Source organism: Scleropages formosus, chromosome 25 (assembly GCF_900964775.1).
Source record: "Scleropages formosus chromosome 25, fSclFor1.1, whole genome shotgun sequence".
In the NCBI taxonomy this organism is placed as follows: Eukaryota; Metazoa; Chordata; class Actinopteri; order Osteoglossiformes; family Osteoglossidae; genus Scleropages; species Scleropages formosus.
The window spans coordinates 583,503-644,450 of NC_041830.1; the positions used below are offsets into that span (position 1 = coordinate 583,503).

General features: G+C 45.0%; 3 protein-coding genes across 11 annotated transcripts in view; all 3 read right to left on the reverse strand.

The window, feature by feature from the left end:
• Positions 1–3,975, reverse strand: part of LOC108928271 (chromobox protein homolog 1-like) — an 8,849-nt gene extending 4,874 nt beyond the window's left edge. The window contains exons 1-2 of one of the 2 annotated variants that reach the window (XM_018742152.2): positions 2,752–3,975; positions 2,244–2,356 (exon numbers count right to left, since the gene is read on the reverse strand). The gene's annotated coding sequence lies outside the window, so the exon portion shown is untranslated. The remainder of the gene's footprint in view (positions 1–2,243; positions 2,357–2,751) is intronic. The other variant, XM_018742151.2, reaches the window with a different exon arrangement.
• Positions 3,976–26,008: 22,033 nt separating this feature from the next.
• Positions 26,009–40,059, reverse strand: LOC108928190 (alpha-1,3-mannosyl-glycoprotein 4-beta-N-acetylglucosaminyltransferase C-like). Of its 5 annotated transcripts, none has more exons than XM_018742001.1 (4): positions 39,756–40,059; positions 28,513–28,625; positions 27,385–27,538; positions 26,009–27,245 (listed from the first exon to the last, which is right to left on the reverse strand). In XM_018742001.1, the coding sequence occupies exons 2-4, from the start codon at positions 28,609–28,611 to the stop codon at positions 26,104–26,106; spliced, it is 1,395 nt and encodes a 464-aa protein (XP_018597517.1). In that variant the 5' UTR covers positions 28,612–28,625; positions 39,756–40,059; the 3' UTR covers positions 26,009–26,103. The 5 variants fall into 5 exon arrangements, with proteins under 5 accessions (XP_018597517.1, XP_018597514.1, XP_018597518.1 ...); XM_018741998.1 differs by adding an exon at positions 30,049–30,178 and having other exon boundaries at positions 27,385–28,625; XM_018742002.2 differs by lacking the exon at positions 39,756–40,059 and adding an exon at positions 30,049–30,363 and having other exon boundaries at positions 27,385–27,535.
• A 185-nt stretch (positions 40,060–40,244) lies between these two features.
• ap4b1 (adaptor related protein complex 4 subunit beta 1) lies at positions 40,245–53,437 on the reverse strand. 4 transcript variants are annotated; one of them, XM_029249317.1, is made up of 11 exons: positions 53,358–53,437; positions 53,102–53,238; positions 51,418–51,642; positions 49,987–50,117; positions 49,341–49,488; positions 47,560–48,056; positions 46,319–46,402; positions 44,713–44,816; positions 44,350–44,557; positions 43,634–43,906; positions 40,245–42,487 (listed from the first exon to the last, which is right to left on the reverse strand). In XM_029249317.1, exons 2-11 carry the CDS (start codon positions 53,212–53,214, stop codon positions 42,054–42,056), a joined length of 2,217 nt encoding a protein of 738 aa, XP_029105150.1. In that variant the 5' UTR covers positions 53,215–53,238; positions 53,358–53,437; the 3' UTR covers positions 40,245–42,053. The 4 variants fall into 4 exon arrangements, with proteins under 4 accessions (XP_029105150.1, XP_029105149.1, XP_029105148.1 ...); XM_029249316.1 differs by having other exon boundaries at positions 53,102–53,243; XM_029249315.1 differs by having other exon boundaries at positions 53,102–53,251.
• Positions 53,438–60,948: the final 7,511 nt, after the last annotated feature.

Consider the following 60,948-nt stretch of genomic DNA (forward strand, 5'->3'; position numbering starts at 1 on the left):
GTACTTTTATAGAGCTATAAGTACGGCTACTGGCCACTGGGGAAAGGAACAAAAACTCCCAACTCAAGGTTGAGGGAGAAAAAAAAACCTCTGGGGGTCCATGGGCCAGTGGTTGCCCACCCCTCCTGGGCATTCTAGATTAAGTAACAATTATAAGCCAATGTGTAATAAGTAATAATGATATTGTTGCTAAATGGCATCTTGGATCCCCAGCTCAGCATGGAAGCCACAGCACTTTCATACACAAGACAAGCCAGCGGGCAATTGAATAGCGGACATGTCCAGTGAATTGTTTGGCCTACCAGTGAGGCTGGGCATAACAGGCAAGGCACAACAACCCACACTCTCAAAGTAGTCTTTCAAAAGGGAAGTATTTTTGACTTAGTGCCTAAAAGTTGTCTCCATTAGTTTTCCGGTTATGCCATCAATGCTAAAAATTTGGCGAAGTTCAGAAACATACTAGTTTAGCAGATTGAGGGGATATACCAGAGAACCAAATCAGTCCAGGAAGAGCTAAAAGACCCTTGCGAAGAGAAAATTTGTTTCCTTGTTTTATGGATCCATGCAGTTCACCTTGAAGACACATGATAAAGGGAACACTTATTGGTATATCAATATCTGGCCAAGAAAACATTGTAAAAAGTTTCCATTCAATTTTGGGCAGCACAACTGTAAAGAAAGAGTTATTTATCTGGTTCAATCAGCTTCAAGGCCAGGAGAACAATTTTTAGTAATATACTCTGTAGAAAAACTCAACAGCAAAAAAGTTAAATCTTTGAACAAGCTAAGTAAAGAAACACCTGGGTTGGGTTTTTACAAGATAAGGGGGAAGTCCGAGAAGCATATATTTTCCCCAGTATCTTTATATACAATAATTCAGTTCAGCAGAGCCACGAAGTGTAGCGTAAATGTTCTTTTGGACATATAAATAAATGAAAAGCACATTACACTTTAAGCACTAACATTATTCCTTTAGGTGACACTTTTTTCCAGAGCAACCTTAAAAGTATCTTACTGTGCAAACCTAACATTCAACTACACATCCATTTGTACAGCTGGGGAATTCTTACTGGCAAAATTAGAAGTACTGTGCCAGGGCTTCTACAGTAGGACAAACTGAGGTCCTCTGATTGCAAGGCAACAACAAGTAGTTACGCCTCCGACCGCAGAAGCAGTCAAACTCAGCTGAGCCTGAAACAATCAATCTGACATTGACAGATAATACAAAAATGCTCATATACATTCAGCATTCAGAAATAAAAATAACACCAAGTGAAAATTACACTGGCAATACAGTCTAATTCCTAAAATAATACTATATCCATTAACATGCCACCAGCTACGCAAATTTGTTTAACCTTGCTCCTCCTGCCAGTTGCACAGTCGGACTTAAGTCTAAGTATGCTCCTGCTTCCACTTAACATCGATATTACTTAGATATACTAATCAAAGTAATATGGGGGTAGGACTGGAAACCGCAGCAAGATTTAACAAACAGTAATACTGTAAGTAGTTTGTTGTGCTGTTTATTCCAGCTCTTTCAGATCTGTTACTATATGGACCTAACTAATGTTATTCTGTATGTTGAATCTGTCTGAAGGAGTATCTGCCCTTTCAAGTTGTTTCTGTGCAAATATTATTAAAACTGTATATAGACACGAGTTTACAAATAATACAATGCTGCCATAAGGCAAAGGTAGGTGGTGTGCACCTTTTCGTATCATCCTGGAAGCACTGTAATAACTGATATACTTAAAGTCATATTACACCTTGCAGGAGAAGTTACAGGAAGCTCTGCAATGCTCTAGAAACCCCAGTGACAGCTGTGCTGTGATGCTGAACAAACTGAAATTGGCCATATCTTTAAACAACACCTGACTGACTTTACCAAACAAAATTCACAGAAGCGGCGCTCACTCATTTTTCGGACATCTTCAAGGAGCCACAGGACTCTTAACTTTATTATACACAGTGGCACCAACAAGAATCACAGATAAAGCAAAAAGTTATGCCAAAAAGATATATACCACAGTAAAACACCTCTAACAAACTTAACAGGAACATGCAACTAAAAACTAACCCATGCAAATGTGTTCTTTATGTTAAATCTCAGTGAAATTAGGCTTAAAATTGAGACAGTAATGTCAACTCAAACATAAATAATGAAAAAATTTGTGATGTTAGATGAGCACAGGAGACACTGAAATCTGACAGTGATTTCTTTAAAAAATATGACAACTTACTTGCCAATAAGGTTTCCGAGGACATTAAAATATCAGAGAAAGTCCACTACATGGCGGTGTTGTGCCCATCAGTATGGGCAAATTGGGACAAATTCACAGGGGCAGAATTCCTCCTTGGACATATTTAAATCGAGGAAACAGATGAGCTTGAAATCCAAGAGTGCAGAAAGTTTCTAGAAGAATTACCGCCAACTAAACCAACCTCACAGGTCGACAGAAAGGGTCAAGTTTAACATGAATGAATTAAAATAACATTTCATAAGATCTACATGACCCCTAGTAAAGACCAGCAGGAGTTATTCTGATTAAACATTTTCATTACTATTCAAGAATCAATTTTACTCAGTTCGGTATACTCAACAGTACTCCGATTTCAAGTGCACCCTGTCTCACATGAGCCTTTAAATACCCCCCCCGCCCCTTCTTGAAGTTCTCTTTTGTTTTTTTATTTTAAATAGCTTTAGTTCCCACAGCTTTCCTGTTATTTTTGCACATTATCATTACTCACTCATGATATTCAAGTGCCTTTCTATGACTGCAACCAGCAATCTTCAGGTCTGACTTCCAGGTCCTTAAGCATGATTATAATTTTAAAAGTTCAGTTAGAGGTGGACTTGTATTTTTATTCTTTCTGGAGCCTTATGAGACAGTGCAATTCCTGACGGAAATCTGAACTTACACAAGGACGTGGTACAACCTAGTCACTAAGGCTAGTGTAACTGACGCCGCTTACTGCAGTGTTACAGATACAAGCAGCACAAATGACATGCTGCTGCCTAAAGTTTAGGTTCAGAAAGAGGAAAGGAAAAATGAAACAGGAAAATAAATAGTAAATAGCGCAAATTATAAGAGGGAAGAGTAGGCTTAGCACTGCTGTGACTGTGCGTAGACTGCGCTACCTGACGTCCACAGAAACCTAATAATTAGTCCCTTACACAACACTAGTAGTGACATTTTTTATATATTGTACTAGGCAAGACATACAATAGCGTTCGCCGTAAGATATAACAATAACACACAATAAGCCAAGGCAGCTGTGACAATGATCATGGAATCCATTTGAACCAGAGGAGCGCCGCGAACGGCGTTCGTCTCCAAACGAGAAGGAAGCTACTGTCTGTACGGTCCACGAGACGCGGGGTCGCACGCGCCATGGCATGTATTCCGACAGGCAGCGCTACCCAATTTTATCCGTGTCTTCAACATCAATGCAACTTTGTCAACGATGGTGGCCAAGAACTTGAGGCGATGTGCGGTGTCGGGGAAGAAAGAAAGCGGGTCTTTTCTGCCTTCCCGTTCACGCAGCTCGTCGTGTTCCTCTGCCCTCAGTCTCATTCGCAAGGACTGCTGTGCTGCTGGACTCGTCTACCTGGCGCTCGCGCATTTTACACTTTTACGGAATAAAGAGGCGGGAGAAAGGCACAGAAGAAGAAGAAGCCACCGTTCGCCGGCGCTGAAGACTCAATTCATTCAAAAACAACTTACCTCGCGTTCGCTAGAAAAAAAGAATGGTTAGGCGGCGGGTTAGCTAGCAACCAGCTAATTTGTGTCTGCTCTGCGGTTATATATTATCAGAGTGTTTCTTTTAGACTCCCAAACGGAAAGACCTGGTAAAATTATAGCTATCAGCACGCGGATTTCAAGGTGCCTTGCAATTCCCTACAGAAACCTTCGTCTGTGGAAACAAAGAAAACCCAGAGCCCAGCAAACCACTACTTAGACAGAGCATGTGCGGAAGTTGAAGCGATTGCAAAGCATCACGGTCAATGCCGTTCTATTTCAATGGCGCTCAACAGAAGGCTGCACTTTGTGAGACGCACATACACTGAAAAGATGTGTTCGATTTACTTTAAATTTGCCTGGAAAAAAAAAAAAAAAAAAAAAACAACAAACCCAAAATTAAAGTACACTGAATAAAACTGTATTGTACTGTGCGGATAGTGGTGGACATCTTCTTTAAGCTCACCAGGAAGGACTCAAAGGAAGAGACGTGGAGCAGGTTATCAGACAGGTGAGGTATGCACCTCCTGGGCACGTTTGACTGGACCCGTTCCATCACCCGCTCGCAGGTGGCGGCCCCGGTGTGGACGATTGTAGACCCATTCGTCTAGCAGGGCTTTGCAGAGTACGCACTCTACGAGGCAAGGCAGGTGGCGAAGCCCTCCTCACTGCGCCACCCCTCCAGCATTTCCCTGACATGACACTGGGGTGGGTTCCCTGCAGTAATGCGCCTGGTGCCCTCACTTCCGGCAATGGCACCAGATGGTGGATGGCTGGTGTCACTTCAACTTGGCGGGAAACTTCTCTCCCTCCACCAATGGCAAGGGCATTCTGGCTCCATGGCATCCTTCAGAATGGCTTTCACATGCTCTGCTTCGTACGGTGCTGCATCCAGGTTATTTGGGGCATTGAGCTTAACATGCTGCTGCCTAATAGTGCTGGTCGAGCAGAGTTAAACCTGATTGATACCTCTGTGCAGAAGCCAGGGCTTCCAGGATGCTCGGGCTACTTGGAGCACACCAGTATGATTTGGCATCATATTCAGACTGCCAAGAAGGAGAAAAGAGATCTACGTGTAGTGTTCTTGGACTTGGCAAACGCTTTTTGGGTTTGTTCCGCACAGGTTGCTGTGGGAGGCATTCAGGTTTTTTAAGGTCCCTGAAAGTGTTACAAGGCTGGTGAAAGCCTACTTTGGAGATATTCAGTTTTTTTTCAGTAGAGAAAACTATACAATGTCTTGGCATCAGTTGGATGTTGGAATCATGGCTGGATATACAAGAGGTTTTGTAATAGAATAGAATGTGGTGCAGTGGGTTGGACCAGGTCCTGCTTTCTGGTGGGTCTGGGGTTCGAGTCCCGCTTGGGGTGCCTTGCGGCGGACTGGCGTCCTGTCCTGGGTGTGTCCCCTCCCCCTCCGGCCTTACGCCTTGTGTTGCCGGGTAGGCTCCAGTTCCCTGGGACAAGGCAAGCAGTTCAGAAAGTGTGTGTTCAGAATAGAATATACTTTATTGTCCCATTTCTGGGAAATTTGTCTTGGACAACCATGACACGGCCAGTGCACAACATTGGACTCGCATAAAACAATACATATCATAACATACAGTAAAGTAAGAAGTAAAGCATCAATCAAAATATATTAAAAAAACCTACTGTATACTAATCTAAAATCTCAGTTTTGGAGTTCTCTATTCAATAATTTAACTGCAGATGGCACAAAAGAATTTTTATAACAATTTGATTTACACATCAGAATCCTAAATTGTCTCCCTGTAAAATATGTGTCATCAGCAGCAATTTTTTTAGCTTGTTTTAATAGATACCTCGTACAACTCCTGTATGGGTCCTTTCTCTTCCCACCCTATAATTTTTAGAGCAGTATGTACTAGTCGTGCAAGTTTCGATTTTGACTGGACAGTCAAGTTTCCATACCATGCTGTAATACCATATCTTATCAAGCTCTCAAAAACAGACTGATAAAACAGAAACAGAATCTTCTGGTTTACCCTAAATACTTTTAACCTTTGAAAAAAATGTAGTCTCTGCTGCAGTCTAGAACACAGACTGGTTATGTGAGAAGACCAACATAACAAATTATCTGTATAAACACCCAAGTATTTATATGAAGAAACCTGTTCAGTATTACCATGTATTATTACAGGGCTATGATCCCCCACAGATCTGGGGTCGAAGATTATTTCAACAGTCTTCATTTCATTTAAAATCAAGGAATTATCGTCACACCACCCCACAAACCTGGCAACTTCAGAAAAGTACTGTGAAGGTGTGGTGTTTCTGTTCAATAAACTCAATATTGCTGTATCATCAGAAAATTTGATGAAAAAGGTATTATCCTGATTAGTAACACACTCATTAGTATGTAATGTAAATAAAATAGGTGAGCTAACACAACCTTGCAGGGCCCCCATATTAGTAGTTTTCACCTCAGAATAAAAATTGTTGACCCTGACTGGTGTTCGATTCGTTAAAAACGAATAAAACCACTTAATGTAAAAGGGATTCACTTTTAACTCTGTCCGCTTCCTAATTAGTAGCTGGGGTTGAAGCGTGTTAAAAGCCAAACTAAAATCTATAAAAAGTAAATGTGCATATGCTTGGGTATCTTCTAAATACCTATTCACCAATGAATGATACAATTAATGGTGTCCTCAGTGCCCCGTCCAGCCTTATAAGCAAACTGAAACGGGTCAAGGGATAATTTAACCTCGTCCTTTAGAACAGTTACTACAAGTCTTCCAAAACATTTCATAACATTTGAAGTCAAAGCCACGGTCTAAAATCACAATTCTCAACTGGGCAATTTTTCTTAGGAACTGGTGTAATTATAGTTTTTTTCCACAAAGATGGAATGCAAGTCTAATGATTTCTGGAAAATAGGGCAGAATGCTGGAGTAAGTTCATTGGCACAAGTTTTTAGCAAAAAAGCAGAAATTTCATCAGGACCTGTGGTTTTTTTGATTCGTATGTCTCTAAATAGTGAACTAACTACATGTGGGGCTACCTCTAATCTCTGATCTCAGTTACATATAATAGAGTCCTGATCTACCTTTTGCTTCGAAGGTGACTCAAACCTAAATAAAAAGTCATTTAAGTCATCTGCTCTTTGTTGGTCATTGCTAGTTATGAGCCTTTTTTCGGGAGGGTTCCATATTAGTTACTACTTGCATAGTATCCCAAAGTTTTTTGGAGTCCCCTGAATTAAAATTTTGTTCTATAATATCTCTGTGTTTTTCCTTGCCCCCTTCAAGAAAGCATTTAATTCCTTTTGGACTAATTTTAATTCCATTTTATCTTGATTGGTAAAAGCCAACTTCTTCCTGTTTAAACACTCCTTGCCCTCCCTTGTTATATAACTTTTGTTATTAGGAAATACAGTTACAGTTTTCTTCTCAACCACTGTGTCCACACAAAAGTTAATATAGTCTGTTATTGTCTCTGTGGCATCCTCAATGTCCATTTTATGAAAGAATTCCCAGTCCATACAAGCAAAGCAACCCTTTAAAATTTCAATACTATCATCTGTGACTTTATCCTTTTTAAAAGAGTTCTATAGGTAGGAATCAAGTGAATCGTGTTATGATCACAGTTCGACAATGGAGGTTTTGACTTGGCAACATACGCATCCTTCACATTCCCATAACATTTATCTAAAATCTTCTTGCCTCGGGTATTACATTTGATATCCTGTTCATACCCTACTAATGAGGAGGAACTTCAATCCCTTCTGGAAAAGCCAGTTAAGAGCCTGGGTAGGTGGTGTAATTCCTTGTTAAGTGATAATGAGCAGGTAGTTGCACTAAGGGAGGTGGTTGTGAAAGGCATCAAGAGCATTGATGCGTCCCTCCTCCCTGGGAAATTGAAGTTGTGGTGTCTGCAGTTCAGGTTGTTGCCATGCATTAAGTGGTTGCTTACAGTATATGAGTTTTCTATCCGGGAGGCTGAGAAGCTCAAGTAAGGCGGTAGGAAGGTGGCTGGGTAAGCCAATCTGTTTAAGTATTTTAGCGTTGTATGGTAAGGGCATGTTGGAGGTGCCGGTGACAAGTTTGGCTGAGAAGTATAAGTGTGCGAAAGTGGGTTTGGATCTGACTCTAGCAGAGTCGAAAGATGGATTTGTGATAAAAGTAGCACCATCGCTGAGGGTGGGTAGGGGGAACCCCAGAGATGCAGTCTAAAGCACAACAGGGGTACTGCAGATGATGGAAATGGTTGGACACGTGAGAGGGGGTTAGGCAGGGTTTGACCGTGGTCGTATGCGGCGGTTGTGGAATGCTGCCCGGAAAGCAGACGAACAGCGGATGGTTGTTGAGCAGGAAGAAAAGGTGAGGCGTGCGAAGACGGTTGCGTTAGTTACGCAGGGTCAGTGGGTGAACTGGGTAGGCGTGGAGAAGAGGAAGCTACACTGGCAAGATGTGCGGGATATGGAGGCGAGTTGCATTAAGTTTATTGTTGGAGAGACTTGTGACCTGCTGCCGATGCCACAAAATGTTAAGCAGTGAGCAGGTGGTGATGGTTGTTGTAAGTTGTGTAGTGGTGTGGCGATGCTGAGGCACATTTTGTCAAGGTGTAAGGTTAGCTTGGCGCAGGAGCGCTATACTTTGCGCCATAATCAAATTCTTAGATGTTTAGCAGGCATTTTTGAGAGCAAGCAGCAAGTGGTGAATTCTTTGCCTGTTTGCAGTATAGATAAAACAGAGTGGATGTGCCCTGGTAGGTGCGGTAATGCATGGTACTGGAAGCTGCTGGCTGATGTGGGCAAACAGCTTCAGGTACCACAGGTCATTGCGGTTACTTCATTGCATCCAGACATGGTGTTATATTCGGAGTGTGAGCGGATCATGTACTTTGTACAGTTAACAGTGCCATTTGATGATGCAACTGAGGAGGCATATGAACGGAATTTGTTAAAGTATGCAGATCTAGTGGCAGAGGCAAGAGACCATGGGTGGCGGGCTCATGTGAGGCTGTTAGTGTTGGTGGGTTTGCGGCTTTTTGCAATCCAAAGTAGTGCAATTTTTAAATCAGGCAGTGATGCAGCTGCTCAGGATGCTCTCGACAGTCCCTCTGTAGAATGTGGTGAGTATGGGGTGGGAGATGAGCTTTCCTCAATCTTCGCAGAAAGCAGAGATGCTGCTGGGCTTTCTTGGCTATGGTGCTGGTGTTGAGGGTCCAGGTGAGGTTCTCCACCAGGTGAACACCCAGAAATTTGTTGCTCTTGACGATCTCCACGAAGGAGCTGTTGATGTTCAGCATGTGGTGGTCACTCTGCTCTCCTGAAGTCAGCATCCATCGCTTTTTTTTTTTTTTTTTTGGAAAATGTCTTATGGTATCTGGCACCAAGACATTAGTAGCAGATCCTTTAAGTCCTGTAAGCTGCGAGGTGGGGCCTCCATGGATCGGACTTGTTTTTTCAGCACATTCCATAGATGTTCGATCAAATTGAGATCTGAGGAATTTGGAGGCCAAATCAACACCTAGAACTCTTTGTAATGTTCCTCAAACCATTCCTGGACAATTTTTGGAGTGTGGCAGGGCACATTATCCAGCTGAAAGAGGCTACTTTCAGTGCCATGAAGGGGTCTATATAGTCTGCAGCAACCTTTATGTAGGTGGTACATGTAAAAGTAACATCCACATGAATGCCAGGATCCAAGCTTTCCCAGCAGAACATTGGCATGAGCATCACACTGCTGCCACCGGCTTGCCTTCTTCCCATAGTGCATCCTGCTGCCATCTCTTCCCCAAGTAAACAATGCACACACACCCAGCCATCCACATGATCTGAAAGAAAACATGATTCATCAGACCAGGCCACCTTCTTTCATTGTTGCATGGTCCAGTTCTGATGCTCATGTGCCCATTGTAGGCACTTTTGGCAGTGTCCCCACTGGGGTCAGCATGGGCATTCTGACCGGTCTGCGGTTACGTAGCCCCATATGCAGGACGCTGCAATGCAGTGTGTTCTGACACCTGTCGTAGCCAGCATTAAGGTTTTCAGCAGTTTGTGTTACAGTAGCCCACCTGTGGGATCGGACCAGACAGGCTAGCCTCTGCTCCCCACGCGCATCAGTAAATCTTTGGTGCCCATGACCCTGTCGCCAGTTCACCGGTTGTCCTTTCATGGACCACTTTTGGTAGGTACTAACCACTGCATACTGGGAACACCCCACAAGACCTGCCATTTTGGAGATGCTCTGACCCAGTCATCTAGCCATCACAATCTGGCCCTTGTCAAAGTCGCTCAGATCCATACGCTTGCCCATTTTTGCTGCTTCCAACATATGAAATTCAAGAACCGACTGTTCACTTCATATCCCACCCCTTGACGGTGCCATTGTAACAGGATAATCAATGTTGTTTACCTGTCAGTGGTTTTAATGTGGCTGGTCAGTGTATATGCATGGGGTGTAACATCTTGTCCTGTGTATCTTGAATGTCACTACAGCTTAGTTTCACTAAGAAACACAATAGACTGCAAACACAAACCTTGCATAAAGCTCAGTGTTGAAGGGTTTGTCATAAGTGATCCCTTACCAACACTATAGTGTAATGACACCGAGACATACAAAATGATGCTGGAACAATGTTTCTGAGTTTAACTGTTTCATCACAGTTTTCTGGGCTATGTCTTGCATCGCGACATCAAGGTACAGCCTGCCGCCACCCCTTCCATCAATGCTCTGTAAAGATTGGTGACCGCGGACCAGTGTGAGGGACTTGGAAATGCAGAAGAAAAAGAAAAACCATCTTGCATTGCAAGTGAGCATTGTCAGAGTGATATTTTAAAAAGCATTTTTTACTGTAAAGAGAATGGAAAAAGTCTTCTGATGTCTAGCAGCATCTGAAAACCAGCCTGCCTCTGCAAGATGAGTTTGTGGAAGTTACAGATGCTCCTCTCTACTCTTTTCCGTGAACACTGTGACAGGATGACAGCTGCACACATTACCATTGATCAGCTACACTGTTACCATAGCACCCATATCTGTGGATAGTGATAACAAGCTATCAGACGGGAGCACACCCTGCAACAGCCATGGAAGGACTTCTACAATGTTTCGCCTCTCTAATTTTAGATGATCTAAATACTGTATATTTTGTCTGCCTTAGCTGAAGAAGGTTTAAGGAAAGTGAACGAGAGGGGCTTCAGAGGGCACTTTGTCACAAAACAGTAGTGGTTTTAATAGGAAAAGCATGCATTCTATCCCAGCTGTGTATTTAATATTTTATGCTGTAATTTTGTTTATTGTTGGCCAGCTGGTAGCGGAGGGGTTAGAGCTGTTGCCTTTAGACCCTGAAGTTGTAGGTTTGATCCCAACCTCCAGCTGTAGTACCCTTGAACAAAATACTTACCCTAAATTCCTACAGTAAAATTAGTAATCTTTATAAATGGGCAAATAACTAAGTTGCTTTGAAGAAAACCATAAACTCTAAGTTTAAATGGAAAAATGTTATAAGGCACTCACTGTGGTTTGTTGTGGTTCAATGAGTCTACATGAATTTTTTTCAGTTTCAAGTCTCTGGTTACAGCTTACAAAACCATCACAGATCTGCTACCTGATATCTACAACACCTGATCACTCGCTACACCCCAACCAGACTGCTGTGCTCCTCCACCTCTACTCGCTGGGTGGTTAAACACACGAGAGATCCAAAATCAAAAGGTTTTCAGTCCTGGCTGCAATGTGGTGGAATGATCTTCCCCTCTCACTCACAGCTACCGAATCTCTCTGCATTTCAGAAGGGTCTCAAAACTCACCTCTTTTGGACTCGCTTCTCCCCTAATCTCTTAAGTGCATGTTAAGGTCTAAACATTTATGTTTAATTTTGTGATTAGAAATTGTAGAATTATGGAGAAGCCTTTATGCAGCTACTCATATGATGAACATGTTCATACGGTAGAATGTGACAAATTAACTGTACTTTCATCTCTGGCGAATTACATGTCTGTATCCAAATCTCCTATTCTGTTGATATAATGCACTCATATTTTTCTCTGAGATGTACATCACTTTGGAGAAAACCTTCTGCTAAATAAATGTGAATGTAAGTGTTGGTGTCTTGCAGTGTTGTGTGTTTCTATAGATGTGCTGTAGGGAACCTCAGTGGACTGAGCTGGTCTTCGTTGGCCCGCAGTGCTGAGACAGTGTGCTGCTTCAGAAATGAGTCCTTCTGGGGGACTTGTGGGGAACTTCCTCAGAAATACACCGTAAGAGGTGAGACGAGAGCAGTCTCTCTTTTTTGTGCTGTTTTATTACCCCCAGAGTATGAATCGCCAGTGTTTTACTTATGGTGGTTGCACACAGAAACAACACACAAAAGTGAAACTGTAAATTACTAATGACTTTGAAAGGACTAAATCTCAGTGTTAAAGGCAGTGCCACGAGTGAGGTAAATTAAAGTGAACATTAACTGTAAATGTAAGTCAGCTATTAAAGACAATCACAGTGTGACAAGTTCAAAAGAATCCTGAGTGTGACAGGAGTCCAGTGGCTGGTGGAAATACGGTAAGTGTACAGATCACACTAGTAGAAAATGATGGAAGGAGCCGCAGAAGACACCAGGTCCTCATGCTGCAACTGAGTTGTGAATACTTGATGGATACATTTGTTTATTTACTTTTAATTGCATTTTCTTTGCTTGTTCTTCACATCTGCTCAAATGCTCAGTCACTTTCATTAATTGGCTGCCCTGGTCAGGGTTGGGGGTTGCAGCTCCTCTGGAATCATTGGATGGGACTCCAGCTCATTGCAGGGCACGCACGCACGCACGCACGCACGCACGCAAAATGACCAATCCAGAGGAAACCCACAAAGACACTGTGTGAACTCCATGCACGGTCAGCAGGGAACGAACCCTTGTCCTCTCGCACCACCTAGGTACTGAGACAATAATAATAATTATTGTCCATACAGTAATAGGGTAATTAATGAAGTAAAAGTGTCAATTTATGTTTAAAAGGTCTTGTGTTTCTGCACCCAGCTGTTTTTTCCTCAGTACAGAACTACTGCATACAAGGGTAAAGGTGGGGTAAGAGTTTCATTTTGACCGGTCAATTTAGGTTTGAGTTTTGTTTGCCTCGACTGACAACTTTGGGCCACATACAGGAACATACTGGTTAAAAATCACATCAGTTAAAAATGTCCCCCTTAAACATGTACACTGAGTGTTATTGGGCTGAAGTTTTTTTTTTTTTTTTTTGCCTTTAACCACTAATGAAGGGGTGTGCGTGACATCTAATTCATGCTGTAATTGAACCAATTAATGTTAATTGATATGTTAATATAACTGCACATAAAACTCTCATAACAGAGTGTAATGGTCAGCAATGGCAGTACACAGATATTGTATTTATTTTTTGTATGTTACATTTACATTTATTCATTTAGCAGATGCTTTTCTCTAAAGCGACATACATCTCAGTGAAAATACTGTTTGTACATTACATTAAGAGAATGAGACATAGCTGCAGACGTGATTCTTAAGTAAACATAGTTTACTTTCCACTTCATGCACCAATGTTCATCACTCGAGTAGGTGCATAAAACGCAGGATAGCTGAATCCTCATAACCTTCAATGTTAACCAGTTTTTGTGAATTAACTTTGTTCTTTTACTTAAAAGGCTGTAGCCAGGGTAGTGTTTTCATCTCTGGTAATATTACAACACATTAGACTATTCATTCTATGAACTTATTTGTCATTTATTATAATATGTTGAGCGTAATTTTGTAATACTTAGGTTCCGCTTCACCGCGACCCCACTTGGGACAAGTGGTTTCAGACAGTGTGTATGTATGTGTGAAATATTTTGTTAATTTTATATAGTGAAGCTGGATAGTTGCCCCCAACCCCGCCCCACTTTTGTCCATGCTGACAGAGTTGCAGTTGTATCATGATCATGCCGAGAGATTCTATCACTGGAACCAAGTTCTGTGTATGGAGTGTGTGTCTGCTCGCTCTTACTGGGAGGTTCAATGGACTGGAAACTGGGCTGAAATAGGAGTGACTTATGAAGGACCCAGGTTTCAGTCCCAGCTCTTGTTGTATTGCATCAATTGGTACAGTAAAAATTACTTGGCTGTAGAGCCAGATAAAGTTCAAGTTTATCATAAATCACTGCATGTTGCTTTTGGGAAGGGCCAGAAAAATGAACCCATAGCTATAGACTTGTGTAGGTTTGTGTCAGTTTGTCTTCCAGCCTCCTCCTTAATTCCCTTAGATCAGATTCATCTGTGTGCTGGTTATACAGGTTAGTGTCCTTAAAATACATATTTCAATCAATTGCTGGGTGTTGACTGGGTGTAATTTTTGTGCAACTTTACTGCAAGGCAGTTGTGATGCTAAAGCCATGGTGTCCAAGAGCTTTCCTGCTTTATAGGTGATACAAGGTGTATCTTCTCATGCGGATTCAACAACGAAGCTGGCAAACATGATGAATCGGGTGAAATGAAAGCCCCTCCCTGGTAGGTACAACTACAGCTGTAGTCACCTACCTGAAGCACAGTTTGACCTCCATGGTCACACCTAGTCATGTGGTTCCTTTAATACATCAAGTCCATATTGATTGCTAATTTCTTCACTCTGACAGTAGAAGGTTAAAGGACACATTATGGAGTTTTGTTTGACAAGGATATTAAACAAAAATAGGACCTTGACATTGTTTGGGTTTATAAATTACTCACCTTGATAAGATTAAATGGTGAAATGGTTAGATTCAAGAAGACCACACTTTCCCCATATACAAAGGGCATAATTCACTTCTGGTGACATTTGCAGAACATGCTTCTCATCAGAGTGACAGAGAGCTGACTTATAGTTATTTGTAAGGCAAGACAGCTGGCAGATGAGGAGAGGAAAACAAAAAAGAAACTGGAGAACAGTGAGGAGTGAATGACACAAGAGGTGAAAGAAATATGTTGTGGGGAAGGACAGAAAAAGGAATTGAATCAAGTAAGCAGGTGGTGGATCTATGTGAGAGAAGGTCAGAGATTTCACCTTCTGATCATCCCTAATGTTCAAACAAATTGCATTTTAATGTGTCTCTCCGTGACGCTCTTAAAGAATTAAGACTTTTAAGAAATTAAAGGTGGAGATGATTGTGGACTTCAGGAGGAACTCCCCTGCACTTCCCCCCACTCGCCTTTCTCAACAGCACTGTGTCAGCCGTGGAGTCCTTCAGGATCCTGGGTCCTACAATCAGGACCTGAAGTGGGACACCTACACTCACTGGCCACTTTATTAAGTACTAGTACTGGGTTATACCACCTTTTGCCTTTTGCCTTCAGAACTGCCTTAATTCTTTGTGGCATAGATTCAACAAGGTGCTGGAAACATTCCTCAGAGATTTTGGTCCGTATTGACATGATAGCATCACACAGTTGCTGCAGATTTGTCAGCACCTTCATGATGTGAATCTCCCGTTCCACCACATCCCAAAAGTACTCTGCTGGATTGAGATCTGCTGACTGTGGAGTCCATCTGAGTATAGTGAACTCACTGTCATGTTCAAGAAATGAGTTCGAGATGATCTGAGCTTTGTGACATGGCGTGTTATCCTGCTGGAAGTAGCCATAAGAAGAGGGGTACACTGTGGTCGTAAAAGGATGGACATGGTCAGCAACAATACTCAGGTAGGCTGTGACCTTTAAACGATGCTGAACTGGTACTAAGGGGCCCAAAGTGTGCCAAGAAAATATCCCTCACACCATTACACCACCACCACCAGCCTGAACCATTGATACAAGGCAGGATGGATCCATGCTTTCATGTTGTTTACCCCATTCTGATCCTACCATCTGAATGTTGCAGCAGAAATCGAGACTCATCAGACCATGCAACGTTTTTCCAATCTTCTATTGTCCAATTTTGGTGAGTCCGTGCGAATTTTAGCCTCAGTTTCCTGTTCTTAGCTGACAGGAGTGGCACCTGGTGTGGTCTTCTGCTGCTGTAGCCCATCTGCTTCAAGGTTCTACATATTGTGTGTTCAGAGATACTCTTCTGCATACCTCAGTTGTAATGACTGGTTATCTGAGTTACTGTTGCCTTTCTATCAGCTCGAACCACTCTGGCCATTCTCTGACCTCTGGCATCAACAAGGCATTTTCGCTCACAGAACTGCTGCTCACTGGATATTTTATCTTTTTCTGACCATTCCCTGTAAACCCTAGAGATGGTTGGTCGTGAAAATCGCAGTAGATCAGCAGTTTCTGAAATACTCAGACCAGCCCGTCTGGCACCAACAACTATGCCACGTTCAAAGTCACTTAAATCACCTTTCTTCCCTATTCTGATGCTCAATTTGAACTTCAGCAGATCATCTTGACCATGTCTACATGCCTAAATACAATGAGATGCTGCCATGTGATTGGCTGATTAGATATTTGAGTTCACGAGCAGTTGAACAGGTGTACCTAATAAAGTGGCCATTGAGTGTATATTGACTCCATCATAAAAAAGGCCCAACAGTGGATGTACTTCCTTTGCCAGCTGAAGAAGTTCAACCTGTCACAGGAACTGGGACAGCTGGTAGTTTAGTGGGTAGAGCTGCTGCCTTTGGACCTGAAAATTGCAGGTTCAATTCTTACCACTGGTTATAGTACCCTTGAGCAAGGTACTTATCCTAAATTGCACTGCTAAAATTACCCAGCTGTATAAATGGGTAAATAACTGTAACCTTAACATTGTAAGTTGCTTTGGAGAATACTGTCAGTTAAATGAATAAATGTAAATGTAAACTGATGATCTAGTTCTACTGAGCTTTCATCGAGTTTGTCCTTTGCACTGCTATAACCATCTGCTTTGGCTTGGCTACCCACCGGGACAAACACAGACTAGAAAGGACAGTCAAGACAGCTGAGAGGATCATTGGTGCACCTCTGCCTACCCTGCAGGTCTTGTACAAGAGCAGAATAAGGAAGTGGGTGGGCAAAATTATCACCAATCCCACACACCCCAGGCACAAACTGTTTACACTCCTCCCCTCTGGCAGGCGTTGCAGAGCACTGTCTGCCAGAACAACAAGACACAAGGACAGTTTTTTTTCTCCTTGAGCCATCACCCTCATGAACAGTCAACACTCCCCTATAGGTCCTGTCAGTGCAACATTATCCAACCATTTTTGTAATTTACTTTTTATTTATTTTTTTATAATACTACTATTTATACTCTTGTGTTTGTAGGCTCTGTAAATATTTATTTATTGTGTTAGCTGTTTCTCTGTAAATCCTGGAGGCACCTACAGCCACAGCAAATCCTTGTGTGCGTCAGCACATTTGTCCAATAAAACTCATTCTCATTCTGATTAACTCTAAGCTGAATGTAATGGAGAAAAACATTTAATCAATGAATAAATGCAAAGACTTTTGCCTTTCACACATTTTTTGAGCATTACAAACACCTTCCCAAAAAACCCTGTAAGAAAAATTAACATGTCAGGAGTTATTTTGCTTAACTATCAGGTAATGCGCTTCAAGGAGAAAGACCCTAAAAAGTCTTCAATTATCACCGACTAAGCAGACATGCTGTTTAAATAAATGTGAAGTGGTTCACAGCACGATGAGTCCAGTGACAGTTTTATCTCCACCAAGGCCCTTCAACTCAGTCCTGGACTCCCGAGTCCAACCAGTTTTCATTGTGTTTGTGTTTCATCAGTTTTCAACAACCAACCAGCACACTGAACCCATTCAGTTCATATCCTGAACACCTTGGGGTGTAAGGACACTTGGTAGCCCCCCTAGCCTTACTTCATGAGCTTGTCTCTGTCAAAGGTTCAGAATCACGTCATGCAGATCACAGTGAATGGGAGCCACTCACTTTTAGCTTTTGAAGACTGGACATCCGAATGAAGATGAAGTTGTCAGCTTACTGACACAAACCCTGGGGTGCTTCATTTGAGGTTTAGGCAATTTGTTTACCTCCTTTAAACCGGCGACACTGTTTCCATAGGCACTTTTGAAAAAGTTTCTCATTAAATCTGGACTTTACAGGACATCTTGTTACCTTGTACTGTGCATTATGAGCTACCTCCTGCGAACTTTATAATGTGAGTTATAACAGTTACTGTCCCGCCTTGATTTCTAACACTGTTTGCCTGTGTAAGAGTAATAAAAGAAAGCCTTTCTCTGTGCCAGCAGGTCAGTCATAACTGTGCAGTGACTTGCCCACATTTTCCTTTGAGAGAAGCCCTTGGAGAGGTGGGAAAGGCAATACATGTGGCCATAAGGACTTTGTCCATGCTTCTGGATTTTATGCTGGGACAAATAGGTGAGGCACAGGTGAGTTCCAAAAGCCTACCTTAAGCATGTGAACCCGGAAGAGCCGGCAGCCATCGTGGGGGACAGCAGACAGAGAGCTAGAAAACACACACAGACACGCAGTTCAGCAGAAGGACCACAGGACGGTGTTTCCTCTACTGCTTGGTGGTTGTTGTCTGGCGTTCAGGTAGGTAGACATCAGGTGACCAGGCAGAAGCACATCTGACAGCAATCCAGGTAATAACAAGGTCTTTCCACAGGCTGGATATGGAGAAAAAGTTTAAGAAAGACAGATTTGTACTTCAGTAACAGTGGCTCCTGGTTACTGTAGGCTATGTTGAAAATAAGAGACTTGAGCTTTGTGCAAAGAGGCATTTACATGTATAGAAGATTTACCTGCATAATTCGATGCAAATGCAGCCTTTCGTTCTTGTGCTTTGATGAAGTTGCTGTTAGCTGCTAGCATAACACCTACTCTGCGCTTGAGTAAAATGTAAAGCATCCGAAATGCTGAAAGTGTAACACTTTTGGGGATATGTCTGGTTGTTCAGATTTGACCGCGAGCCCTGCGTGGTGAACAACAGGATGTGTGAAAGACCAGCCTTGGGCACACTTTCTAAGACAAACATTGTGTACTGATAAACTGGGAATGACAGAAAACAGTAAAAACATGGTACTTGCCTCCTGCAATCGACTCGTGTCCCACCCAGGGTGTACCCTACTTAGCCTTGTGTCCTGAGCATCCAGGACAAGGCGTGAACCACCAGGACCCTGACCAGACGAGTGGATAACGATAGAAAGAAGTGGGCGACACTGAAAATGGTGCTGCTCCAACGTCAGTTGCCACACATAATGGAACCACATTGAAAGATGAATACATGAGGGAAGCAGGAGCCTTCAGGCTTTATTAAAATGTAACTGATGGTTGAAACAACTAATAGCAGCACACATTTCAGCATTGTCTATGTCATTCCGTTAAGGTCAAGGCTATAAAATCCTGCTGCTCTGCTTTTGCTGGAAAATGTTTAGAAGATGAAGTGCAGCTGAGTGGACCCAAGCTGTGCACCACTGATTTAGCTACCCTGGATAATGACATTATGTCAAACTCTGGACCCTAATGCATGTTGAGTCATTAACTCGATCATTGACGTGTTCAACTTTTTGTCGAAAAAGGAAAATCATTCTCAGAGGCTTCTTTTGTTTTCTCTTAGCTGGTACGACAGAGCAAATATGACCTTCAAGCAACATGTTGGAAAGTTGACGCTCTCCTTTCATTTGCTCTTCACTTTTACTTTGGTGGCTGCAATCAAATCAAGTTCTCCCAGCCAGGACAGTAACGATGTCACGAGTTACCACAGTACTGTCAAGCACAGCAGTGTCAACACTCAAGCATCCACAAGCAGCAGCGCATCAGTCATGAGCTCCCAGTCCACTGTGGCAGCCTTGACCCCGCTGAGACTCTCCACCATGTCGATTTCCCCAAAGACCCAGGAAAAGTGGTCCAGCCTCAGCAGCACGGCGAAGCCGCCCACCTCCCTGTCCTCAGTTCGAACCACAAGACCGATCCCTTCGCCACCCTCTTCAACCCGACAGACAGGGTCCTCTGGCAGCCTCATCTCCTCCACGCTGACACCAGATGCCCACAGCAGCCTGGCAACTGGGTCGCCAAGCTCCACCTCTCCTCTGCGACCAGTGACGGGGCAACCGATGACCACAAACACCACAGCGCTCCCCACTGTGCAACATCCGGGTACATGTCTCTACGGCAACCGCATTCAGTAGCCGAGCAGAACGAGCAGAGGATCTCAGACGTGTTCAGGCCACCGCTGCTGTATAGCGCAGGCATGCTGAGTAATGTCCTCTTAGGACATGGGAGTCACGAAACATCCCTGCACAGCTGCAGGGAAAATGAGGGGAAATGGCCGCTGGAAGTGTAGCAGTTAGAGCCCCTACCTTTAGATGCAAGGGTCTTGAGCAAGTTACTAACCTGAAATCGCTCCAGTAGAGCTACTCAGCTGTGTAAATGGGTAAATAAGTGGGTGTTGCTCTCCGACTGCGGAGCACTATGGAGCGGACGCTCACCGAGAGGTCATGTCTCCCCCTCTTCACGCAGGCAATGAGCTCACGTTGCAAGAGAAGATCATCACCGGGTTCACTAGTGTTCTCCTGGGCCTTCTGCTCCTGGGAGCATTGCTGTATGTGGTCTTGACATCCTGCAAGAAGGGGGGCCTGTTCAGGCATCAGCCTCTATACGACAACTTGCCGGAAACAGGTGAGGGGACGTCACACACCTTCCATTTACTGTGTTTTGCTGCAGGGTCAGAAATGGAAGAGCAGCGCAACATCACTTCCACACCACAGAAACAACTGTGTCCATGTGTAGAATCCAAAGTGAGCATTGCGTCTGTGTGTAGGGAGTCACGACCACCCGAGATGGAAGTAGCACTCAGCTCCATGATATCTTGCTGCCTGTCACATAAAGCATGTCTCATCCCCCTTCCCTCCCCCAGCAGCAAGAGCAATTAAGACAAGTGTGCTGTGTCAGGCCACACCAAAACACCCATCTTCACTTTTTGCAGGGATCAGGTTTGAGGTGCCCGATGATGCGCTGCTCATATCTGGTGGTCTGTATGATGGCCCTCAGGCCTCGAGTCCACCCCAAGAGAGGAGTGGATATGAGGAGTTCCCCTGTCGGCCGTCCCAGTTCCGGATGGAGTTCCTGCACTAGGAGCGCGAGACGGAGGGATCAGCGATGAACACCTTTCGAGCATCAGGTGAAGATGCGTGCTGACGTGCATATGCTTCCAGGTACCTCCTGCTCTAAGAACAGGTTGCAGTGAGGCACCGTGCAGTTTCTCCTCTGTTTCCTTGACATGCCTCATGTCTCCCTGGTGTTTCTGTTTCACCAGGAAAGTGGGGACATGAGACAAGACCCACGTGGAGCTCAGAACGTCCCAGTCGCCGGAGCCAAAATCACCTCATTGCTTGTATCGTATCCTTGTGTTCTAGAGTGGGAGGCACATTGACAAGAGGCTTGTAGTTTTTGAAAAATTAATGAAATCTTGTGTGAAGGCAAAACTATGTCTGTAAGAAGAGCTCAACTGGAAAAAGTGAGGAATTCATTCTGAAAACTGAGAAAAAGTTAATAAAGTGATTTTCAGTAAGTGGACTGGTCATCATCATAATGAACATCAGCGCAGAGCCATATATAAAGCACCGTGCTGTGTTCATACGTTGTTACTGTGTAACTGTACATTTCCATGTCATGAAGCACAAGCACAAATGAAGGACTCCTCGCTGAACAAAAGAGACTTACACTAGTGTGTCACACTGCACACCCCCACCTAGGACTGAGTGGACAACCTTCTGCCCACCCTGCCTGTGGACTCCACCCTTCATGAGAGCTCATCCAAACTGGCCTTGCCCCTTGGTTGTACATTAACACCTGTGTATTAATGCTTAACAATTTGCCTGTTGTCATGTAGCCCTTGCTTCCTGAACCCGGAACTTCCATCACAAATGAGCAAAACTTCCAGTAAATGCTACACGATTATGAGAGCAGCAATCACACTGCATGTGCTGTTCCCAGGAGGTAAAAATCAAGTGTCGCAATGAATATCTTTATTACCACTGTGTCCTTCATCTACTTGCGTGATGGACGCCCAAGTCGGAGACAGGAGAGCAAATCCTGGTGAGCGCGTACCGTAGATTGTCTGCAGGACGTTCAGTGTTCCACTCGTCTTCTGTCTTCATCATCCCGTGTCCATCCCTCGGGTTGCTGCCCATTCATGTTGTCGTCTTCCAGATTTTCCAAGTATTCCTGTCCAATCTTCTCATTGTGCATCCAAATTCCCATAAGTTCAGCCTCATCGTTCATGCTTGCAGTGGGAGTTACAGCCTTAGACTCTCCGATATCACTCCGTTTTACCATAGTATCCAGACAAGTTCAGAGGAGTCTACGTACTTCCTGTGCAATGTTGCTCATGTCATGGCTTGAACCCTTGTAACCTTCATTCCTGTGGACACAGCAGCACACCTGGGCATCTTTTCCACATCTTTCATTGGCACTCATGCAAGTGCTAGTGTTTGCTTTCTCTTTTCACCACCTTGTGCAAAACTCGTAGTGTGTGTCAAACCCCGTGGTAAAGACAAGATAAGACACCCAGTAAACCACTTTCAGTCCCTCGACTTGTACTGTGAGCTGTGAAAAAGTGGAGACACGGTAAGGGGCGGGGAAGGAACGTGTGGAAAAGCAACAAGCTGGGGAATTCTCGCATACTTTTTGTTCCAGGTAGAACCTGCTACATGAGCCACACTAGAAAACCTGTCGACCTAGATGAGGTCTTTGTATGTGTGTGCACACTTTGTGGACTCTTCTGACACACACCAACACCACACATCAAATATTTCTTGCTGGGCTTTTAGAAGGCTCCAGTCACACATACCGACATCTCTAGGAACTTTGATTTATTTTTATTTGATTTACTGTTTTACATTTCTTTATTCTACACAAGCTTAGTGGAACAGGATTCAGTGAACATTCAAAAACTTTTTAGCTAAAATGTGACTGGCTTTTGGTTAGATCACAGCCTTCTGAAGAAACTATGGAACGTAGGCTGCTTAGTGTAATGTGTTTGGTAAGGAGATGCAGAGAACAAACAAACAACACACACACACACACACACACACACACACACACACACACACACACACACACACACACACACACACACAACAAAGTGAGGTTTGCTCTCGACGACAAATGAGTTGAGTCATGTCAGTGGTATTTTTCACCATCAATCAGCTGCACTAATCTCTATAGCAATGACACCAGCCGCACTAGAGCAATTCATGGGAAGTACCTTGTCCAAGGCTACTGCAGCCCAAACGGGGACTTAAAACTACAAAGGGACAGCTCCTAGACCCATCGTGCCCGCAACATGGGTCAGCAAAAGACCCCTAAGGGAAGTGTCTCAGGCCAGCCGCTATCTGTACTGCACAGCAGCGTGGGGGTTAAGTGGCCAGACACACCCCACACACTGCTGGAACCTCGGGGTGGGGTGCTGTACACTGAGCCCGAAACAACTGAAAATGTGCCGAAGCTCTTTTATGCACAGGGCCCAATGGCTCAGCACACATGAAATACCAGCAATTCTTTAATTCATATTTTCGTTGTACAGTCATTACCATCCTTGAGGAAGTTCAATGTACACAAGTGTGGAACATTCAAGTGAGGACTGGAGCAGTTATACATTTTTGTAAACACACAAAGTGTCAACATACATCACAACATACCGCACACCTTGATAATTAAAGTAAATGTTGTTACAACACAATTGTACCCTTCCTTTCTGTACAAGTGTACCTCAGCATACATTGGGAGCTCACTCTTTTTGCACTCTATTTCCAGGGTGAATTTGGGGAGTACACACACATTCTAGGGTAATTATGAGGGTGTGTGCAGGTTTGGGGCAGGTAGCGGGCAGCACACCAATGCACACTTGTTCCTGAAATGCTGTGATCAGCACAGCTAAGGCATGTTTGCAGTCACAAAGGTGGCACATTACAGAGTGACAGTGAATCCTGGAGCACAGTTAGTTACCACACTAGTGTAAGTACATTGCCTTCAGTTTTACCATGATGTTCCTGCGGCCTATTTATAACAGATACATGCTGAAAAAAAAGCCAACAGCAACATATACAGAAAAAGTAACATGGTCACAAACATCTATGCTCCAAGGTCTCTATGGTATATACCACATTATACCATTCCAATTGTACAGGATCTGACTTTTGGCCCAAGCATGGTGACCAGGTCCCCAACTGTGGAACACTGCTGGGACAACCGTGTTGTACAAGAAGCGTACGCCTACAAAACCTACAGTACACACTCGCATTCACACACACACACACACACACACACACACACACACACACACACACACACACACACACACACACACACACACACTCACGTTTGCGCGAGTCTTTCCACTGCGCAGTACAGCACAGTAACACTCCTTCAGCACATTTCTCCAGGAAGTGCAACACCTCACTCCACCTGAAAAACCTGCTGCACTCAGAGCACGTGTTTCACAACTTACAAACTATGATGTCATGTTTCATGTGACCACTCAGAGACATACACTGCCACATTTTTCAATATTTGCCAGTGTTGTGTGATGCGAAAATACCAACGTAACAAGTTGTTGGGCTAAATATTTCCGAGGCAGCAGTGTGTGCACCACTAAAAACTGGAGATGTGGGCAGGGCAGCAGCAGTCCTGGGCTCACACCTTGCAGGGACATCCCCGATATCCACTTTTACATTTACAGCTATTGCAGTGTTTGGGTACCTTCTGAGGACATTGAGCAGCTCCGAATAGTGAAAGTGCATAGAAAGAGAGACTGTGAAAGAGGCAGGGGCAAAGCCTGGCTGCTCTGCTAACAAGTGCATTCCTGCAGCCCCCTTCAATAGAAGCAGCACGAGAGCATGGTGACCTGTAGCGCCAAACATCACGTGTCACTTCAACACAAACATAACTGCATATTCTCCAGGAAAAGTGAAAATATCGCACGTCAATAAACTTGCATATTTTCCAGCTGCTTGGCATTTGTGAAAAATGCACATAAAAACAAGCATACTGAAAATTTCATTCATTTGTAAGACATAGTGGAAAAACAGTGAAACCGGGAGACTCTCCATGCAGCACCAGATGGACAGCAGAGCCACTTGAGGTAGGCACTTGACAAACATACACAGCTAGCCTAGTGCTTATATATATATATATGTTTTTTATTTCAAAGTAAGTACATAAATTAAGATAACTACAAGCACACTGCTAGCTGTGCTGGGTCAAAATATACTTAAATATTTATAGAAAATTATACTCAGATTTGCTACTCCTATTTACTCTATTTTGTTGTACTGTTGATTTTCTTCCCTGCAGTACTGTACATTATATGTATTCAGCTGGATCTCTTTATAATTGCATAAGGACAGTGGTGAGCTGAACTAAAGGAAACATAATGCCAAATGCAGCAAACTAAATACACATTTAAATAATAGTAAAAGGGAAAATGTCCAATCCCTTCCTAATAAAGCCAGATTCAGCAATAATTCTTCCCTGATTTTGTGCTAGAGATAACATTTTAAACACATTAATATTATTTACAATAGCAATCAACATAATGTGTGATATGTTGAATGTATATTGAAGAAAAAACCTTATCCGGCCCCCAATCCACCCATCCATCAACACCACTTAACATTAATTGGTTGAGATTTTCATGCATCTTGTCTGCAAAGCATCTGAAAATTTTGCCAAACAACTGGGAGAGAGAGAAACACAGCACTGTGGGAACCATGAAGCCACGTCTGCCACTCGGCACCCCACTGACATATTCATGCCATTTGCATCCTTTGTTTTGCACCATTTGTGCTTCACTTTTCTAGTTACTCATTTACTTCTAAGTGACACAGAGGCCTCCTTCCATAATTTTGTTTTTTTTTTTTTCTCGGGGAACAATCGAAAAACAGTAAAATTGCATTGTTTTCCAGATCTAATGTGCCCCACCATTTTTCCCTTTAGACATCATCAGACATTTAGGGAAACTTCAGGATGAGCTTGCCAGGAGCTGACGCAATGAAAACTAATTTTTTCCCCATAAGAATCAATGGAGCAAGTTTTCTTCAACATTTGCTCCATTTTTAGGAACAAATCAGGACTGGCGAGAGAATGAACATACAGTATCTGCAGCTGCAAAGCATATGCAACCTAATGCCGCAAAAACTAAAAAGATGGAATGAATGAAAATGGCTGTACCGAGGTACCCAGTGAAGAAGGCAGATGGTCATAGAAGGCAGATGGCCCATAGTGTGTGCATGACAGAGAGAGTGTGTGTGTTCCACTGATGTTTGGATGAGTAACCCATTGTAACTAGTGTATCTAACAGTGTAAGTCACCTTGATGAATAAAGTGTGGGCTGGTAACACTACATAGAGCTCATTGCATTCAACTCACTTTGGAGAAAAGCATCTGCTAAATGAATAAATTTAAATCTTCAAACGGAGAGAACTTTCTGCATGTCCTCCTTCACTTTTCCTCTTTGGTCCAAACGTTTACACTCCGAATTATAACCCATTGCTCCTGGCTCTTTGTGACTAAGATTCTTAGGCAAGACACTGCGGCGTCCCCCTCGATGTCCTTCCTGTCGAACTGGCCATCAACCAAGGGGCCCAGTTTAGCATACTGCGAACACGTGGGCCCTCGTTCTGTGTGCACTGGGCTGCGTCCCACCTCGACCTCTGCAGAAGTCAGAATGTCCTTCCGGTCCTGCAAGCCTGTTTGGACTGAGATGCGTGTCACAATGGCTGGTGTGTGGAAGATGACAGTGAAGTGGCTGCCTGCTAAGGGGCTCTTGCCCCAGAAGAAAGTAGTCCTGGAGCTGTAGGCTTGCTCGGGTGTATACTCTTTGAAGGGAATGATGTCAGTCACAACATCAGCAGGTGGGTTGTCCGCAACGTTGAGGGGGTTTGCCTCAAAGTCCTCGTCCTTCAGATGGTTGTAGGTGCCACGGAAGGATGAGTACAGGCCCACGTGTTGGAACAGAGAAGGCTTGAAGTGGATGGGCATGTTTTGGGCCAGCAGTTTAGTGAAGTAGCCAAGGAGCCAGTCACAAGGCATCTCCTGGTAGAAGAGGAGGAGGAAGGAGGCCAGACGGGGTAGATCGCTGGAATGGTACAGCTTGCCTATGTAGCCCAGTTTGGAAAACTCCAGGGTCACCCACGCTGAGCCTCCACGAGACTGGATAAACATCCTTATGGTGGTGAGGAAGTTCCTAGAGCAGAGCACATCATCCTCCAGCATGAGGTAGTACTGTGACAGGTTAGCGCTGAAGCTGAGCAAGAAGGCATAGTCCACGTTCTGTTTGGAGCGGAAGGTGACGCGGTCCGGGGCATCATTGAAGTTTCTTTTGAGGCCCTCCAAAGGTGGGTAGTATTCCTGAGGTAAGTGGATGACAAGGAGCTGGCCTTTGAGGATAGGGCTTGAGAATCTCTCGGAGATTGAGCTCAGCACCTGCTGGTTCCAGGTCATATCAAAGTCTGCCAGGAGCACCACCACCACCATGTCCTGAAGCTCCTCCTCTGAAGACTGGGAGAAGATGGACTGAAGCGTGTCCAGAAGATAGAATCCGTTCTTCCTCTTAACAGAGGACAGACCCACGGTAAGGTACTCTGGAGGGATTGGAAAGTGGGAGGCACAAGGTGAGTGGTGGCCTATACTTCTGTTTTCAACATGAGCAACACAAAAAAAGTAAAATGAAACAAATGATCAAGGTTTAAATATATGTGTCAGGAGGTGCCCAGTACTCACTGAGGGTAGTTTTGGGGTAACCCGCGAGGAATGTGTAGGACATATTGAGTTTCCCAAAGTCATTTTTAAGGTGGTGAAACACTTGCAAGTTCCTGTCAGACCTTAATTGCTGTGACACAATTTCCCTTGCCCACAACTTCTCCTCAGACGTCTCCTGGAGCGAGTGAACATGGGTAAAGAGACCGTGGAAAACAAGACAAGTTGAGGGAAGAGACAGTGTGATTGACTTAGGGTTGTCAGTTATGCACTGGAGGAGAATCCTAACAAGCAGTTTACATTTACATTTACTTTTATTCATTCAATAGGCACATGCCCTTCTGGAAAACAACGTACAACTAAGGAGGAACAAAAGAGCATCACACATGAACAGATGAAAAGCTTTAGATGCAGACATGGATTTACGATTACAGCATGATGGCTGTACACTGCCACTGTGCTGGTACACTTTTGCTGCTTGTAGCAGTTCTAATGAAACAGTGAGCTAAACCCTGGTGAGCGAAACAGGCCATCTGAACAGGTGCAAGTTCATTATCCCATGGTATGAGGGATGGGTGTACCTGAACAGACCAAGCTCTACACTGATGGTGAGACAACTGTGAGGCTACAGGTTGAACATAAGGACACAAAAGCTAATTTAGCCCCATTACGAGTGGAATTCTGTGTGCATCATGAATCTTGAAAAACATCACGTCAAACCTGGCAAGACTCTAGTTATTTGGGGAATTAAGTGTCCTCTTTAGTTGCACATATGCAGAGGTCTAATTTTAGCTGCATGTAATAAGGTCAGAATTTGTACAATTATGTCAAATGTGTATAATACTGAGAAGAGGGGAAAACGTTTTGGCAGTTAGAGCCTCCTCGGGAAGAAGAGCCAGCAAACCCTTCGGTGTTTTTACGTCCACGATTATAAGAGTCATGACAACGGTCAATTAGAAATAATCGTAGTTTATTATTGTCCAGTTTATCTGCCTTGTATGAACACAAATCCCTGTAAAAAACCTTGGTTAAAGTTCAAAATAGCAGTGAGACTTGTTGTCACTGAAATAGAGAAAGGTGCTAGCACGGAATGGAAAGTGCACCCAAGAGTGAGAAAGGGAGAAAACAAAGTGGGCGGCGTAGTGTACTCACCGAAGTCTTGGCGCTGAAGAGGTTCAAGTACATGTAGAGGAAGACAAGCACGAAGAAAAGAACACCGCTTTTCAGAGCTGTGCCCCAGTGACATCGCATTGCTGCTGGATGCCCTATGGGGAGCGTTGGAACAGCTAATGTCAGCCTGTGTGAGTGTCACTATTTCATACAGCTGGAAGAGCTGGCAGCTGCTAATTCAGCTGACTGTAATTATTCACACACCTTATTGGAAAGCAAACCTTGATAAAAGGACTTTGTAACTGTACATGGTAAAAGGTGTGGCAAGAACGCAGAACTTGCGTCAGAAACAAAGGGACGACAACACATTCGCTGCGAGCAACGGTCTGTGTGAGTCAGGGTCTTTGTGGTCTGGAGCCTATCCAAGAATGACTTCTCATCAAAATAAACCTGAAAGTACTGGCATACCATGCCATAACCACTTGTTCATACGTATGCATGTGAACAAAGTGACATGTTTTCACAGTGGAACAGCCACCATAGACACAACTAGAAAATGGAAAGACAGCTGAAGAAGGGTAGAAGACTGAATGTTGACCGCTGACCGAGCGCTGACCACACTGTGGGTGAGCTGTAGGGACCCAGTGGCACAGTGCCACACTGGGGGAAGTGGTGAGAACAAAGAGGAACATGCCTTTAGGGAGTCACTTCCTTTCATTATCTTTCACAGGATACAGTGCTTCGCTATAGAGTAAATTAAATTTTAGTTTAAATTTTGAATTTGAATTTTAACTGTTTTTGATAAAAACAGAGAGAAGTTTCCTTTTCTAAGACATGCCCATGAAGTACTGAGTGAAGGCAAAAATGCAGGCAGCACATGCTCACTGTGCTCCTAGCCATAAGTGTTGGTTGTGACCAATACACACACACACACACATTTTCAGAACCGCTTGTCCCTTACGGGGTCACGGGGAACCGGAGCCTACCCGGCAACACAGGGCGTAAGGCCAGAGGGGGAAGGGGACACACCCAGGACGGGACGGCAGTCCGCCGCAAGGCACCCCAAGCGGGACTTGAACCCCAGACCCACCGGAGAGCAGGACTGCAGTCCAACCCACTGCGCCACCGCACCCCCTTTGTGACCAATAGTTCAGTGCCAAAAAGCAAGCAGCTGCATTTTATCTCATAATTTTGAATAATGATATCAAGAACTCCCTTTGATCTCAATTTAATTTGAATTTCTGATGTACAAAATTAGAGAACTGTTGCAATCCGTTACCTACGGACTGCACGTGTCACTATGTGCCCTTCCTCGTCCTTCTTTCCTGGCCCCTCTTTCCCACCACTGGTTGCTCTGCTGAGAAATGAATTGCTAAAGCACTGGCTTCAATCATGTACTGGGAACTAGCACACTTTACTCCACAATATTATGGCCCACAATGTCTCCATGACATCCAGATACATAGATTCCCCCTCATCTCAGATTTATCATTTCAAACCTGCACCGGTTTCTAGTAGATTTCCACTATGACATGGTAGTTCACACTGGTAAAACCTTCAATATTTAACTGTACTTACCAGTGTTCACATTTTATTGTGCTCAAAGCATGTAAGAACAGTTTGACGCGAGAGTCCTTCCACAAACTGACGTGCTGCAGTATGTCATTATCACGCTATGTGCTACTGCCGCCTCTCGTCTCTTCAACTTCTGTGTGAAAGGAAAGAGAGGGATTGTGCATCGAAACTCCACACATAAATGCAATGTACGCAATGCACAGAGGTGCTTCTGCTAGATGCCTCCATCAGCATGTGTGCAGCTCCTAGTGCGGGGCTTACAACTGCTGCCTTTAGACCTAAAGGTGGCAGGTCTAAGGCTCACCTCCAGCTGTAGACACCTTGAGCAGGATACTTACCCTAAATTGTTCCAGTGATATTATCCAACTGTACAAACTGGTAAATAACTTTAAGTTTCTCTGGAGAAACACATCAGCTAAATGAGTAAATGTATGCAGGCTATCAAGAGACACATATACAGTATATACGCAGTTTATGTGAGAGGGTATGACATCCTAATTATTGGACACAGGTGACAGACAGAAGAACAGGAACTAAATGGAATACAGAAGAGAAGTCAAAGAAGTTCACCAGGCCTTGCTGAATTTGTAACCTGTACTTCACCATCATTTCACCACCATCATTTCATCACCCTCATTAAACAGCCTGTAGCATACTGGTAAGAACAATTATCTTTGGACCCACAGGTTCAAGCCTCACCCTGGCTGTAACTTACCCTCAATTGCTCCATTAAAATTACCCAGCTGTATAAAGGGGTAAATAATTGTAACCTTAACATTGTAAGTTGCTTTGGAGGAAAGTGTCAGCTGAATGTAATACACACACACACACACACACACACACACACACACACACATTTTCAGAACCGCTTGTCCCATACGGGGTTGCGGGGAACCGGAGCCTACCCGGCAACACAGGGCGTAAGGCCGGAGGGGGAAGGGAACACACCCAGGACGGGACGCCAGTCCGCCGCAAGGCACCCCAAGCGGGACTCAAACCCCAGACCCCCTGGAGAGCAGGACTGTGGTCCAACCCACTGCGCCACCGCACCCCCTCTGAATGTAATAAAACAATATATTTTGCTTACTGGTTAACTGATTTCACCAAAATGGCAAACAACCCTGCCATGTGCTGTAGTAGCATAAGACTCATGCAATTCTGTTCACACCACCATAAAGTACATGTACACTTACATTTATTAATTTAGCACATTGGTTCTCAACAGGGGAGAGATCGGAGGGGGGGGCGCAAATTGTTTCCAAGAAAAAAGCACAGAAACAGGTCATCATTAGGGTACTCACTGTATTTTATTGCTTGTCAATTATAATGTGCATAAAAATAAAAAACCTATAAAAATCTATGTAAAAATCTCTTCATTATTTAAAAAATGTGTGTGTATTGTAAAAAATACACACAAACACTTTCTGAACCGCTTGTCCCATACAGGGTCGCGGAGAACCGGAGCCTACCCGGCAACTCAGGGCGTAAGGCTGGAGAGGGAGGGGACACACCCAGGGCGGGACGCCAGTCCGCCACAAGGCACCCCAAGCAGGACTTGAACCCCAGACCCACCAGAGAGCAGGACCCGGTCCAACCCACTGTGCCACCGCGCCCCCTTAAAAAATATAATTTAAAAAATATTTAAAAATAATTATAATTAAAAATATTTTAAAAACGCATTCCTTCTCCCTCTGCATTTTCTTTCTGAGTTGGAGAGGCGGAGCTTAAGCCCGCCTTTTATGTATAGCTGGCAGTGTAGGCACAAGTCAGAACATCAGAGATACCAGTCGAACTAATGCATGGTGATAAGTTGGTATGGATAAGTTCATCACACGTGCTAAAAGGAGTTGTGGCGATGGTCCGTCATCAGCACCTCCAGCTAAAAAGTCTAAGCTCTTGCTCTCTGCCTTTGTTTTGGTTGACTATGATGAGTGAATATCCTCAGTTGTCTGACACCGCCATTAAATTGCTGATTCCATTCGCCTCAACTTATTTGTGCGAGGCCGGGTTTTCAAAATTGACTGCGTTGAAAACAAAATACCGAAATCGTCTGCAGGTGGAGAATGACCTCAGGCTTGCGCTGTCCAACATTGAACCGCGCATTGTGTTTCTTTGTAAAAAGAAGCAAGCGCAGGTTTCCTACTAATTTATAAAGGCATGGCTAGCGAAACGCACCCTACATTCCAGTTTGCATATCACATTACATTACACGTAATGTTACAAATTAGTTCTATATTGTTCAAAAACATTTTTGATAAATTAAGGGCGTGTTCCACTATTGTCCTTTATATAGTTTTAAAAGAAAAAAAAAAACAGAAAAGTTAAAAAAGTAAAAACAAAAAAACAAAAAAAAAAAAGCTAAAAAAAAAAAAAAATCTATCTAGTCATGGGGGTGTGTGTGTGTGTGTGTGTGTGTGTGTGTGTGTGTGTGTGTGTGTGTGTGTGTGTGCGCGCGCGTGTGTGTGTGCGCGTGTGCGCGCCACATAATAGGAGAGGTTTGGGGGGGGGGGGGGGGCTTTAGTTCCAAAAGGTTGAGAAGCACTTATTTAGCAGATGCTTTTCTCCAAAGCAACATCTCAGCAAATATACAAATTTGTGCATTACATGAGGAGAAAGAGACATAGTTGCAGACATGTGATTCTTAAGTAAACCTAGTTTGTTACTTTCCACTTGATGCACCAATGTTCATCGCTTGTGTAGGGGCATAAAACACAGGACAGATGAATCCTGATAAAAACCATCCACCTACCCATCCATCCATCCATTTTCTATCCCGCTTGTCCTAGTAGGGTCGCAGTGGCAGCAGGGAGAGCAGAGAGACTTTGAGGTGCTGAGCCTCATCCCAACTGCTTCACAGTCGGCTGCAAACTGTTCCAGTGCAATGTGACAGTGCCAAAAGAACGACATCAACCTCAAAAAGCAGAGACGTCACCTTCCGACTCCCACACAGAATGCCATCCTGGCCTCGACTGCACCTTGATATCCTATCCGGCCAGAACCTCCTTTCCAGCACCCTGGCATAGACTTTCCCAGGGAGGCTGAGAAGTGTGATACCCCGATAGTTTTTCTTAAAGATAGGGACCACCACCCCAGTTTGCCAATCCAAAGGCACTGTCCCCGAGATCTGTACAACACTGCAGAGGCATGTCAGCCATGACAGCCCTACAACATCCAGGGCCCTAAGCAATTCCGGGCGAATCTCATCCACCCCTGGTGCTTTGCCACCATGGAGCTCACCAACTATCTCAGTGACTTCCACCAGGGAAATGGATTCTGACAGCCCGGAAGCCTCTGGCCCTGACTCCTGTAAGGGAGGCATATCACTCGGGTTTAAGAGTTCCTTATAGTGCTCCTTCCACCTCCAGACAATGTCCTCATCAGGGGTCAGAGTTTCTCCACTCTTTCTGAGCCTGAACAAAGCTCCTCCAACCCCTTCTGAGCTGCCGGATGGTTCTCCAGAACCTCTTTGAAGTCGACCGATAGTCATTTTCCATGGCCTCTCCAAACTCCTCCCATGCCCTGGATTTTGCTTCTGCAACCGCAGCCACTGCTGCCTTTTTTGCCTGCCAGTACCTGTCTGCTGAGTCAGGAGTCCCTAGAGCCAACCAGGCCCTAAAGGCCTCCGTCTTCAGCCTGATGGCTTCCCTCACCACCGGTGTCCATCAGCGGGTTCTCAGGTTGCCGCCCTGGATATCATTGACAAGCTTTTGGCCACAGCTGTGCCTGGCTGCTTCCACAATGGAGGTTTTTAACAGGGTCCATTCAGACTCCATGTCCCCTACCTCCTCCGGGACATGGGAGAAGCTCTCCTGGAGGTGTGAGTTAAAATCATTCTCGACAAGGTCCTCCGACAGTCGTTCCCAGCACACATACATTAAACGTCTGGGCCTACCGGGTCTGTCCATCAGTTTTTCCTGCCATCTGATCCAACTCACCACCAGATGGTGATCAGTTGACAGCTTAGCACCTCTCTTCACTTGAGTGTCCAGAACATGTGGCTTCAAGTCAGATGAAACGACTACAAAGTTGATCATTGACCTTTGGCCCAAGGAACTCTGGTACCAAGTACACTTATCCTTGTGTTTGAACATGGTGTTTGTTATGGACAAACCATGACTAGCCCAGAAGTCCAATAACATTTCACCATTCGGGTTTAGATGGGGAAAGCTGTTATTCCCAGTCACCCCCCTTAAGATTTCATAGTCATTGCCAATGTGAGCACTGAAGTCCCCCAGCAGGACTATGGAGTCTGTAGGTGGGGCCCTGTCCAGAACCCCACCTACTGTCACCACGAAGGCTGAATACTCTGAACTCGTGTTTGGTGCATGAGTGCACACGACATTCAAAGTTTTCCTCTCTGCGACCCTAAGTTGCATTGAGATTACCCTCTCGTCCACCGGGATAAACTCCAACTATATGGCAGCCTGCCGGGGACTTGTGAGTATCCCCACACCCACCCAGCACCTCTCAAACCGTGCAACTCCTGAGTAGGAGAGGGACCACCCCTTATCGAGGAGTTTGGTCCCAGAGCCAACACTGTGAGTGGAAGTGAGCCCAACTATATCTAGTTGGTATCACTCAGCCTTCCGCACCAGTTCCGGCTCCCCCCCCAGTGAGGTTACATTCCACGCGTCAAGAGCCAGTTTCTGTTGCGAGGGGCCGCAACGCCACGCGCCACCCTGCCCCCTCCTAGCGTTTGGTACACATTGCACCCAACCCCCATGTTGGACCTTGCGGGTGGTGGGCCCACATGGCCTCCCCACATTGCCTTTTTTGGCTGAGCCCGGCCGGGTTATGTGGGCTGCCCGGCCACCAGGTGCTCCCTTAGGAACACTACCCCCAGGCCTGGCTCCAGGGGTAGGTCCCAGTGACCCTATTCCGGGCAGGGTAAACGTTCTCATGTTTACTGTTTTTCATGGAGGTTTTAGGATCGTGTTAGTCTGGATCTTCACTCCAGATCTGTTTGCCTTGGGAAACCCTACCAGGAGCATACTGCTCCCGACAACATAGATCTGGAGATCCCTAGATCACGCAAGCCATTCCGCCATGCCAGGGTCCCAATCCAGGAAGGGTGATAACTTTCCTACATATATTTTTATTTTGTATGTATTTATTTTTTCAAAGGTACACAAACATTTACAGACAATACAGGAGTAGCAGCTGTGTAAAGGCTTATCTGGGGATGATCATAAAGTTATGGGGCATGAACATTTACACCATACACGAGCTGGAGAAATCTTGGGCGAAGTGAGTCCGGAAAACGTGAGTTTTCAGACCCTTCTTGAATGTAGACAGAGTTTCAGCAGTTCTGAGTAAGAGGGGGAGGTCATTCCACCACAATGGAGCCAGAACCGAGAACCTCCATGCTTTACTTTTCATGCGCGGGACCACCAAGCGAGCAGAAGTAGACGAATGAAACAGTTTGGTTGGGGTGTTGCAGTTGATCGAGTTTTGTAAATAGCTGGGAACAGTTCTACTGATGCATTTGTAGGCAATAACCAGGGTCTTGAATTTGAGACGGGCAGCTATAGGAAGCCAGCGCAGAGAAATGAGTAGGGGAGATACATGGGAACACTTTGGCAAGTCAAACACAACTCGTGCAGCAGCATTCTGTATCAGCTGCAGAGGTTTTATGGCAGTAGGAGGAAGGCCAGAGAGGAGAGAGTTGCAGTATCCAGACGGGATGTCACCATGGCCTGGACAAATACTTGGGCAGAGTCAGTTGTGAGGTAGGGACAGATCCTATGAATATTATGCAGGATGTATCTGCAGGACTTTGAGGACTTTGCAGCCTGAGAGCTGTGGTTGACCACAGTACTGCTCAACTGCACAACTAAAAATACTAAGATAAAGCTTCTTAAATAGGACACAAACATCCCAATCATATGGTAGATTTGTAATAACTCCATGAAGTATATTTAAATAAGGTGTTTCTATACTCACGTGGCACAGTGGCTCAGCAGGTAGTGGTGCCATCTTACAGCACCTGCATGTTCCTGCTGTGTGGGTTTCCTCCCACACTCCCCAAACATGCAGTTCAGTTGAATTGGTGATGCCTGTAGTGTGTGAACATGGGGGGAGAGGGCTATGCAGTGATGGTCTGGCATCCCATCCAGGATGAACCCCCCAGCCTTGTGCTCAGTAATTCCAACATAGGCTCCAGACCACTGCAGCCCTCATACAGCTGCATAATTTTACTGGAGCAATTTAGGGTAAATACCTTACCTACTTAAGGGTACTACAGCCAGAGCTAGGGATCAAACCTGCAACCTTTGGATCTAGAGGCAGTAGGTCTAACCACTACACTACCAGCTGTCCCTTGTTACTAAAAGGAAAAGAGTAACTTAAATATATTAAACGTACACTCTTCTCTACTATAAATTTGTGTAGGTATCACTTTTCTGATAGTGAGTATCATGTATTCTTCTTTTTGAAACTGTTAAAAAAACTAATATTAATAGCTAAGTTCAAAGCAACAACCCTAGTGCACACTATTCCAGAAGTACACTGGAAGAGAGAGAGAGAAAGAGAGAAAACATCTCAGTACACTCCTATTGTCACAACACACATTTTTTCCCTTCTCTATAAAACACTATAGTCTCATTAAGTCATCAGTTAAAAACCATTTCTTTCTTGTTGAGCATTCTTTCCCTACAATAAGACCCAAGGAGGGGGACTTGTATCCCAGAGCTGTATGTGCAACGGGCAAAAGAAATCATTGACACTGCATTACAATTTAACATGTACTTTCTTACTATTACTTCAACATTCGTCTCCTCTTGTATTTTTCTGTGTCTTCACTTTAAAGGGGCCCACGGACATCAGTGTTGCTTACGACACGCCACATATAGGGCTGTACAAATGCTTGGACTTTGCACCACAAGTATCTCGCTCAGGGACTCATTATGTTCTGCTTCAGTTTTACAGTTTTAAAATCAAGAGACTGTAGAGCCCCCTGAAAATGCATATGTGAACATGGGTGTGTCTCCTGCTCCTCCTCTCTCTGAATGTCAACAAGACCAAGGAGATGATTTTGGATTACAGGAAGTCACAGAGAGGGGGGGTCATGCTCCTATCCACATCAATGGGGTGGAAGTGGAGCAAGTTAAGAGCTACAAGTTCCTGGGCGTACACATCTCCGAGGATCTCTCCTGGAGCCTCCACACAGACACAGTAGCGAGTGCAGCCTGTCAGCATGTCTACTTCCTGCAGAGACTTAAGAGGTTTGGCATTTCCTCTGGCATCATGTCAAATTTCTACCGCTGCACTATAAAGAGCATTCTGAGAAGTTTCAACACCGTATGGTACGGCAGCTGCTCTTCTTCTGACTGCAAAGGTCTTCAGACAGTGATGAGAACAGCTGAGCTCATCACTGGAAATAAACTTCTGGCATTACAGGACATTTACTAAACACGCTGTTTGAGAAAGGCCCGGAATATCATTAAGGACTGCACTCACCCTGCTCACCCACTTGTTTGCGACACTGCCGTCTGGCAGACGCTTCCGTTGCATCCAGTCGCGGACAACCAGACTGAAGAACAGCTTTTACCTACGAGCCATCAGACTACAGCCAGTAGTCCTTCATCTAGCACTGCAATACTATTACTGACAATATATTACTGCCTCTTCCAGGCCCCTGACATTACTACACAATATTCACTATTTATTGTACTTGTATTTATTTTATTCTGCCTTACTTACTAGCATGTCTTGTCTAAATACGTGCTTGTACCATCAATGTCTGAATCTGAGCCTTATCACAAGCATTTCAATGCCCAGCATACCCAGCGTACCTGTGCAAATGACAAATAAATGACTCTGACTGACTGATTGCGGCAACTAAGGTCAACAGAAAGAGACACAGTGAAACACAGTGATAACAAGGGGGCAGTAAGTTAGGTCAATCTCCCCACACCTGCAGAAGAAGAAAGCAGAACACAATCACACCCGTGTTGCTACCTTTGTCCGCTCCCTTCGTTTTACTGCATTCAGTGCAAGGAGATGACTCTTCTTCAGCCCTGGAAACACTTACTTGTGCAACACCTTTCACATTGACATTATGAGCAAACCTCTCATTGCTTTGGAAAGACTCACTGTAAACCATATGCAGCAACACAGAGAGCAAACAGCCTCAGCATACATTTACATTTATTCACTTGGCAGATGCTTTTCTCCAAAGCAACTTACAATGGATACTATGTAGTGTTATCAGCCCACACACCTTATTCACCCAGGTAACTTACACTGCTAGATACACTACTTACAATAGGTCACTCATCCATACATCAGTGAAACACACTCTATGGCACTCACACACTATGGGGGAACCTGAATAGCATGTCTTTGGACTGTGGGAGGAAACCCACAGAGACATGGGGTGAACATGTAAACTCTACACAGACTGAGCAGGGAATGAACCCACATTCTCTCACACCAGCCAGGCACTGTGAGACAGCAGCCCTACTCACTACACCACCATGCAATTCCATCAACACTGTTCAATGCTGAATAATTGAGGTACCCGCAGCGTAAGTCCCCATTCATCCACTGCTTACAGTTATTAATAATTCAGGCACACTTTCCACCTGTATTCTCTGAGCAGGGTGCCTGAAACTGCTGGTCCTTCCTTCCCTAAAGGTCTGGGTCACACCCTTTCCATTTGTTTACATTTTCATTTTTATTTATGTTTACACTTCGCCCTGGAAAGAGGTGTGTTGTGGCACACTCTGTTCACTCTATGCTAAATACACTCCCCACATTTATTCAACAATGTAATACACACACAGACTCCTAATCTCAGACTGTAGGAGGAAACTGGGAGAACAAGCTCCACACACCTCAAAACTCATATTCGTCACACGTGTGTCAGCACATTCATCATTTTCCATCCATCCTCAGTAAGCACTTGGCCAACGCTGGGTTGCCACACTCCACAGCCTCTCCTTGCACCAGGTGGAAGTGGTTAGAGCTGGTGCCACATAACCTGAAGGGTGCTGCTTCAAACCCAAGCTCAGTGCCCTTGATGGAGGAGTTTACCACATTGTAAAAAGGGGTAAATCCTTATAAAGCTTACTGCCAAAGACTGTAGAGTATGCTTCTTCGGACAGAAGTGTTTCCTCAGTGTTACATACATGTAGCCCTGAAATTATGTGGTGACACACAAGTCACACCTTCTCCGTATATCTCCTGTGGAAAAGTGCAAAGTTACCTTTTTAGTGACATGATTAATGCACATCCATGGCAGTGCTCCTTCAACCGTGAACTTCGGCCACATCTCTAAACGGCCTGATAATTCATTCAAATCGTGAAAGGGAAGTGCGAGCAGTCCATAAGTCGCCTAACGTCGCAAATGCGTATTGATTGATATCGCTCGTAAATGGCACGAGACCGGATGACAGTGTAAACGGTCGCCGACACAGTAAAGGCGCCGAGCGATTCGGCGCGCTCACGCGGCACTTTTATTCCCCTCGTTGGACACTTCCTTGGCTCAATGGACAAGTGGTTATTCATCCATTGTGTATCTGTGTGTGTCCGCGCGCACTCTCGCTCCACTCCAGTCCGCTTTCCGAATCACAGTGACAGTGAGTGGAAAACACTTGGTCACGAAAAAACAACAAGCGGCCACCTGCCAGGGCAGCCATATGATAATGACATAAAGCTGTACAAGAGAGGACAAGTAAACGTAGTAAAGAGCGGTAAGAGCGACCCACCTCGACCTGCTCCGCCGCAGCTCCGACACGGACACGAGCCGAAAGCGAAGCGCCCGTCACCGCGTGCTGGTCCCAACAGGTGGCTCCTGCTCCCGCGCTCTGTCCGAAGGCGGTGGCGCGAGGCGTTCCAAAACGAGGAGGGTTAGCAGGTGCTGAAGAAGCAGCCAATGAGAGACCGAGCAGTTCTTTGTGATGGTGACCGCGCAAAAAGGGAAAAGCGCGAGCTGTTCTGCGTGGATTCTTTCTAAAGATGTAAGAATAAGTAAAACGACCCCTTACTTTCTGAAATAAAAAACAATGTAATGACGGCACAATAACCATTGCCATTTGAACAGTATTTAATAACACACGTAAAGGTCTCCTCTCAATCTCATTTTGTGCCATCATGGCATGTTAGCGCAGCCGTATGCGTTAGAAAAGCGGTAGATTAATCGTAACTAACGGAGGTAACAAACACACGCACACACCATCGGTTTCTTTAAACCGGAAGAGAAGAACATTTATTTACATACGTGCTTCATTAGAACACATCACGTACGAAGGTCATATGATCAATACTTCACCAACATGAGAGCACACTGAATAGAACTTCCAACATGCCATCATTCTCCAGCAGTATAATAGAAGCCCATCAGTGTACACTATGTACAGTTAATCTTCATGTGTGTCACTAGAACATTGCACTCGTTTCGGAGCACCTCAGAGCGCTCTTCCCCTCCCCTCAGCATCTTTTTTTTTTTTCTTTACTTCACACACAAGGAAGGAAATGCCATAGCATTGCCTAAATCACTTCTTGTCACCACAGCGCTGTAAAAGCACACTGCGCTACACACACCTTTCTCAAACCTGTAACTGTTCTACTTCTGGGTTCTGGAGGCACAGTCTAGAGCTCCGGGTGGATTATAGTACTGCACTTGCCTGCACTCAACAGGCCTGTTACTTCCGTGGCTCGAGTTTTCCATCTCAGGGGAGGAAACAAGTTTGTTTTTGTGTGTGTGTACAGCTGTCGCCTCTGTTAGAGCAGAGGCACAGTGTTTGTACACCTTCGCAGAGTGAAAGAGGCAGTGAATAAAATACCTGTTATGTAAGTGAAACTGCTGCTGTACAACCCAACTACAAAGAAGTCAGGACAGTGAGGAAAATGCTAACACAAACAAAAGCTCTCTCTCTCATACTGTCCCCACTTCTTAGGAACTGGGGTTGTACCGAGTAACAGCACTTTAGCAAGGGGAACATTTTATTACCAGCCATTATTGTTTTGCTGTTCCTCTCAACTCCTTTGGGTTCTGTCCCCATTTAGCAGGTTGTGAAATGGGGCCTGCAATGCAGTCTTAAACACTTTAATAATAATAATTTAGGGCACTTTGCAGCGCACAACACAAATAAGCAAAGGAAAGCAAAGGCTGGTACTGACAGCAGAATTCCTGTGCACACTCGCTGCACTCTGTTGACAGCTGACATGAGCTTTGCTCACCTGCATTACTGGTTCTACAGTGTTGTTGCTCAGCTACATTCTTCTACCTACAGATCATCATTATTCTTAAGTCATAGGACAGACACATACAATGCTTTGAAGCAGGGAAGAAATGTACTACAGAAACATGTTCCCTTAGAGATTTAAATGTGTAATGTAGCACATACAAAACTTGGGTTTAAAATACACACACACAGCTACAAGGAGACACACTGCAATCACGTTGGCTGGTAGTGCTGAGAGTCCGGAGTGAGTGTGTAATTACATTTCCGTTCACGGCTGTTCATACCTGCTGCTGGGTACGGACTGCTCCGTATGCCCTTTCAAAAAGGAGAAGCTGGACAGTGCCAGCAACAGCATGTTTAACGAATCATGAATGTCAAGCGCACATTATGCGTGAGAGCATATGTCAGCCTTCAAAAATCCCCATGAATCCTCCTAAAACTGTGCAGCACCTGCATGTCCTACTTGGAGGGCTATAAGCAGTCCACACACACACACACACACACACACACACACACACACACACACAGAGTTTACAGTGCTCTGCAATTAACTGGAACGACAACAGTTGCAGTCCTTCGAAAGATGACCATTCAGTGAGGCCACAGCACTGCTTCTAATGCAGTGAGGACACCGAGTGGAGCCCTTCTGCCCCAGCCAGTGGCAGTTCTTCACACCCCCAACAGAGAGCACTGACAGAAAGATGGACACCAACACCCGCTGCCCAGAGCAGCGATCCCAGAAGCTGTATGTGTTTCTTGGCTCGGACAGTGACTGCCAATCCGTTGTGCTTCTCTCATCACGGTCAGTGTGACAGGCCATCATGAGGTGTCTCTGCTCAGTGCCTGCAGTGCTGACTTCAGCACTGCCACAAATCCCTGTAGGACATGCTTGTCCCTCGGCACCTGCTTCATGGTAAGCTGGAGGTGGTCGGCGCCCTGGGTCGAGTCGCGTAGCACTTCGGCCAGAATGAGCGTCCCGTCGCCGTGCGAGTACAGGTACGCCTTCCAGGGCAGGCTTTGAGGTCTACTGAAGGCTAGCACCTGGATCTGTACAAGCTGCAGGGCAGCCTGCAGGGCCTCCGGGAGACAGTGTGGCCAGGGGCAGGTGACAGGCCCCACGTGGGAGACATCCAGCTCCAGCCAGTGTCGCTCGAAGGACTCGGGGGATAACGCAGGTTCCAGGCTCAGGCTCAGGCTCGAATGAGGCCCATCCTTCGGGGTAGTGTGCAGGGTGTTACCGTCTCTTTCTAGCCCTGTGGGAATAGGAGAGTGGCTGGAGAAGCAGTCGGGGTGTGTCCTATGCCGGCCCCCTGTGAGCATGGACAAGCGCTGGGCCACAGGGTGAGTGCTGGTTCTGCCCATCAGTGCTATGGCACACACATGCCAACTCGCACAGACACACGCTGTCACGGAAATGTATCAAGGAAGAGAGGTGAAGAGGGACTGCCAGTTTCCTTGGGAGACAACTAGAGGCAGGCACTGCTACATAAAACCTGCCATAAAAGTTCACATAGTGTGTACTGCCATAAAGAGTGCGACAGAGGGGGGGGCAGGCAGACGGCCAGCCAGCATGTGTACACCTCTTGTATGTAAAACATTTTTTGCCTGAAATCGCTCAAGCTGAAAAGCAATTACAAATTAAAAGTGAATATTACAGGTGGTCCCCAATGTACGATGGGGTTACGTTCCCCGAAACCCATCATAACTCTAAAATATCGTAAGTCGAAAACGCATTTAATACACCTACTACAGACCTCTTTGTGACAGAATGGGAGATGCGGATCGCTGTCGCTGCCCAGCATCACGAGAGAGCATCGCTCCGCATATCGCTTGCCTGGGGGGAAAAAAAAATCAAAATTCGAGGAAGCACAGTTTCTACTGAATGTCTATTACCAGCTCACCATCGTAAAGTTGAAAAAAAGAAAAAAAAAAAAATCGCAAGTCAAACCATCATAAATCGGGGACCACCTGTATCTACTATGTGGTTGACACCTACACGCACATGCACTACGGACAGTCGGAAGTCACCTGTCTACCTAAAACACATCTCTGGAGCAAACCCATGCAGGGACACGAAAAGAACACGCAAACTCCACACATGATGAGGGGGGTTTTTGGACCCACAGGCTGACCCACAGCACCACCAAGAAGAGAGGCTCTAAGAATACACACCTGGTCAATCCACAAAGAGGGAAAATAACTGCACTCTCGACTACAAACACTTTGCTTGTTCAATAGTGGCGCACAGCACAAAGTGAGCATGTGTTGCGTGTTCCACAAACATACAAGGCCACCAGTGCTGCAAAGTGCCGTAAACTGGAGACATGCAGAGTCGTGCATGAAGTGGACTGGTGTGAGTACCGGTGGGTATGCTTAACAAGCTCGGCTGCAGAACCCACCTCCCAGGGGGTACCCTTCCACCCTGCAGGCCACACTGTGGAAGCCCCCCTTGGACAGGGCTGCATTCCAACATCCTCGGGCCAACAACAGCTCCAAGGTGTTGAAGTGCGGCGCCCAGCTGTCGACAGGCTCCTCGGAGTGTCCAGCGATCACACCCAAGGAGGCATCTGTTGTGGGTCCCCCAAGGATGCGGCGTATATCCTCCACGCCGCAGAGCAGCAGGCTGTAGTAGAGCAGGGCGCGGTCACGCACACACATGTCACCCTCTTCTTCTGCCAGTGCAAATTCAAAGAGAGACACACATGCAGGTGAATGCACCCAGGAAGCAGGTGCCATTTTTGTTTAAACAAATCGCACCGTGTCCCACTTCCACGGTGCCACTTAGAAATCTCCACAACGTCTCTCCCATGTGCAGCCTTTATGCTGCTTATATCCTCATGTTTTACTGCTAATGTTTTAGTGAATGGTAGGGACGCATGACCAGACCACTACTGATTTGAACCACAGGAAGCGCCCTGCTGGGGTGACTTTCCGCAAACATGAGCTCCATCTATTAGTTAAACTGTGAGAGACTTTACATTAAAACGTAAGACAACGGCGCCAGCATTTCAAGTGGACTCTGAAGATTCTTGTAAGGAGAAAACGTTACTACTGTCGCCATTACAAGGAGAGCAGATGTTTGCTCTTCCTGTCATAATGGAGAGCTGACCCCTACCTATGCAGTAGTGCAGCAGGCGGCCCATCATGTCCTGGGTCTCTGCTGGGCGGGACAGGAAAAGGCGCACTGTGGCTGTCAGGAGTTCCAGCTTCACCAGGGAGGAGAGCTCTGCCTTGAGGCTGTCAATGTAGTCCTCCAGAACATAGGGGGCGCTGCTGATCTTATCACCATGCGCACCCAGCAGCCATATCAGAGCTTGCTTTCCCTGAGCAGAAAAAGAGAAGGGGTGGGGCCACAATGCAATGACCGCAGGAGCGCACATGTAGGGAAAAACACAATGGAAAGGACAAGCGCAGCCAATGGCAGGAAGTCACGCACCAGACTGCAGAAAGAAGGCTTCAAAACAATACACTGACCCACCTCACTGTCCTGGATACTGTCCTCCAAGCTAGCAACAGCCCGGCAAACGGCTGTCGTACACTGAGGGCACAGCCACACCAAGTCGCGGAAGGTCTGAAGCACAGCTGCGGAGAGACAGTTTCATCAGAGACCACCACACAACTTTCAGATCTGACACCACTTTCATCCACCCTTGGGGATCCTATGCCCCCCAGAGCCCATCGGAGCAGGATGCAGCTTTCAGGTCAGGTGACAAAAAAGCCTACAGTGAAACACAGGGGAAAATTGAGAGAGGCATCAGGGATGCAAAGCGCAAGTGCAAACAGTGCATTGAGGATCAATTCAACAAAAACAACCCTGCAGCATGTGGAATGGCATCAAGGCACTGACTGACTATGAGACCATCTATCTGCTGCCCAGTGATAATAGATATTTTATTGTATATACATACTTTATTGTATGCAACATAATGAAATTTTGTGTGGCAAACCTCAGATCAACAGTAGCAGAAAGTACTGATTTTAAGTGTTCAGTTGGCCCTCCAAATTTGCGAGTTTGATAATTTGCAAATTGGTCTAAGTCAAATGATTGCCAGGTTTCTACTTTGTTGTTTTTAAAAAAAAAAAACATTTTCACGCAATGATGTGTACAGTATGTACACGTGTCCCCCTTCTCTCTCTCAAATCTAATGTTTATTTCATCATTCTCATGTGTAAATGTGTAATGTGTAAAGATGAATTATATACGTAGGTTACTCTTTATTGCCAGATGTTGCGCGATCATGTTTTTAACTTCTCTAGCACTCATTTCATGTATCGGTGATTACAGTACTGAGCACTGTATGGTACATACTGCACAATGTAGATACACATCTGGTGTAATGCATTTAGGTTTGAGTGTGTTCATGTAGTGTGTCGGGGGTAGTTGAGGTTACGCAACCTACATACATCTTACTTGTTCGCTTATTGCGCCAGGCTTGTATTAGAGTATACCTGTACAGTACATACATACTAGACAATTACCTGTATATTGTATACAGTACAGATGCTCTAGTTGAATGAATTCAGGTTTGTGTGTTGGGTGGGGTAGTAAAGATAGCTTAGGTATGTCTTCGGAGTAATGGGAGTTGAGGTTTGGGGGTCAAAAAATTTGTAAATTTTCAGATTCACAAGGGGGCTGCGCCCCAGTTCCTACCGAGGGCCGACTACACAAATAAATAATAGGAATTAGGGTGAAACTTTGAAGTCCTCAGTCTTTAGCAGTCTTGGGGTGGGCGGTGGATGTGGGGGAGTAATGAAGGTGGTAGTTGGCTTTTGTGACCAGTTTTCTCTGGTTGGGCAGGGAGGGTGTGATGGAGACCACAGCTCTGAGAAAGAAGCTGTTCCTCAGTCTGTTGGTGCGGGATTTTATTGTCCTGAACTCTTTGCCAGATCATAACTAGACCCAAGGCTGCTAAAGACTGAGGAATTCAAAGTTTTAAGATAAATAAGTAAACAAATAAGAATTAGATTGTGTTCTTTCTGTTGCTGTTGTTCTGAGGGCTGCCACACAAAATTTCCCTGCAGGGAGCCTCTGTCTTCCTCTTTCTCTTCCTCTTTCCGGCTGCATCTCGCTGTGACGCCCTTACCGGAAGTGATGTGCTCCTGCCTCAGGCCCAACAGACTGACGAGTATCCCCAGGCAACGCTCGCTGTACATCTGCCCTATTCGACCTGACAGCAGACAGACAAAAGAAGCATTATTATTATTTTTTTAATCACCATTTTATCTGAAGCAACTTCAATTTTACTAATTCTTCCAAATAACCATTTCACTGGAGCAATTCAGGTAAACCTCTGTGGAACCAATAGCTTGCAGGTTAAAAACCCATTTCTGCAGCCAGCCATTACACCACTAGGGTCAAAATAATATTAGCTCAGTTTAATTTAATGTCAAATGGACTTTGCTCTCTTGAATGCTAACAATGCAGCCTGTAAATGCTGAAAGAGCAGGTAAACAGGGCTATCACAGCAGAGCCAAACTGTACCATGTGGTAAAAAATGAGGGCAATCTGCATATTGGTTGACTGAGTGGCGCTGAACGCAATTAATCACCAGTCACCTGGAAAACAGGTGTGCCACCCACCACTGTCAATCAGGAGGACAAGGGTGACTGGTGTCACAGAGTGCATTCATCCCCCATTCTCCTACCTAATTTGTCCCTGCAAACAGCCCTTAGAGCAAAAATCCCAACAGCAGGCATAACTGTTGCATCACTTTAAAAGGGGAAAAAGTGTAAAGTCAATCCAGCGCTACTCTAAGTTCACCTAAAATTTGCTCAAAATGCCTAATACCAGAAGGAAAAAAAGTTGTGCAGCACAGAGACTATCACAGCAGAGAACCAATAACCATAATACTGTATCAATGAAGTAAAATAGCACTTATTTTGCAATTACATGCAAAAAGCCTGCTTTCTAAAATCAATCCTTTTACCTCAGTGGCTGCAGGAATGACTTAAAACACGAAGCATGCAGATTTACCACAGCTGGTGCTCTATCCATTATCAATAACTGCTTCTCCAGCACAGGGCCCCAGTGGTCCAGAGCCTATCCGCAGGATGCCAATCAGTCACATTGCGATCATTCGGTAACACAGTAAAAGTCTCTAGCAAACAAAGAGGCACACACACGCACACACTCACATACACATCTCTGGCTAAGACCATGAGCTGAGGGGGTAGGGGAAACCAAAAGCCAAAGTTCAAAATCCCCAGTGAGCGAGTAAAGAGTCAGGAACTGAAGCGTGAACAAGATGACAAAGGTCAAACGAGAGAGAAATGAGGTGGTGAGGGGGTGCAGCGCAGCCCAGCTGCCAGAGAAGACTGCTCTCACCGATGGCGAAGATGGCCGCTTGGGCCAGCTCAGGGAGCACATCAGTGCAGTAGGCACGCAGCTCCTCGAGCACCAATGCCACATTTTCGTCGTTAACTAGCTCCACCAGGATGTCCATCTTGCACAGCCGGATGTAGCCGGGCTCCGAGTAGCTGCAGAAGAAGCGCTTGTAGTGGGCAGCGTACTGGGTCGCAACGCTCCGTAGGAGGCGCCGCACGTGACAGAGGGCGGCAAAGCGCAGCTCCCGGGACGCAGAAGCACACATCGCCAGCAGGGGGCCCTGAGCACGACTGAGGGCATCAGCTTGCACTGCTGGGTGGGCGGCGGCCAGCCGCAGGAAGAGGCGAAGCGTGGCAGTCGCCACGGCACCGTGGCTGCTCTGCAGATGGCCATCGAGCAGGTTGAGGATGTCAAAGAGTTCGGCCTCATCGCGTGGCTCGTAGCGCAACAGGAAAGTCAGCGTATCGCTCTGCCCCCAGCTGTCCAGCTCCTTTAGCCTGAGGAGAGGAGCAGTGTGAAGTTTCTCTTCTCAGTTCATTCTGTGAGTGCTACTTTCACATCACTATTCTCATTCACCCTCTTGGCCTAAGTTTCTCTCCGTTACAAAGTCCCTTCATAACTTGATTTGTTTCTATATCCAAAGTTCCTTCTACCACTAAGCACCACAATTCTAACATTTAAAGCTCAAGAATACAGACGTTCCTTAGTTTACACATACTTGAATCTTTGTAAGAACTACAGCTAAAACTACTGTTTTTTTTCTTTAATTTATCATGAAACTCAACTCATTCCTTGTAACTTCAGAGAACATTAAAGCTAAATCTGCTAGAAGGTAATCAGAAGTCCAAATGCGTAGTAACCTTCTAACCGGTCCAGACAGTGGCCCATTTATACCATAAGCGTGTCAATGTTTGTCAGCTTCTGGCCACTTCACCTTTATCTACGCAGTCAATAAAAGCTTAACGATACAGATGTGCTTCAGTTTACGTAGATTAACTTCCATGAAAGTCTCGCACAAAGCCATGATTCGTAAACAAAATATGCTGCAAGACTTACGTCAACTATCTTGATATTAAAAGTCACTTAAAATGACTAAAAATATAAATTCTTTCCTTTCACAAGCTACTATTTTTTGACCAATTCATTGTACAAACAAGCACAACACTCGCTACCAAGATCACAGACTTGGATCCAGACACTCTCACAGAAACAGTTCTGTAGTAATGTTCCTGTATTGAGTTCTTCAATTGTTTGTTTAAAGAAACAAAAAACCTCCTTTCCTGTTTGACTGAATTTTGCTGCTAACTAGCAACAGGAGGTGGAAACACAACACAAACACGACAAATGGAAATTTTAGAAAACAGATGAACAAAGAAACAACTAGAATCAAATAAAGATCTGGGGGAAAACAGTCCAATGCAATACAAGAAGCCAGTGTAATTACACATTTATAATGCTTGACATTTAACAAGGTAAGCTGATGTGGTGCCATTTTTCAAGAGCTCTACACCAGAACTAGCAACCTTCACATTTTCATCTTAAACAGTACATTATTTAACAGCACAACAATGCAGAAGCTATGTTCTTAAACAATGACAACTTCACTGGATATGAGATTATATGAGCCATTGGGTCCAGGCTGCAGCATTGCCTTACCAAAGATCTCTGCAGTGCTTTGGCAGGATATTATGAGGACTTTCTAGGAGCGCTAGTGCAGTGAACAGATACTAAACAAGTGCAGAAGGAAAGCAGCATCTTGTGGAGGGCCTGGTGGGCTTTACCTGTTCAGCAGGTGGTGGGCAATGGGCTTGTTGATGACCACACCCCCTTCGGCCTTCAGCATCTCCTCCAGAGCACGGAGGCAGTTGACCATCACCACAGGGTCAGGGTCCCGCAGCAGCCCGTACAACTCGTTCACCACAGCACCATCTGGGGGTGACAATCAGCAGTACAGAGTAGTCTTACAGCAGAGGTACCATAGCACAGATTCCACTGTCCTTTTCAAAAACACAAGCATCAGTACTGCACCACATTCTAAAAAAGGACCATTTAAAACAAGGGTCCCAAATGCTTACAAGTACAATGAGGTGAGAGATGAAAGGTTCCAAGTGCCACAACGAGAACGAAGCGTGCACCGAAATGGACGGGAACCTTTGGTAATGAACATTAATAATTCTGATGACTACATTAATTGCGCAGTACATCCTGGAAAGGCAGCTGCTTCAGAAAACAAACACATTACAGGTCGATACCAAACAAGGGCAGCGAAGGGTTAACGAGTGTGCCGCGCCATGCCACGAGCACACAAGCCGCGTGCTCCCAACCTCGGTGCTACTGGGTAAGCCAAAGAGAAGACTGGGACAGGAGACGGAGACTGATGAGAGAGACACATGGAGCAGAGAGAGGTATAGCAAGAGGGACACGCACCTATCTCAGCTTCCGGCTGCAGGTTCTGCATCTTGGCGCAGCCCAGCACTGCCACCCTGCGCACATAGGAGGCCTTGTCGCGCAGCCCCGCCAACACGGGCTGCTGGATGTACTCTGTGATGCCCGGCATCCTGCTTGCGACACAGAGGGAAGGGCTGTGAGCTCAGTGATAGACAGTAGGAGTGCAGCAAATGAGGGCAGTGTGTCACTGCACTGCCTCCCCTCAACAAGCGCAGATGCATGCTGCAATGCCAAAGTTTATATGCAGATGAATAAAAGCCAAAGTTACTTTCACTGAGCCGAGCTGCAGCAACAACCAGCTGTGCTGAGCGCGGGTCAAGACCCCACATACACACCGGCAGCCACTTTGATTGCCTAAAGGAGATTCTCCTTAAAGAACAGTGGTTTCTGTGGCTGTGCTCATATTTCCTTGGTGACCCTAAAACCACCCAAAACGAACTGAGCTTCTTGTGTATGAGAGCTTTATGCATATTCTTGCTCTAGCCTTCTCATTTAATAACATAAGTACAGACATGCGTCACTTAACGATGGGGATACGTTCTGAGAAATGCATCGTTAGGCCATTTCATCATTGTGCGAACATCATAGAGTGTACTTATACAAACCTACATGGTATAGCCTCGATGCAGTCAAAAGACGCGATAAACACTATTTATGATGCTGCTGCTGGCGTAAAACAGCATACTGTTTTACAATAAACTTTTTATAAGTAGAAAGAGTACACTGTAAAATAATACAGTATAGTAAATACATAAACAAGTAATATAGGTATTTATTATTATCAAGAATTACCATACATAATTGTATGTGTTATACTTTTATATGACTGGCAGCACAGTAAGTTTGTTTACAGCAGCACCACCACGAACATGTAACACATTGCGCTATGAGAACTACGACGTCGCTAGTCAGTAAGAATTTTTAAGCTCCATTATAATCTTATGGAACTACCGTCGTACATGTGGCCAGTCGTTAAGCAGCGAATGACTGTAGTTCAATTGCTCAATTACTTGTTTTGATGCCTAGTCAAAATATACAGAGACTGGAGCTCTGTTACCTTATATTGAAAGCATATTTCCATGCTGCATTCTAAGGAAAACACATTATTATTAGCTGTAGCATTTCTCCACTGTCACTGACAATGCAAGGCTGGTTTACACAGCAGGGTAATTTTTACTGCATCATTTCAGGGTAAGTGGTTTGCTCAGTAATTCTGAAGGGAGCAAGGATTTGAAACTAGGTCCTTCAATTGCAAAGCCATGGCTCCAGGCACTACCAGTGACTAAAGACAACTGCACACTTGGGGGCCTGAGAGAAATGGAAATCAGCTGACATGCAGGGCAGGGAAGGGCAGGCAAGGGCATGACAGGGCAGGAAAGGGCATGACAGGGCCAGCCCTGTGGACCTCACCGCAGGTTGCACATGTTCCTCAGAGCCAGGCCTCGCACCATGGGGTTGGAGTCGGCGCAGTCCTTGCGCAGGGTGTTGATGGCTAGCAGCGCCAAGTCTGGCTTGAGCGGCGCATAGGTGCACATGTAGAGGTAGAGCAGTTTCTTCTGCACCATGTCCACCGAGGCGCTGGCCTTCACCATCTCCATGAAGAGGGGTGATACGTCCAGGCCCTGTGTCATGAGCCTGTCACACACAAGAGGCTGACGTGTCTCCCTCCACATCCCCAAGGGTCATACACACTCGTTCTAACCATATTCAGTGCACAAACACACACTTCTCGTTTTCCACTACATACTATTCTATTTAAATAAACATATTACACCACTCATTTAAGACACTTCACAGCACATGTTCCAGAGGATATTCAAAAAGATAAAATTTGGGCTGCAAGTCTGTTTGTAGCTTGATTGTTCATAAACCCAAGGCACATTTACCATTTCAACATGATCCAAAAAAATCAAACAAAACTGACATCCCTTGATTTGTTCACATGTCACAGCCTGTAAAAGTTTCAGATAAAGTTCTAATGAATTTTAAGAAATTGTCTATACAACTTTATTCCATGTCCAATAAGCCATTGTCCTGTGCAGGGTCACTGTTCTGGAGACTATCCATGAAGCAGGGAACAGTGTGGGCAGTTCACTAACCAACTGTGCTTTGAATCACGCGTCAGCATCCAAGCCTCTTTCTGTTCATGCAATGCATTCATTGTATTTTTCTCAGAGAAAATCATCTGTTAAATTAATAAATGTACATGTAAATGTTTAATAACTTTTACTTTAAAAACACTTCATAGTCTACTTTGAAACCACTGAAAAGGAAAAAAAAAAAATGCAACCTCCTATTTGATTGACTGATTCATCACAAAAACATGTGCAGTGTTATTCAGCATCTGGCCACTCTCAACGGTCCACATTTAGTCTTAATTATTAGGTATCTATAATACATTTAAAAAAATACACTAAAACTTGAGCTCCTTGAAGATTACAACTAGGGGACAGCTGGTGGTACAATGGATAGAGCTACTGCTGTCTTTGGGTTTGAATCTGAGCTCCAGCTGTAGTACCCTTGAGAAAGGTACGTACCCTAAATTGCTCCATTAAATTACCCAGCTGAATAAATGGGTAAATAACTGTAGGTAGATTAAGCTCCAATAAATGTAACTATTATAAAATGTGTCTACAAAACATGTGGACCGAATCATCCCATAAACGTGTGAAGTTCCCTGTCTTGTTACTGACTGGCGACCGCAGCACAGACCAGCAGTCCGTACTGCACTGGCTCCTCCCAGCAGCCCTGAGTCCCAGTAACACCCTCCTCCTAGTGCCGCGCTGCCTTTTACTGCCCACTAGTGGTCGGCTGTGGAAGTGCAGGTGCGCAAATAGCCTCTAATTGACAAGTGAAAAACATGGAACTAAAAGAAAGGGAAAAAAAAAAATCACTGTAAAACACGAATTTGAGAGATTTGTGTGTGTGTGTCTCATTTGATTTGTGTTGTGAGAACTTGTGTTTTGAGAACTACGAGGAGCCAGAGCCAGACAGTAGTTGGAGCGAATCGTTTTCACTGGACAAACAAAGCAACGTGGTGGAACTTGTTCACTGCGTAATGAGTGAGGAGCGCTGGAGGCACCCGCACACTGACCGGATGACACGCAGGACCACGTTCCTGTAGCGCAGACGGTCTGCCTGGATGCTTGGGTTCGACAGCGCTCTCTTCAGCTCCTTCAGCGTCTCCTCGGAGCCCAGGTACGGCATGGTGAAGCCCGAAGGACCCGGACCCTGCACTGACGGACTTAAAAAATAACTAAATAACAGACACACAGAGGAAGCCACTTCGAATGTGGTTCACAAACTATCACTATGTGTATGTATACATAAGTACATTCACTGTCTTTTACCTCGTTATGTACACCTTTCACTCAGTGGACTCCACTTCATAAACTCCCTGCAGTTCCGGGTCGTGTCACCGTGTAAAGGTTCCCTCGGAAAACATCTTCCGGAAACACCGGAATGGCGCCAAAATGAGCGCGACAAACGACAATGTGACGCCATGTACTACGCGTTTTACACGGCGAGCTCGTGCGCGTGTCTCCACTTTACGTGTTGTCGCAAAACAATCTCGAGCTAGCGTGACAGTGTCTTCAATAAAAAAAACACGGAAGCAGATGGAAATATAGAGATTTTTTTTTTGGAACAAATCACACAGAAGAACGTTAACTCAGAACAGTCAACCTAGCCAGGGGGAATAATAATAATAATAAAAAACACTCCAATAAGCAGACATTACGTCAAGACCTTAAAAATATTACAATAATTAACAATCTTAACGGCCTTCTCATCACACTCTTCGATAGTGTTTATGTACTGCTTAACTTCCTTTAAGAAAACAGAAAATATTGGTTTTTTTATTAGCAAATTTTGACCTGTGTATTATATGATATTTAGCCAAAATGATTAATAAATTGATATATGCTTGTTTCTCTGTACGTCTATCAAAACAAAAGAACCCAAACAGTACATATTCATAGTACAAAGCAAAATCCTTACACAGTTTATTAATAATAAATTTTGAGACATCTCTCTGTAGCTTTTTGGTAACGGCAGTGCCAAAAGAGGTGAGGCACCGTTTCTGGGTGCAGGTTACAAAAAGAACAACTTATCAATCCCATCCTTGAATCTTCTAAGAAAATGCTTGACAGGGTAGAATTTGTGTATAATCTTGAAAGAGATTTCTCGAACCTTGTTTGTTAAAAAGTATTTGTGAGTCAACAGCCAAACTTTCTTCCATGGGACATTATCAGCAAAGGTGTTCCAATAAGCAGTGACATAAGGTAAGGAGGCAACTTCATTCTGAAACAAAGACTGAACCGCTCTGTTATTATTTCTGAGAGACTGGGAAAAACAGATCCTTCCACATGGAGTATCAACTGGATTCACTATAGAAACAACAGCAGGGTAAGAGACTTTCCAGGTAGAGTCACAGAACCATAAGGAATAGCCTTCATTACCAGACCAAACTCTCCCTGTGTGACATGAAACTCAAAACATGACATAAACTCAGTGTAACTCATAACGACCCCTCGTGAGGTCAGTCACTGGCCCACCAGAAGAATATTTCTGTCGAACCAACTCCTTAAAAAGATACTCCTACCCTTATACAGGACCATTGTTCCAAATATAATACCGGTGTGGAGAAAAATTGTGCTTGTAAATTATTTTCCATGCCAACAGCGCCTATTTGTGAAAGGCTGACAATTTAACGGGTAACTTCTCTGCATGCATATCAGAAAGAATGGTCAAAAAAGAAATTTTGGAATGAAATTCCAGATGGAGGCTTCATTTCTCAGAAACTGCTTCATCCAGTTAATTTTAAGAGTCATATTCAAGGTAGTAAAGTCCAAGAAATCAAGCCCGCCATTCTTATATGAGTTGACAACCACAGACTTCTGGATATAGTGGACATGGTTTTTCCATAAAAAATTGAAGAGCATCTGGTCTATTGCTTTAGCAGTTTTGCTGTCTAAATGTACTGAAGAGGCAACATAAGTGAGCCTGGAAATACCTTCTGCTTTGGACAGAAGGACCCACTCTTTTAAAGACAAGTTCCTCTGTAACCAAAGATTGAATTTGTTCTTTGTCTTATCAGTCATGGGGTTGAAGTTTACAGGGATTCTGTCCAGTGGATCCTTAGTTATCTGAATTCCTAAATAATTTACCTTTTCTTTAACAGGGATGCCACTAATTGATGTCACAGGACAATCCTTCAAAGCAAGCAGCTCACATTTTTTAAGGTTAAGGCACAAACCTGAAGCCTTAGAAAACACTTCAATTAACTTAACAGCAGGTTGTACCTGCAAAACATCTCTCAAGAATAAAGTTGTATCATCTGCAAGCTGACTTATAATAAGACTTCTTCCTGCAATAGAAATACCCTGGAAACTACTTAACTTAATAAAATGACAAAAGACTTGAGCAACAAGAAGGAAGAGGTACACAGAAACCGGGCACCCCTGCCTAATACCTCTTTTGAGAGCGAACCTTTGGGAGGTGCCATGACTCAACTTCACAGAGCTGTTACCATTTGTATAGAGGGTTTTCATTGTGCTACAAAAGTAATTCCCAAACCCAAAACTATGTAAACAGTAAAAAATAAAGGGGTGCTCAACAGTATCAAAAGCCTTGTAGAAATCCAAAAACAATATAAAGCTATCATCTGCAACAAAATCAGAATAATCAATAAGGTCTAGGACCAATTTTATATTATTGAAAATATGCCAGTTACTAATGAACCTAGACTGATTTTCCTCTAACTGAATCTAACACTTGTTGAAATCTTCTGGCAAATACAGTGGCAAAAATTTTATAATCATTAAGTAAGCTAACTGGTCTCCAGTTGTCAATAAAGAGCGAGTCTTTTTTAGGCTTAGGAATTAAACAGATTATGCCTTGCGTCATACTAGCGGGAAGAGCAGTTCTAGTTCTAAGTTTCAAGTTCTAGCAATGCTCTCTGAATAAACTTCAAACAAAAAGGACACAATTAACTCAGGAAAGAGCTTATAAAATTCAACAGTGATCCTATCATTGCCCAGTGACTTATTATTTTTCCATCCATCCATCTTCCTCCGCTATCCAGGGCTGGGTCGCGGGGGCAGCAGTCCGAGCAGAGTCCTCCAGACTTCCCTCTCCCTGCACACCTCCTCCAGTTCCCCCGGGGAAACCCCAAGGCGTTCCCAGGCCAGCCGGGAGACGTAGTCTCTCCAATGTGTCCTGGGTCTGCCCCGAGGCCTCCTCCCAGTGGGACATGCCCGGAACACCTCACCAGGGAGGCGTCCAGGAGGCATCCGGAACAGATGCCCGAGCCACCTCAACTGGCTGCTCTCGATGCGGAGGAGCAGCGGCTCTCCTCCGAGCTCCTCCCGGGTGACTGAGCTCCTCACCCTATCCCTAAGGGTGCGCCCAGCCACTCCGCAGAGGAAACTAATTTCTGCCGCTTGTATCCGCGATCTCAGTCTTTCGGTCATGATCCAGAGCTCATGACCATAGGTGAGGGTAGGAACGTAGATTGACCGGTAAATTGAGAGCTTCGCCTTACAGCTCAGCTCCCTCTTCACCACAACAGACCGGTACAATGACCGCATTACTGCGGACGCCGCACCGATTCGTCCGTCAACCTGCCGCTCCATTTTTCCCTCACTCGTGAACAAGACCCCGAGATACTTAAACTCCTCCACTTGAGGGAGCAGCTTCCCCCCTAACCCGGAGGGGGCAATCCACCTTTTTCCGACTGAGAACCATGGCCTCGGATTTGGAGGTGCTGATTCTCATCCCCGCCGCTTCGCACTCGGCTGCAAACCTCCCCAGTGCACGCTGCAAGTCTTGATTTGATGAAGCCAACAGGACCACATCGTCCGCAAAAAGCAGAGACGAGATCCTGCGGCCACCAAAACAGACACCCTCCGTTCCCTGGCTGCGCCTAGAAATTCTGTCCATGAAGATAATGAACAGAATCGGTGACAAAGGGCAGCCGTGGCGGAGTCCAACATGCACCGGGAACAGGTTTGACTTACTGCCGGCAATGCGAACCAAGCTCCTGCTCTGGTCATACAGGGAACAAAGAGCTCGTAGCAGCGAGCCCTGAACCCTATAATCCCGAAGTACCTCCTACAGGATGCCACGAGGGACACGGTCGAATGCCTTCTCCAGGTCCACAAAACACATATGGACTGGTTGGGCAAACTCCCATGAACCCTCCAACACCCTAGTGAGGGTATAGAGCTGGTCCAGTGTTCCACGGCCAGGGCGAAAACAGCATTGCTCCTCCTGAATCCGAGGTTCGACTATCGGTCGGATTCTCCTCTCCAGTACCCCGGCATAGACTTTCCCAGGGAGGCTAAGGAGTGTGATCCCCCTATAGTTGGAACACAATCTCCGGTCCCCTTTCTTAAAAAGAGGGACCACCACCCCGGTCTGCCAGTCCAGAGGCACCGTTCCCGAACTCCACGCGATGCTGCAGAGGCGTGTCAGCCAAGACAGCCCCACAACATCCAGAGACTTGAGAAACTCGGGGCGGATCTCATCCACCCCCGGAGCCTTGCCACCGAGGAGTTTTTTGACTACCTCAGCAACTTCAGCCAGGGTAATGGACGAGTCCCCCTCCAAGTCCCCAGCCTCAGCTTCCTCTACGGAAGGCGTATCGGAGGGATTAAGGAGATCCTCAAAGTACTCCTTCCACCGCCCGAGGACATCCTCAGCTGAGGTCAGCAACGCACCACTTCCACTGTAAACAGTGTTTGTGGAACACCGCTTCCCCCCTCTGAGTCGCCGGACGGTTTGCCAGAATCTCTTTGAGCCCGACCGAAAGTCTTCTTCCATGGCCTCACCGAACTCCTCCCAAGCCCGAGTTTTTGCCGCGGCGACTGCCAGAGCCGCGTTCCGTTTGGCCCATCGGTACCCGTCAGCTGCTTCAGGGGTCCCATGAGCCAGCCAGGCCTGATAGAACTCCTTCTTCAGCTTGACGGCCGCCCCGACAATGGAGGTGTGGAACATAGTTCATTCAGCCTCAATGTCCCCAGTCTCCCTCGGGCCATGGTTGAAGCTCTGTCGGAGGTGGGAGTTGAAGACCTCTCTGACAGGGGCCTCCGCCAAACGTTCCCAACAGACCCTCACTATACGTTTGGGCTTGCCAGGTCTGTCCAGCTTTTTCCCCCGCCATCAAATCCAACTCACCACCAGGTGGTGATCAGTTGACAGCTCAGCCCCTCTCTTCACCCGAGTGTCCAAGACATATGGTCGAAGATCAGAAGAAACGACTACAAAGTCGATCATCGACCTCCGACCTAGGGTGTCCTGGTGCCAAGTGCACTGATGGACACCCTTATGCATGAACATGGTGTTTATTATGGATAAACCGTGACTAGCACAGAAATCCAATAACAACTCACCGCTCAGGTTCAGATCGGGGAGGCCGTTCCTCCCAATCACGTCCCTCCAGGTGTCACTGTCACTGCCCACGTGGGCGTTAAAGTCCCCCAGTAGAACGACAGAGTCCCCAGTGGGAGCGCTTTCCAGCACGCCCCCCAGGGACTCCAAAACGGCCGAGTACTCTGCACTGCCGCTAGGCGCATAAGCACAAACGACAGTGAGAGACCATTCCCTGACCCGAAGGCACAGGGAGATGACCCTCTCATTCACCGGGGTAGACTCCAACACATGGCAGCTAAACTGGGGGGCTATTAATAAGCCCACACCTGCCCGCCACCTCTCACCTTGGGCAACGCCAGAATAGTGAAGAGTCCAGCCTTGGTCGAGAAGAGTGGTTCCAGAACCCAAGCTGTGAGTGGAAGTGAGCCCGACTATATCTGGACGGTATCTCTCAACCTCCCGCACCAGCTCAGGCTCCTTCCCCGCCAGTGAGGTGACATTCCAAGTCCCAAAAACCAGAGTTGGCGCCCGAGGTTTGGGTCGGCCAGGCACTCGGCCCCGACCACCACCCAAATCACAATGCACCGGCCCCTTACGGTTTCTCTGGCAGGTGGTGAGCCAGAGAGCTTATTAACAAATAAGCCTCTGGATACTTGGACAGCCAGTATACAATTCTCTCGTCCAACAAATTAAGTAATTGGTCATTTTTAGTTTTAGAATTAAACCCATAAATGTTAACCACAATCACAGTAATGCTATAACATTTGATAACCAAACAAATGAAATGGCCATTAAGATCACAGTCAGAGTGAAGGACCCTACCTTCAAAATTGTTTTTTAGGCAAGAAACCCCCGCAGAGTGCTCCGACCCATGGGACAGCCCCACCCCATTGTGATTTCCAAAAATTAACATCACTAGCAATAGAATGTGTCTCTTGAAAAAAAACAAAATCAGTTTTTAAGTGCTTGGTAAACAAAAACAAGGCCTTATGCTTCACATTATCTCTCAACCCTCTGGCATTCAATGACAACTGGAAAAAGGCATAAAAATACAAAAATGAAATAAATTAAAATAGAACTTTTAACCTTTATTGAGTCTAATACTCTAGAAAATGAGATAAGTAGGTCAATGAATTGCATAGCACCACAGAACAGTTCAAGTTATATGAAAAGAAACTTCTAGAGGAAATATTTGAGATGCAAAGGCTTTGGGTTACTAAATTTACACTTATCTTATGCATATAATATTTGTCTTAAAAAGACAAGGTTAATTATATGGTACCTATCGTGACCTCTGTCACATTTGTGAAATCCAAGCAAAACATGTTTAAAAGTAAAGGAGAAATGAGAGGAGAAGCAGGTCCCACCAGAACTTTTGTGCGTATCAACATAACCAAATAGGTGGTTAGAGTTAGTGTTAGAGTTAGATTTAGGGTTAGGGTTAGGGTTAGGGGTTAGAATTAGGATTAGGGCTAGGGCTTCACAAAAAGAGCACCTGGTGTCAATGTCTTTTAGTGTTTAGATAAAGCACTTAAAATATTTGGGTAAACTTTGTGAATTAAATTATAGGAGACCTCTCTATTAGTCAAAAGGAATTTCATGGGTAACATCCACACCTTTTTCCAGAGGATATAATCATTTTACATTTATTTATTTAGCAGATGTTTTTCTCCAAAGCGACTTCCAATGAACTCTATGGAGTGTTATCAGCCCACACACCTTATTCACCAAGGTGACTTATACTACTTACAATGGGTCACTCATCCATACATCAGTGGAACACACTCTCTCTATCACTCACACACTATATGTGAATCTGAACAGCATATCTTTGGACTGTGGGAGGAAACCAGAGTATCTAGAGCAGGGGTGTCCAAACTACGGCCCGCGGGCCAACTGTGGCCCGTAGTCAATTTTTAATTGGCCCGCAGCAAATTCTAAAAATATAATGGAATATGGCCCGCACATGAAACTTGCCCTTAACTGCATTGTACTTCTTAGTTTTAACACTAGGTAGAGCTACTGTCTTGAACAAGGCAGCTTCTCCACGAAACAAGATTAATCAAAGAAAAATTTTGCCACAGGTGACCAAAAATGGCAGAATCAAAGAAAAGCGAGATAGCAAGTGAGTGCAGAAAATTTCGGACCCAGTGGGAAAATGAATATTTCTTCATAGAAGTCGAGGGGAAGTGTGTCTGTTTGATTTGCAATGAAACTGTTGCAGTGATGAGAGTATAATGTACGATGACACTATGAAACCAAACATCAGACCTACACGTCCTACACTGGTGCCCAACGAGAACAGAAAGTTAAGCAAATGGCAACTAGCCTGCTAGCTTAGCAACAGTATTTTTTCCGTGCTCGGGGGATCAGCATCCTGAGTAAGAAGCAATCTGAGGCTGATGTTTTGAGAATGAGCTGCCAACCCTTCTTGTAACTAAATAAATGAAAACTCATTAATGGAAAGCTGTGATGTAGGCTGTTTTTTTCTCGAAGCATAAGCATTCAATTATCAAGCATATTTTACCTACATTTGATTGATTCTGCCAACATTAACACACTAGAGGT

Bases quoted from the DNA above. Each gene is read 5' to 3' on its own strand.
- LOC108928190 (XM_018741998.1), bottom strand. From the start codon at position 27,682: ATGAATAAAAGTAAATGTAAATGTAAACTGCTTGTTAGGATTCTCCTC. The intron at 27,246-27,384 runs GTGAGTACTGGG...CAATCCCTCCAG, and splicing joins TTACCCCAAAACTACCCTCA to AGTACCTTACCGTGGGTCTG.
- ap4b1 (XM_029249317.1), bottom strand. From the start codon at position 53,214: ATGCCGTACCTGGGCTCCGAGGAGACGCTGAAGGAGCTGAAGAGAGCG. The intron at 44,558-44,712 runs GTGGGTCAGTGT...TTTTCTGCTCAG, and splicing joins ACAGTATCCAGGACAGTGAG to GGAAAGCAAGCTCTGATATG. The intron at 43,907-44,349 runs GTAGGGGTCAGC...TTGCACTGGCAG, and splicing joins CCTGCTGCACTACTGCATAG to AAGAAGAGGGTGACATGTGT.